General features: G+C 30.0%; 1 protein-coding gene across 1 annotated transcript; it reads right to left on the reverse strand.

Moving 5' to 3' along the window:
* Window positions 1–8,047: 8,047 nt before the first annotated feature.
* On the reverse strand, window positions 8,048–34,667 carry LOC129981249 (cytochrome P450 3A9-like). The gene is made up of 14 exons (XM_056092012.1): window positions 34,523–34,667; window positions 29,188–29,284; window positions 26,890–26,942; window positions 26,679–26,775; window positions 21,629–21,745; window positions 20,560–20,648; window positions 18,323–18,468; window positions 17,246–17,361; window positions 16,318–16,474; window positions 12,715–12,878; window positions 11,015–11,103; window positions 10,301–10,444; window positions 8,518–8,680; window positions 8,048–8,407 (listed from the first exon to the last, which is right to left on the reverse strand). The coding sequence occupies exons 1-14, from the start codon at window positions 34,600–34,602 to the stop codon at window positions 8,303–8,305; spliced, it is 1,617 nt and encodes a 538-aa protein (XP_055947987.1). The 5' UTR covers window positions 34,603–34,667; the 3' UTR covers window positions 8,048–8,302.
* Window positions 34,668–72,089: the final 37,422 nt, after the last annotated feature.

Below are 72,089 nucleotides of genomic sequence, written 5' to 3' on the forward strand. Positions count from 1 at the left end.
TAGATTTACTGAAAGCTTCAATTTACAGAATCAGTCTGACATTCTCAATCTTGACCCTTTAGAAAATAGCTGAATGAAAACAGTCTGAATATGATACGCGTTATCAGGGTCAAGATGAAATTAAAAAATAATTTCTTCAGATCATTAAAACCAATTTTATTTCTTTTTAATCTGATGGATTAAAAGTGGTGGATTGTCCTAAAATACTCCGAAAGTTTAAATTTGGCAGTCATGTATGGCAATTTAAAAAATATCTCTTTATTTTATCCTTAATGATTGTGCTCTTAACACGCCTTGCATGGTTATCTATGGATCCAAAATCTAAAAACGAAGTTACTTTATTCTTCGTAGTGCTTCTGCAACTGTCCATTTACATTTCTCTGATGAACTCCAAACGCAAGATCTATTTATTGCTTAGACAGTTTTCACTGACATCTGTGTTTTTGGAAAGTATTCAAAGCAAGAATATAAAGAAGGTGATTATATTTTATTTGGTAATCATGAGTGCTCTTCATCTGAATATTGCAGCTGCAGTTCTTAGTGGAAACTTAAGAAAATATTATCGAAACCTGATTTGGTCATCTTCCACTGTCTCTGAAGAAGTAAAGGTTGTATTCATATATTCCCGATACATAACAATATGCTTGACACCATTAACATTGAATTATATCATGATTTGCACGGTCGGCTTCTACTGCTTTGCCTGCACATGCATGAAATTGTGTTACAACGAATTCCTTATTAAAGCAAAAAACTCAAGCTCAATGCTTGATTGCAAAAAAATATTGAAGGACTACGAAGAACTGAACAGCACTTTGAGATTAATTGAAGATTCATTTTCTTACCCAGTCTTTAATGCTGTACTTAATTGCATGATAGAAATATTTTGGTCTGGCTATATGTTTATATATTTTGAGGAAATCGACAATATAAGCACTTCAGTTACTGTTGCGAGATTAATTGTCAATATAGTTTATCTACAGATGGTGATATTGCCAGCATCTACTGTAAATGAAATTGCAGCGGACGTAAGATACTTCATGCTTTCTTTCCTCGGAAGGTTTCCCAAAAAATGCGTGGAAGCAAGTTCAGTTAAGCTGGAAATTTACACTCGTGAACCCACTTTGACGCTATGGAAATTCTATAAAATAAGTAAAAGTCTCATCATAAATGCAGGAGGAACGCTTCTCACTTACGGTATACTCTTGGGAACTTTAGGGAATGTAAACGTAGAAGAGAATAAGCTTAAACATGTATGATTACATATTATATATATATATATATATATATATATATATATATATATAATCATAATATATTATTAAGATTTCGATAGGGATTTTTTGCTACACGCGTCGACAAGGCAGAGGAAACACAGGGATCTTTTAAAAAGAATGTGCTTACTGGACGTTTTTCTATTTCTTCTCGCGGAGTATTGGAAATTTAGACTTTTAGCCTATTCAGCAATTTTACAATTATGAAATCTTGAATTAATTAAGTATAGAAAGTGGAAATGGACCACGAAATAAGAGAATATTTTTAGAATGAAGTTATTAATATCATTATATATATATATATATATATATATATATATATATATATATATATATATATATATATATATATATATATATATATATATATATATATATATATATATATATTTCAATTGAATTCGAAATTTGGTTAGTTAATATTTTTTTCTTCAATTCAGAAAATATCACAAAAAGGACTTTTAAGCCAAATTAAATTATAGTTAAATGATGATGCCAGTTATGAGGTGCGGAATATTCTATTTATTATAAATATTTATATATATTAGTTTACAAAGAATGTTTTCATTGCAAATTGTATGTTGAATGTTGGATTCCAAAACATTTATAGTCCCTTAAAAATATTTAGTACTTAGACTTCTAACCATTTACGAAGCTAAGTCATGAAGAAGTCATTTAGAATAACTCTTTTCTTTCTTGCCGTATTTGTAGCAATGCTCTGGCAATTTTTCATAATCTTTGGCATTGATTATGTATGTAAATATAGTTGCGCTAAATCAGTTTTTTTCTATTATTGAAATATATGTCCTAGGATACAAAGAGGTATTAAAAAGGAAAATAAAATTTTAAAAAAAATTTATAAGGCGGTGTGCATTATATTTTATTTGTCATAATATATATACACATCAGCACAAATAAATGAATCATTATTTTTAATTAAACATTTTTTCTTTCGCCTGTTAAACTAAGGAATTAGCTTGTGGTAAAATATAATAATATTTTGAATTTGTTTAACATTTATGTGCTTATTTATATTGACAGTTTTTGAAATAAATTTGGATTCTTCTACAGCTTGGTCTGGAAAGGGAGATTTTCGTGAACTTTGTTGTATGGTACTTAAAATTTTTAAAATAATTCTGTTTATATGATGTTCTATCTGGTCTACTTCTGGTATGGTGGTGTAAAAGTCTGGTGTAAATTTTATAATCGTATTACAGTAATATTTCCGAATAACCGAATGTACATGCTCGAGTTTTTTCCCCTTCATTTTAGAGCATAAGAATATGTAAATTTAATCACTAGATATATCATAATATTTTAAATAATTAAAATTATACGAACTAAGATTTGAAATGAATGTTTCCTAAAATAATGAATATTTCTTAAATTAAAATCCTTAAATATATTCATAAAAATAATTCCATTAGAAAATTTCTCTAGCTCAGCACATTTTTAAATCAAAAAGAAATGAATATCTTAATATAGGAATGTGTTCTTTTGGCAATGTTTTTAAACGAGGAAATGTATAAATTTTGTTCTTTGACCTCATAAAGGAAACAACGGTATACTGAAAATTAAGAATTCTATATCGACTACTATAACTTTATGAGTTTATTTTAACTCCGAAAATAACAATGATGAATCGAGATTCAAGATTCAACAAACCTATCCAAAAGGGGGATTCTAGTTACATCAGTCTTTTCTTTAAACCTTTGTGCCCTTTTAAATTGTGTGTACCCCGTTAGTTTTGCATTTGTGTGACATAAATTTTCCATAATATGCTGTTATCCTCAGCCAAGCGAGTGAACAACTTTATTTTACATCCAATCTATTTTATTGAACAGCCGGGATGAATGAGTGAAAAATGTCAAAATCACATAATTAGTTATTAAGTATTTGAATTTAAAGCAATAAACGAGAAATTCGTGAAGATTTGTGAAAGCCTGCCATTTCAAAAAAAGGCAATAATTTTGGCGGAGTAAAGTTTTGGTTTCTGGTAAATATGCTAAATTTTTATGTTTCTATATTAATTCATGCTAATCAAGAGAATGTATGAAATATTTAATAAATAATAATGTTTTAAAACTTGAATTTATGTGAGAATAAACCGCTTTCCATGATTAGTTGCTTCACCGAGGTTAATGTTTTCGAAAATTTTCAAACAAATATTTCATATAGCTTATTTTGTTAATAGATTATACCGTAAAATATTTTTCAGCTTCCAATTGTGATAGTTATATATTTCTTAATATTACTAAATAAACCTTACTTCTTTCTGTTCATTATACTATGTATCTCTCTAATCTTCTGCTTGCTCCCATTAAATATGAATTTTAAATTGAAGTGGAGATGTTTAAATTGCAATAAACATACAAAAAATTGTTGAAACTAAATATATTTTTTTAAAAAATATGAATACTGAGATCTGAATTGTTTAGCATTTAATTCTTCTGTCGCTAAGGATTATTTTTTTTAATAATTTATGTAATATCTCAAAAAGTTATTTAATAAAAATTTATCTGATTCATCATAAATTTCAGTTGCAAATTTTAATTTCAAAAGGATTTAAATAGGTGTAAATACTGAAATTTTATTTTGTTTCAATCAATAAATGCATTTCTGATAAAAAAAAAAATGACCAAAAAATAATAGTACCGTTTCAGTATTAAAATCTTAGGGTAAAGTGAAGAATAGTGTGCCCCTGAGTTTGTTGCCAATATGGCAACCCATCGGAACGCTCTTCTAGCAACCCTAATGCTGTTTTGTTTGCTAGTTTTTGCAATGGTTGAGTTGTACATGAACTACAACTATATTATGAAAAATGTTAAAATACTAAAAAAATACCGATTAAAGATTTTAATTTTATTCTTTATTATAATTAAAAGTTTATTAAATAAAGAAAGTTAAGCTTATAATTAAAAGAGTTCTTCTTTCTTTTTTTTAATGTGAATACGAACAGAAAATATTTATTCTTTTGCAATTTTTAATTGTCAGTATGCGCTTTCAAAAATCGTCCGCATTCTCACTTTAAAAGACAGCTGCAATGGAATTCTTGGCAGTTCTCGTAATTCTTTTGATGTTCTAACGGTTGATTCCCTTCATAATTTGTTATGTCGGCAGTATTTTGAACCTGCAGAATGGATGAAGGGTGAGTTAAAAATGTACAGTGGCTCAAAAAATTGAGAGTACACCTTACTTTTACTTTATAAATCCGACTTTCAATATATATAACACATTATCGGGAAAAGAAAACATGATTTTATATTTACACACAACAAATGGTTTAATTTAGTGTAAAAATAAAGAAAAATCAACCAAAAACTTCTAAATTGAAAAGTTTCAGAAGCATTTTAAATGAATGTACGCAAAATTGAGAATGCACCTCAAAAAAATTGAGAATACACCAATGATACACCAATATTTGCAATATCACGCATAGAAACAAAGTGTCACTATTAAGTTGCATGTCTTTTGGCTCTTATAATGGCCTGCAAACGTCATGGCACCGATTCGACCCATTTTTGGTGATATCTGAAGATATTTTACTCCATTCTTCTTACAACACTTGCTTTAAATGGATTTTGTTTCTAATTTTGTGTTTTTGAACCACTTTTTTGAGTATATCCCATGAATATTCAATAGCATAGATGCATTGGTACTGTGGTGGTGTGTGTAACTGCTGTTTAGAATGAAAAAGACACCATATTTTGACGTTACGTGCATTCTGTTTGGGGTCGTTTCCTGCTGAAAAATGGAATTTCCATCTAATCCCAAATTTTTAACACTTTCCTTTAAATTGCTACGACCATATGGTTCAAACAGCTTGTTGCAGAAACTTTTCAAATCATAGGCAGAAGTATAAGTGCTAAAATCGTGCGAAATGCCATTAGACAAGCTGGTGATAAAGAGCTGGATGGACGCATTGTTAAAGAGAAACCACTCATCAGCTTGCAATTTCAGAAAAAGCATTTGAAGTTTTTAAAAACTGTTCATTTGAAGATCAATAACCTTTGGAAGAAAGCTATATTTAGTTATGAAGAAAACTCGTACCATTCGTACCACTCGTACCAGCCATCGTACAGTATGTAGAAAGCCTAATATTGCTTTGGATTCAAAAATTTTAGGTCCTTCAGTTAAACATGATGGTAACTCCGTCAAGATTGCTTCATCCGGGCAGGAAATTTATTTTTTATAGATGGCATTATAAACGATATGGTTTACTTGGATATACTTCGCAGCAATCTAAAGGAAAGTGCCAAAAATTTGGATTTAGATGGAAATTTCATTTTCCACTAGGACAACGACCCCAAACAGAATGTACATAACGTCAAAATATGGTGTCTTTTGTATTGCACTCAGGAGTTACACACACCACCACAGTACCCCGACATCAATACCATTGAATATCTGTGGTCCACACACGAAGCAATAGTCTAAAAACACAAAATTAGAAACAAACCCATTTAAAACAAAAGAGCAAGAAGAATGGGGTAAAATATCTTCATATACCACCAAAAATGGGTCGAATCGTTACCACGACGTTTAGAGGCCATTATAAAAGCCAAAAGACATGCAACTAAATATTGACAAGTTCTTTCTATGAGTGATATTACAAGAATTTCATTGGTGTATTCTCAATTTTTTGAGGCAAAATTCTGCGTATGTTTATTTAAAATGCCTCTAAAACTTTTCAATTTAGAAGTTTTTCGTCGATTTTTCTTTATTTTTACTCTAAATTAAACCATTTGTTATGTGTAAAAATGTAAAAATAAAAACATGTTTGCACTACTCGATAATGTGTTATTAATATTGAAAGTCGGATTTATCAAGTAAAAGTAAGGCGTACTCCCAATTTTTTGAGCCACTGTATATAATGTTACGAATCTGTGATGCTGCTTCCCAGCATAGTTGGTTCCATCATTAGAAAGACTGTTTTACAGTCATCTGTATTGGACGGAGTCCGGATATCGCGTCGGAGGTCCCAGAGCTTGGCGACAAACTTGGCGACCATTTGGAGTTTTGGCAACGATTTTGGTGATTTTGGCGCCAAAATAGATTACACCCGAAACATCAAGAATTTTCCCGATCCGTCCATTAGGAAACCGAGATACGCCTCGAAAGTACCTGATTGGTTGAGAGGCTTCTAGCCCCGCCTCCTGAGACCTATAAAAGGAGGCAGTCTGCAGCTACCGGAGTAGTAGTCTTCCAGAGATTAGCAGAGCAGCGACGGAGTCAAGCTAGTGCTCAACTAAGCTGTGCGTTACTGTCTGCAGTAGAGTCTTGTTGTGTGCACGTCTCGGCTGAAAATAATTGTCTTCTCTATGCTGTATATAGTTGTCGTCCTTGTGCTGTCCTGTGTGTCTTCGTGTAAATAAACGTCGTTGTTTTATTTTCTACTGCTGATTGAGCGTTCTCCACTTCATATAACTTCCACTATCCAAACGAACATCGAAATTTCGTAACAATATATATATATATATTTTACGAGTTGATGAAGTTAGGAATGGATGCTTATTAGAAATTTTGTATTGAGAATGGTTTGATATCGAACCAGTAGAATGGATGAAGGTGAGTGGAATATATTTTTTTACGAATTGATAAAGTTTGAAAAAGGATGTTTGTTTGAAATTTTGTATGGAGAATGTTCCAATTGCTTCTTTCTCCGTTCTTTCTTTTCTTTTGGTTACGTACTGTTTCTGTTATCCACAGAGTCCCTATGTTCAATGTGCTAGCGAAGCTACTAGGTTCCCGCTCCCGCTGTTAGCGAAGCCGTAGGATTTTCTTTTTTTTAAGTTAAAAAAAATCTGTCCGGTGCCTTCTACAAATGCGGCATCTGTAGAAGGCACCGGGCAGTCTGGAAAATAACCAAAAAACAATACTTATCAATAAAAAGTCCTAATTATATGGCTGGAAATGGTAACCGTAACTGTTCCGCTGAAGTATTTGTTTATTTTGTCCGCCATCTTTATTGGCGACTTGGCATTGTTGACGTAGCAAGGGGCACACTAAAATTCACTTTTACCATGTTAATTTGTTTATTGAAAAGTCAGAATTTACTTATGAAAATTATGAAGGGAAATGAAATATAAGCGACAAGCATTATTTTGTTAAACACAGCATAGCTTAAAAGAAGAAATATGAAGCCGCAGTATCATATATCCTATCTGCCTTTGGTAATGTATGAAGAATATGCAATTCCTTTTCACAAGGAACTTTATCATGAAATGAATAGACTTCCATGTACCCATTCGTAGATAAACTGGAATTTCTTTAATAGCCATTTTCATTAGTATTCATTTCATTTATATAAGTGCTACAAATATTTAGTGTATTCGCTCGATTGGTAAATATTTCATTAAATATCACACGATAATGTTTACTCCGTTTTAAGATGAATACTTATAATTTTAAGGAATTTATAAATTTTGGTTCCTTTCATTTTATATTTTAAAACTGAAATATTAATGGCTGAGCAATTGAAAGATATATCTTAACACTCTGCTTTAAATCATTAGTAAAAAACAAGTTATTTATTGTAAAACTGTTTTAAAATTTCATATGCTTAAAATTATTTATTTCATTCATTTTAATCCATTGAAATTATTCATCAATTATTCATTTCCATTTAAATAACATTATCAACAAGGAACGTGTAAGTGCAATATGAGTGCAACTGATAACAATGCAGTAGATTATTCAAAACAGAAAAGTATTAGAAAAATTATTTGTTTTTTGTAGAAATTTTATTCACAATTTTCTGCTATATTGTGATAAAATCCCAATAAACTTTCGTCAAAAACACCAAAGTTTATAAAATATAAAATTAAAAATCCATAGATCAGCATAGATTAGTTAAACAACAACTAAACATTATAAAAAAATCGATGCAGTGTAATCATTAAAAAATAATAATATAAAATAGAAGGAAAAGCAAGCTATGCTTTATGAGGTAGTCATTTTTATGAGATTGGTATATTTTTCGGGAAAACAGTTTGAATCAGCTAATAAATTTTTTTTCCTAAGAAATCTTATTTCCACTTCAATAGGGGACTATCTTTTCTGACCTCCATTCCTACCATAACTTCTTTCGGTTGCAAAAGTCCTTGCTGACCCAAATTAAATTCCAATGGGACCTATGAAAAATGTTTAAAAAAATAAATGTAATACTTTTTTAAAATCGCAATTTTATAGCTGTATTGATATTCAAGAAATTAAAAGAATTTTTTTTGCTGTTCAATGGTACCTTTGTTTGTGGACTTCTGACGATCTTGAAATGAGCGATGACATGAGCCAGACAAATCTTAATCTCCATGAGGGCAAATCTCATCCCAACGCAGTTCCTGGGTCCGGCACCGAAAGGCAAATAAGCATAAGGATCTCTCTTAGCCCTTTCTTCAGGTGTAAATCTGGCAATAATAAAAACCAGTAATGTTGACTGACTTATGAACATACGAATTTCGTCTATTGTCGATTTCGAAGAATCACAGCATATTTAAATCTAATTGAGTTCATTCTGAACAAATTACAGAAAGTGCCGGGTGAGCAGCCGACAGAAAGGCAGAGAACCAGGTCTATTACCTTGGCGTATAATTGAACTTCCTGTACAATAAAAATATATTAGAAAAAAGACACAAATATCGCTTATTACGGTTGCTTCTAAGCACTGAGATTAGAAATCTCCATATCCGGTGGTTGCCATCCGTTAAGATTACTTCTGTACAAATACATACACATTCCTTGATAACAATTTATATTTTATGTTTCCCTCCTAATGAATGCATCCGTCAAATAGATTTAAGTGGCTTCTGCCTCCATTCTACTTTTATTCTTAACTATAGTTGTCTTTATATGAATGCAAAGGGTTTGCAGATTGAACTATTTTTACAAAATCGTAGTTAAACTATAATACTTATATGTACATACTAAAGGTTTTATAAAAACAGATTAACGAATCTATTTCCACCAAACCACACGATTCTTCCATGCAATGGATCCTGCAACCAGTCTTTTTTTTTCAGTTTCAATACAACATTGATCATTTTTCTTTCACTGTAATCGCAAAAAGGCAGAACCATCAAAATCTTAATAGACATTCAAATATATATATTAACAGCAGCTGACTCGAATATGTTTACTGCTCTTTCCATGATAAATAAAGATATCATGGCAAATAATTCTATTGATGAGGCAGTAAACCTCACTACTCCAACCTTAATTCACACATTCGTTTAATATTCGGTTTTCTTTTGGTACTAGTGTATTAATCGTATTCCTGCGATCAATTGCCGAAGATCGAACACTATTAAGCTATTTCATAATTATTGGTTGCCATTGGCATGCTGCTAATGATTAGAACATTTATTAGAAAATACGCGAAAAAGTTTCAAAAAGATTGTTTCCATTAATTTTATTTAAGAGTATGTGCACAAAATTAAGGATTCAGTGATTCAGTCTGTATTTGTTTAAGCAAGAAGTGCTGACAAACTTCCTGTAAAATTTGATGCTGTGGCTAGATGCCGTGAATCTTTATATAATCATAACAACTAACCAGGCAAGTGTCTATTGGAAGTAAAAAAAAGTCGAATCAAGTTCATGTCTGCACGCCTTAGTTCCAATAGGACTCGGGCAGTCGAAAATTGGATAATCAGATTTCTATTACTGATTTGAAACCAAGAGTGAAGAGACATACATGGCGCATGCACGCGTGCATAATCTTAAGAATTATTATCTAGAGCACTCCATTTACAGAATTAATCCGACTTTACGGTCTCTGAAAATCAATCTTTTCACAGAAATGTTGGACAAGAGGGATGCGTAAATTTAACATCGGAAATTTTCATAACATTTTTGTTGGATAAGGCATTTTAATTGGATCTACTGCAAACCGGGATAAAATTAAATTTAAAAAAAAGATAAAAAGCATGTTTATAATAGTAATTCGCCTTCTATAGAGGCATCCTCAGTTAGAAAAATCCGTTTAAAATTTTGAATTGCCCGGACAAATCACAGTTCATTATTTGGTTTACCTGTCTGGATCAAATTTCTCTGGATCAGGCCAGAGTTTGGGATCTCTGTGCATGGCATATACTGGAATAGAAATTATCGTGCCCTTCTCAATGGTAATTCCAGTGTCGCCTAGTGTATAATCTGTGTCAGCGTACCGTTCTAACCTGTAAGAGAAAAAATTGAGTGGAATTTATATATTTTTATTTGATCATAGCAAAGTAAGAATTAAAAACATGGTTCATTTTTCATTTTCAGAATTTATTGATGAGAGGAGTTCAGGAAGTCTGTGATGTGTTGAAGTTGCTACTAATAAACTACAAAAATAATTGGTAATTTGACCTTCCGTAAGCAAATTTCAGTCACTGCACTGAAGGGATCCAGGATAGTCATCATTCGAAATTCTACGCTAATTCACAAAATATATGCTAACATTAAGCAATTACAGGAATAAAAATTTCTGAAATTAGCATCAATATTCACTTTCCCTTGCATATTTTTAACTAATACTTAAACAACAAAAAATCATAATAATAATAATAATAATAAAAGAAAAGAAAAAAGGCACGAATCTGATAAATAACATAATACCATCAAAATAATAAAATATACAAATTGCAATTAGCATTCAAAGAAAAGTATTCTTAATGAATAGGATAAACAGAAAAATGTTATTCACTTGAAACGCAGTGATAAAACAAGAGATTTCAAAATAAAAATTTACAAAAAAACTTTACCTTATAACGATTGAATAATACCGCAAAGTTTCCGATATAACATTATCGAGATACTTCATTCGTTGTACAGCTTCATAACTGAGTTCACCCTTTAAAAAATTAATTAACTTTTTAATGATATTATTGAAAATGGCAAAATATGAAACAAAACACTTCAATAGAAAAAGATGTTTTTAAACAAACAAGCACGTGCTTGCGAAAAAGTATTGGTATAATAAAATAAATGTGGAATATAGTCTGAATGAAATATTACTATTCGTTGCCTTTGGATAGCTTCTGATACATGGACAGCCTTATTATTTTTTATTCTTTCTACACGTTAGTACAGTCGGCATGTGTATATGCATTTAGCATTAGTCGTCTTTAATGACCAGCTGATTCACCTAACTTCTAGACTAAAACAATGTAAATATTATGTTCAATGTATTAGTATACTCGAGAACTAAAAGCCAAAATAAAACTACTTGGCTTGTCCCACCAGTACATCATTGACTCTTGATTGTAGTAGGTAGGATCAAACTACTCTTACTCGGGTTATCAGTGGGCACTTTAGAACTATGAACTATTCTAAGGGTTCTAAGCGCTTTGAAGTCCGTCTTAATTGTTTTACAGAAGAGAGTTTACATGATCATATTCTTATTTTTCTGGGTCTCTCTAGGCAGGATCTTATTGAAAATCCATCGTTAGTATGAAACTTCTTCAGGGTTCACAATTTCATAGATTTGATATAGCTCTGCTGTTCTTAGAGATGTGCCATAACACCACAAATATTTGCACTTGTCATAATTTTAATGATATTTTAAAAATAGTTTTAAATCTTTTATTTATTCTCCACAGCAGTAAATAAATATATCACTTGCTTTCCCAAAATCTATTTTACCCTTCATGGTTTATGTTAAGAAAGGGATAATAATTCTGATTGTAAAATGAAAATAGAAAAAAAGGGAATATCTACAACTTTAATAGTGATTTTTATTAATAACTTTGATGGATTCACTAAGTTGAGAGGTGTCAACAAAATCCTTATCAAAACTCATAAAAAAATTGTCACTTTGCTCCTGTATCGCCATGTGAACAGATGTCTTTTTATCATTGCTTCTTCCATGTACAAATTACGCCATTCGGGATGAAATAAATTGAAGTTAAAATTTCAAAAGTTTCTTCTTTTCGGCCAAGAAACTGTAAAATTAAATTATGTTTACACACACACACACACAATTAACTAGGAAATATGCAATGAAAAACTCATGCAAGCACCATTCTGAAATGCAAAAATGTGCCCTATAATATTAAATTTGTTTTTTAATATTTCTGCAAATTTTGCACATAATGTGAAAGCTGTGTGTATATATGAAAATATGATAAAAGTTTTACTAATGGACACTCTTAAAACAGGATCGTCTGACTTTTTATTATCAACCTCCATAAAAGCCAATGGTTGCTCATACAATTATCCACCTTATTTAATGAAATTTTGTTGGCGGATATACATGACTAGTTGCAATATTTAAGAAGATAAACGTGCTTTTTTTTTCAGTTTTTGGAACACTGTATACATAACTAGAGTTTGAAAAATTATCGAATTTTTTTACAATAAATGATAATATGCCAAAAATCCTAAACTGAGAGCGAAGAGCTAATTAAAGGATCTTATATTTTTCCTTTAATAGTACTTAGAAGCAAGGAAAACAAGAACTTGCATTGTTTTCTTCCAGTGCTGCGTCCACTTCTCCCCTCAACCTGTCTTGAATATCTTGGTTCAAAGCGAGAAGGTAAGTCGCAAAAGAAAGTGTAGAAGCTGTCGTATCATAGCCAGCCACGAAGAAGATGACGCTCTGGGCCACTAATTCGTCCAATGAGAGTTCTGAAAAATATATATATGTGGTATTTAACCTTATTACAAGGATGTTAACAAAGCACAATAAACTCGTATAACAGGATTTAAAGCAAAGAGACCAGTCTTAATTCCACATTCAAATAATATATTGAGTTTAATTAAAAATCGGTCATAGCATGTGATTGCAATTGAATAATGATTGCATTCTGATTCCTTGAATTGACTTTTTGAGCAATTTATATTAATAAGTAATAAAGGAGATTGCACATGCATGTGTGTGTGCATATAGAAACAATACATTAATTAAGATAATTAATAAACTAATTTAAAAAATTAATAATTTTTAATTTATATTAATAAGTAATAAAGGAGAATGCACACCATGTGTGTGTGCATATAGAAACAATACATTAATTAAGATAATTAATAAACTAATTTAAAAAATTAATAAACTAATTAAAAATAAATTAATAATTTGTAATTTATATTAATAAGTAATAAAGGAGAATGCACACCATGTGTGTGTGCATATAGAAACAATACATTAATTAAGATAATTAATAAACTAATTAAAAAAATATTAAACTAATTAAAAAAATTAATAAACTAATTAAAAATAAATTAATAATTTGTAATTTATATTAATAAGTAATAAAGGAGAATGCACACCATGTGTGTGTGCATATAGAAACAATACATCAATTAAGATAATTAATAAACTAATTAAAAAAATTAATAAACTAATTAAAAATAAATTAATAATTTGTAATTTATATTAATAAGTAATAAAGGAGAATGCACACCATGTGTGTGTATACATACAGAAACAATGCATTCATTAAGATAAATCAATAAACTAATTAAAAATAAATTAATAACTTGTAATTTATATTAATAAGTAATAAAGGAGAATGCACACCATGTGTGTGTGCATATAGAAACAATACATTAATTAAGATAATTAATAAACTAATTAAAAAATGAATAAACTAATTAAAAATAAATTAATAATTTGTAATGTATATTAATCTATACTTATAATAAAGCTCAATGTGTGTGTGTGTGTGTGTGTTGGCGCTCTACAGGCCAGGCCATTTGACATACAGCTATCAAATTTGGTACATGTATACCTTAGAGGTCGGGAATGTGCACCTGGGGTCCCTTTTTTTGAAATTTTAATTAGAATTTTAATTATTAATTAAAAACTAACTTTCCCGCCAAAAAAATCTTCCATTTTCTCCACCAAAAACTTTTCCGCCAAAAAAAATCTTCCATTTTCTCTACCGCCAAATGAGTAAGGCTTTAGTTTTTTTTTTTTCTCCCAACAGTAATGAGGCTAGGGTTACCAATTTTCGGCGGATTATTTCAAACGATTCTGTTTATTTTCTTAATGTTTTATGCATTTAAAATGAAACATTGTTAATGAATCGATCTTTCAGATTCATTCTGAAGTACTTTTGAATTAAAATAACACAGAATAAAGGAAATTAAAAATGTCTAATCTGCATAGCGTTACCCCAACTGGCGTAGAAAAATTCACGCATTTGCGTTACGTAAGTGGCGAAGAAAATTCACGCATGCGCATTGCGTTCTGATTGTTGCCATGACAACCATTATCAACAGATGATTTAAATTATTTTTAGGTTAGTTGTATGCTTTTGTAAGTAAATTGTATTTATGTTAGTTATATATTTTTTGTATATGCTTATAGTTTTAAGTACATCGTTTTTTAAGTAGTTTTTTTAAACCTGTTTTCGACCGATTATTTTAAACGATTCATTTTATTTTCTTAGTGTTTGATGCATTTAAAATTAAACATTGTTAATTAATAGATCTGTTCATGAGGAATCTGAGAAAATTATGTTGACAAATTCTTGAGATATTACATAAATTAAGAAAGATATTCTTTAGTGCCCATAAAGTTTAAACGCTCAGTGACTCTATTATCAGTAATCATATTATTAAAAAAATGCTTTGTTTCAGTAAAAAATATTATTATATTAATTGCAGATTAATCATTTACACTTTAATTTAAAGCATAAATTCTACGAGGGGTAAGTGAAAATTAGAGAGATACATATCACGTTATGACTGAAGGCCTTTATAATATTATGAGTAAATTATATGACTATCAAAATTTGAAGTTTTAAAATATTTTGCTGAAGAATCTATTAAAGTTGGAATTGCGTAAAATATTTAATGGTACAACCGTATATTAACCCCCTGCTTGGCCAAATTTTTAAAAATCGCCAACAACGGCCTTGCGAAATGTTCAAAAGCAAAGGAACAGATGTTCAATCATAGTGCATAATAAAGATTGCCAGCTTTGGCGCGTTATCGCAACTTGGCGAAGAAGGGGGTTAAACTCCTGTTCAAGCTATTTAATTATTAAAATTTAAACGAACCTTAAGATTGGCGAACCGGCTGGTCGCCAAAGGCGGCTAGTAAGTAATAAAGGAGAATGCACACCATGTGTGTGTATACATACAGAAACAATAAATTAATTAAGATAAATTAATAAACTAATTAAAAAATAAAGTAATAATAAACCCCTTACTGAAACTTTCTTTACATTGACAGAAACAGGTTTGTATTGTTTCCCCCTCTACGATTTCTATAGTAATTGGAGCCATTTTTATTGCAGTCATTTAGGTAAACAGTTGTTTCATTAAGGGTTACAATGTATTTCCATTTATCACCTATTAAATAGTTTTTTAGAAGATTCTATGGACTGTACAACATTGAGTCACTTGCCACTACACAAGCTGGTGAACATTCTATTTGTCAGCCTTATTATTTATTTAGACACTGTGTATCTTGGTTTTATATTATTTAATATATTGTTCGTAGATATATATGTAAAGGTTTTAGAATTGATTCTACGTCGGAGTCTCTTCTTTTGTTACAAGCGATTTCACTTCATAAATAATTGAAACTGTTCGTACCTTTTTCGGATATTTGTTTGGAGGTTTGTTTCCACGTAGAAGTAATGATCGACAGTTTTTACCCTTTCCGATTAAAAAGGTTTATTTTAAAGTTAGAAATTTTAATGCCACACATTGCATAACGTTTTTGAATTATGGAATAGGAATATTTCTTTTTCTAAATGTGCGAAAACATATATTTTAATTTATAGTTTATTTATACGTAAAATTTTGATAGAACAATAAACTGAAAAATAGCAGACGATATTTCTTATTTCAAATAATAAGCTGTTACCAGCAAATTTTTATTTTTAAAACAGTTACCTTTTTTAAACTTTTAATCGAAATCGTTCTAAAAACGTGTAAATTCACTTTGTAAAAAATAGAAATATCAAACGATTCCTGTGTTAATGATTTATCTTGAACAATGATCTGTGCAATTTTTTTATCACATATTGAACAATTTACAGTGATTATACCACTTACAAATATTATCATACTGAAAACAAGGTTTCAATGTTATTAAGATCAAAGAAATTTACTTTTGGATGTAACTGTTCTAAATATCTGCTGTTCAACATCTGTTAATTCATAGTTCGATGCTATGTCTCCTTTTTCTTTCTCTGCTGACTCTCCTTTCTGTTCGTCAGATATTTCTTTTGCTGTATCCATCAGAAGTTGAAGGAAATCGTTTCTTTTCTAGAAATAAAAAAGAAAAATAGAAAACCGTTAGAAAAAAGAAAACCGTCAAATTTTTAATGAAATTGTTAGTTTAGAAAAAGACTAATTGGTTTCTTTATTTCCATTGCCCTGTATGTGAAATAAAAGGACCAATATAAATGTTTGTTTTAAACATGTTTAATAAACAAATCCAGCATCCGCACAGAAGAAAAATACAACCTAATTCAAAATACACAATATCGTACATGGTATTACGATATTGTGTATTTGTACGATATAGTAGACAAAAAATTTTGAACAATCAAAATTTCAATTAAAAAGAGTGAAAATAAACCGACGATTTATTGTTCGACTAGGAAAGCAAGAAAATGAATGGATGTCGTATTCATAACGAGTCCAAAAATGAAGTTAGCAAAGCATGGCAAAATCGGGTCCAATCGCCATGAAGTCCCGAGCTCAATCACGAAGAACCAAAAATTTTTGAAATGGTTAGACTAAAGCGAAAGTCTAGAATCTAATGAATATAATACCTAAAAATGTCATTAATTGTTAAATAAATAGATGAAGTTATAAAGTGATGTTCAGTGTACCATTAGTCAGGTCTGAAGGTGTTAAAACAAAAACCATTCCTCCCAGAAATATTAAAAACTCAATCAAATAATTGCTTACATTTTTCAAACTGTGCAATCGATCTTTTAAAGTTGTATTTAAAAATATAATTGAAAATTATGAAAATATTTTTTGAGAAAAATTTTAAGTGCAATATTAGAAAGGATGTATTATAGTTACTTGTCCCGTTCTTTTTCTCTCTTCGATAATCTTGAGCGTCATGTCTTTGAAGAAAGCTGAAGCTTCCGTGGCGAAAACACCGACACCCAATAGTTTTATCAGTTTAGGAGCCACAACTGAAAAGAAGAAACAGACATTTATAAATGGAAGATGGAAGCTGAATTCTGAGATATAAGACATAGATTTAAAGCAAAGAATAAAACATTTTCTTAATAAGGTTTGATTAATTAGTTTACAAAAAAACAGGTACATCGTATAGGAAGTCAACTCAATTGCTCAAATTTTCAGCAAATGTTTCATTTGTCTTATTTAAGAAACTGTGCGTTAAATAAAAGAAATAGACTTCTCTTTAAAATTCAGTTGGATTCGAATGTTTTGAGCATACAAGATATTTGGGAAAGTAAAAAGCGTAAAATAAGCCAGAATTATACAAGAATGTACAACTGAGAACATTACCTGGATGAGTTCGGAAATACACACAAAAAATGTAAAGTATTTAGTTACTTCCAGATAAAAACTTTCTATTTGGATAGTTTTCACAGAATCAGCAGAAAAAAAATCAATACAAATGCATTTTTTGAATTCTTGTACATCTCTATCTTGTTAAATGAAGTAGTGATTTCAATTTCTCTCATTGAAACATGAATACCTTTTACCTTTCAATAACGGAAAGGTATACATTCCCTTTCACTATGTAAAGGTATACCTAGGAGCCCATAAAATTACATCCAAAAATATCAAAAGATGAAATGATTTTATTCTGTGAAGCACCTGATAGTTTTTTGTTGTCATACATTGATTATTACAAAATTAAAGATAGAAATGGTGTTGCATTTTATAATAAATGGACGTTTATTACAAATTCATGCATTGATTAAAAATAGTTGATGCTCAAGCACGGATAAAACAATTGAAGTAAAAGGAATAGGAATCGATCGAGTCTTTAAAAGGGCGAAAATGATTAAAAACTGTCATAAAAATATTGAATTCAAATGCTAAAGAATTTGAAACTGCTGTCTTAAAGTTTTTGAAAAAGTGAGATAAATGATAAAAGAATGTGTTATTCAATGAACTTACGAAAGAGGATAAGCTTGAAACCAAGTTCTTGGTTGAAGACAGTTTTAGCCATCTGAACGAATTTGTTTTCCGGATCATTGTGAGAATCGATTTTGGTGGAAAAGGCAGAACTGGCAATGACATCCATCGCAAATGTGCCGTACATTCTGCAAGGAGATTAAGTTGCAAAAATGAAATATTAAATGAATGCAAAATACAACACGTTTGTAATCGTAGATTATGTCCTTCAATGCTTGTAATCTAAACTTAAGAGAAAATTTCCATTTAAATTACATCATAAAAGTAAAAATTTAAATTACATCATAAAAGTAAAACCATGTTTTATTTTAAAAAATTGCAAGAAAAGTCAGAAACATTTCTTGAAAAATTCTTTTAGTATTTAACCTGGTTTAATTCGGACACTTCCCTTTCAATTTTGATATCTTTGCAGTACTATACGTATTTATTTAAAGCTTTTTCAATTTTTTTCTAATTCAATAATAATTAAACATTTGCCTTTTCATCATAAAATATAAGTATTACAAAACAACTCATAGATATTACAAAACTATCCGATGTGTTTAAAACTGAATAGTTTACGCGTAAAATCTTTTCATGTTCAAATAATAAATCAATAGCATCTGTTCAATAAGTATTTTCACTTCAGTAAGGCTTATAACAATATTTCCTTGATGCTGGTATTTATTATTTATGAATTTTTATACAAAAAATTAATGTACGTAAATAATAATTTTTCTATTTTTCTAAAAACACAAAAATATTTTAAACTCGCATCTATTAATGGAAAACAAACTGAAATTTTCTAAATGTTAAAGAAAATCTCAAATAGGGCTAAATTTTTTATGATACAGAAAAATTTTGTTTGAATGTGTACAGTACTACAAAAAATCATTTAGCTTTTAGAATATGTAAAGAAACATTTGTAAAAATATCTGCTCCCTCATTAATGTATCATCATTAGTTAAACTAATGAGTAATTTAGCAAGGTTTTAAATTTTTTGCAAATATATTAGATTAAGGATTCTTTTTCTTCTGATAAGGAAAAAGGGAAAACGTACATTAGCTTTATAATTCATATTTTTCGAAACAACCTCAAATTTTTATTATAATAAATTAATTATTTTATGTCATATTACTTATTTTCCTGAAATTTCCATGTATTAATTAAATTATACTCTGAAGTTTTAATATTCCTTTTTCTTCAACAAGAAAACAGCGACATTCTCAAAGATACCATCAAAAATAATTAATGTATTAGCTGAACTTAATCGAAAGAATTTCATGTCAAAAATAATTTTTAATTTTCATATTAAGTAAATGATGTTTAAGTTTCCATTTTGTATTATTTTACTTCCTCAAACTTTACAATGAGGACTTAGGCACTATATTACATTTATTGAAAATTTCTTTTCTGCTGATTTTCTAAATGTATAGTATTAATATGTTTTAATTGAAATATTTTATTTAATTAATTAATTAATTAATTGAAATATTATTACTAAAAGCGCATTTTAAAAATATTTTAGAAGTAATGTAAATTCTCTAGTTAATTTTTAGATGAATTCGAAAATAATTAAAACCGATTAATGACCATGGATGAAAATTTGAATGAGAATAATTTCAAAGTTATATAAAAAAAAAATTTCAAAGATATTTGAAAATTATAATAAATTTTTTGAATTTTTTTTTTAATTTTTCAAAAATTCAATCCCATAAAGCAAGTTCAACGAATTTGTCTTCCGTTTGAGGAGGTGATTATTATGATTCCCAATTTCTAGCTTTCCTTTTAAATTACAATGAAATTACTCCAAACCTTATTTCATGACGTGGAACTCTATTGTAAAAACTGAAATAAGAAGTTTCTATAATTTTTTCAAATATTATTAAGTTAACTGGAACTGTTGACACTTAAACTAATTTAGTCAGCTCTTGACATATTAATAAAACTTTCTATAAGCGAAGAATGAGTCAGAGAACGGCTCAAAAATAAAGAGTTAATACAAGAGTAGAAATTTTAAAATTATCCGTTAAAGATATTATGATTTCTGTAAATAATTTTATATCAAGGAATGAAAGCAATTCAAGTTTAAAATGTGGTTCACATTCATCAAATTAATGCTAGAAAGAGTTATATTTATCCTTAAAACATACCAAACATAAAGGTGCTTAAAAGTCATACTAAGGACTATTACTTTCATATCTTTATATTTACTTTCATCTACAATAATGCAGCTAACCTTTTTAAATCAACTGGCTTTCCCTCTTTTACTAGAGCATTTAAATTGTCCATCAATGTTCCAGTGCATTCCTTGAAAATTCCCAGCATCTAAAGAAAAAGCATGTTAATATCAAAACGAGCACTGCAAACCAAAATTATAGCTCAACAAATATCAAAATTATTAAAGATATCTGCTTTTACGAATGTTTGTCGTTGGTTGAAAACGGAAAAAAGATGTTTGCCTAAAGTATCAGGATACAAATCAACTCCAGTTTGTCGATCGAAATCAATGCAAAAAAATTTGGTAAACCATTGAGACAAGGAAGATATATCAATCAATAAATCCAGGAATCTTTTTGTGATCATTAACGGTTTTGATCTCCACAACAAAAAAAAATGATAAGGTCAACGCGCTCAAACTCAAGTCAAAATTTTTGGCCCAAATATTTCTGAACAATCATCTCAAACCGACTCCAAATTTGATATATTTATAATATCTGAATATACTTTTTTTCGTTTAGATAAAAAAAAATTACTATCGTGATTTTTATATATTTATATGGGATTTTATTTTTTATTGTGATTTATTATATTTCTGAACCTCCGAACATGCCACAGTTGTACACATATTTTTAAGCTTTATTACGATAAATAGTAACAGTGGGTGGAAGGGGATAATCATGACTGTGTAGGTATAGTAATTTCAAACAGCAGATTTTATGTCTTTTTAAACGTGGTAAAATGTTTCACAAAAGATTCATTACTGTTTGTCTACCTACAAAGTTAAAAATGGTATTCATATGCAATTCAATTATTCTAAAGAAGTTAAAAAAAATTCCTATAGAATGAATTATATCTACTTACGTATGGCTCTCTGATTATACACTAGTATATTTGAATATCTTTTTTCCTGTAAATATACAAAAGTTGGGGGAAAGTATTAGATAGCGCCATTTGGTGTTGTGAGAAAAAAGCGATATATCCAGCATATCACGAAAATGCCAAATATAAAATTTCCTTGAACTATAAAAACTGTTAATTTCTTTTTACGAGAAAAAAAAATGACAAAATTCTACATGCTTGCTCACCCTTTTTATCTTTCCGGTGGTAAATGTAGGCGTCACAATAGATCGCACACGTTTCCAGTCCTCTCCTCGAATAACGGAAAGCATATTGTCCACTATTTTGTCTCCAGTATTTAATACCTGAAAAGTAAAAGAACTGATATACGTTTCTTATAAAATAATTCGATTAAAATAATAAATTCAATTTTGTGTGAATAATTACTGTACATTATTAATAATCGATTTATAGGATTGATCGTTTGAATATGCATATAAACAGACAAAAGAAAACACAAAATGAAATACGAAAACGGCAAAAAAAGAAATATTTGAAAGAACATTACGGAATATTGCACCTCGGGAAAGGAAATCTCTGACTCATAACAGACTACGAATTAAGATAGCAATACATGTCATTTCCTCTAAAAATACCAGTCATAACAAATCAAGCAATTGAAAAATTTAAAAAATATAAATAAAAACATTGAAATTTAGATAGAAAATTTAATTCCTTAAAGCTAAGAAAAGACAAAATAAAAGCAAGCAGTTTTCAGTGCTCACGTGCATGAAGTGAAAAAATAAGAAAAGTACTTCAAACCAGTAAATGAGTTTTAAAACAAACTGTTTTGGTATGTTTGATATTGCAATGAGTTTTTGTAGGTAAATTGAAGTAAAAAAGAAAAATAGTTGCAGCGAAAATGGAATCTTGAAGGAATAAGTAAGACATTGACAAAGATACAGTGCAAATAAAAATAAATTTTTACAGATAAATTATTCGTTTTTTCATCGTTATTTTTTTTATTAGGGACAAATGATATTTGATAGAGATAATGATTAAAAAGGCTGATTATATAGATTTTGAAGAAAATACAGGATGCGGCAGAAAACAAATTTCGATGCAACTTGATTAAAAATAAATATATTAACAAAATACAACAAATAATAATAAGATTAGACATTTACTGTTAAATTTAATTGGTTTCAAAGTGGCTAACTTTTGCAGTGGTGCAGAGGCGCAAAAGCTTATTGAAATTTTCAGAAATGGACCGCAAGTCATCTTCTTTTAATCTATCCCATTCCCGCCGAATCCATTGCTTTAGAGAGTCCAAACTTTTATGTCGTTTAGTGCAAGCCCTAGACTCCAAAATGGACTATACACCTTAATCATGGGATTGAGATTCGGTGCGTATTATGCCCATTCACCAGATGATATCACGTCCAGAAAATATTCCTTCCACCACTCTTCTGTCTTTTTAGCCTTGTGTACTGATGCAGAGTCTTGTTTAAACTCCCACTTTACATTGCCAAAGAGCGTTTTGGCCCAGGGAAATATAAAATCTTCTAAAATGTCCCGCTTGTACACTTTTTGAAATATTTTAGTAACCTCATCCACAAAAACCAGAGATGTTTTGCAGCTTTCGCAAATTCCGCCCCAGACACTGACCGACTTTGGATTTTTGCAATGTTCAACAATTGCTGAAGTGCTTAGGGCGTCTACAGACCAGAACCTATAGTTCTAGGAATTACAAGCTTTTGGACGGTAAAGAGCTTCTCATTAGTGAAAAGGAATCTCTCTCAATGTTGACATGCGGACCATTTCAAAAGTTTTCAGCGTATCATTTTGAAATTTGTTGCTCTGATGGGTCCCTTATTTCCAGTTCACCAGCGATCTTTCTCATGGAAAACTTCGAATTTCATTGAACTCGCCTTTTGATAACCTTACAGCTACTGAAAGAGTTCACTATACGTTTTAGTTCACTTCCTGGACTTTCACCATCATTGCCAAGCTCTTTGAAACAATAGATTGCTTCAGACACTATTTACCGAGGCACATTAAGCAAACGAACGACTTCATACTGTTCAATTACCAACTTTAAAATAGCATATCTTTTGCTTGGCATTGTAAAAAGGCCAAAACTAAAATATGCATTATAAAATATGATATAATTAAAGTGGTAGAGAAAAAGAAAGGAACAAAAATTAAAAAGAAAGGAATTAACTTTTATTCTATGATGTAATAACTTTGTCGAGTTTTTGTGCCGATCCCTGTATTATAGATAACCAGAATAACACCGTAATATTCTATTCATTTATTTCCCTATTTTGGTTTTATTTCTGTATTTCATATTAAGATTTTGTATATTTATTCTGTCAATTTTTTTTCCTATTGACTGAGCAAATGCGTGAAATGGAAATATGTTCTCCTATTTTTTAATAGCTTTTATTAAAGAACGTTATCGAAATAGTACAAAAAAAAACATCTTGTTTTCATTAATTTTAAGAATAGCAAGTTTCAAATGCACATTTTTTTGCTCGTCTTTTCTCGAAATTATGGAGTCGCTAAACATTGAAAATTGAAGAAAGTATTTTTCGGGGGAAAAAAGATGCCAAATTAGTTTTTCTTCCGGGAATAACTCAAATAGCAAAAAAAATGTGTCATTTCTGCCAACATTGCAGAACTTTTGATGATGCATTACTATTGCTTGTGCTAGGGCAATAATGAAACGCTACAAAAATAAGGAAAGTGAAATTCAAACAATGGTCCAGATCTGTATTGTATATCACAGTGAGCAGTTTGAACAACAAAAATGAAAGTATTTTGAGATGATAAGTTCTTTTTTCTCTTTTTAACACGTTTTGCGTCGCTACATTTTCGAAATTTGCGAACCAACAAATATACATCTAGAGTGTTTTGCTCTTAACATCAATGTGCACAGGTTCATTTTTGTACTAAATCAAAAAGCTATAAAATGTTGTAATTTTCTTTCTACATGGTACCAGGGGCCGTGGTGGTATGGTCTCGATTTCGGAAAAGGAGAGCTTCAGGTTCGAGAACCGATTCCACCGAAGTTTGTCGGGACCAAACACTCCCCTACTGGTATTGTGCGAAATCCTGGAGAGGGCGGGGGCTCCAGCTGAAGCGCCGTCCAAAACATCTGACCGCAACTCAATATTATGAGGTGCGTCCCAAAATAGCCGTAGTATTGCTTTAAAGCGGGACTTTAATATAACCAAAAACCTAATCCTACCTATTATCATTTTCGAGAGAAGAAGACTAACTCCAAAGTTTCAGCCAGGTTCCACTATAAGCGACTTCGTTACGTAACGCACAGTCGCCTTGCTGTATGTAGATATCTAGAGATAAGGGAAGTATAAGAAATTTAAGTGGACTCCCTAGTTATTTATTATATATTTCGCTTTCCAGCTCCGATGTTGTCTGATTCTGTACCTAATATTCGTCAGTTCCACTTAGCAAGTTTTTAACTCCACTGGTCATTCCTTCAATGTTGGAATCTTAATCTTTCCATGACGACAACGTACATGTGTCAATCGGCCTACTTCAGATTCAGCCCCACAAACAGAACATCATTTGTTTATATATCTAATATTTAAATATTGATTCTATTTCTCACGTTGCAACGTAGCAATTGCCGACGTAACGACTTCACGATCAGCCTCTGTTCGGCCTTATACGTAGTATAGAGAAAGTATCACCAAAAAATTCTATCTCGAGATTTTGACGAATCTCTCCATTTTAGATCTCCCGGAGTTCGAAAAAAGCCTTTTGGAAGATGTAAATGAAAGTTTTGTCGAATTTCCATTGTTGAACACTCCGATTCATTTTTCAGTAAACACTAAACAAAAAATGCGAGCATCGTATTTGCACATTATTACAACGCATGTTTAATGCAGGTCATGCGCTTTAGAAATTGAATGTCATATTTTTATAATGAGGATGCTGCCATAAAAATTTTATTTTTCTACAATACTATATACTTATGTAATTAGGAATTAAAATTTTCTACACACATAAATATGTGATCAGTCTTAATTACTGCTGTCCTTTTATTACTATCATTATCAGTATTAGTAGCGGCTATTACTATGCTATTAACTGATCGGAATTTTAATACTTCTCTTTGATGGAGGGGGTACTGTCTTGATCTAGACTGATCAAATAACGAAGCAGAATTTCCAGACAATTCTTAATTTTACAGCCTTATATATACAAAAGAACAACTTGTTCTAATCTTGGTTAAATAAATAGTTATTTACACCTGTAGTAGGAGACACAACAGTGTCTTCGTCGAAGACGAAGGTTTTCTTGAAGCTCAGTTCTTCATCAATACGGTGAAACGACACCACATTGAACTCACTGGTTGTTCGTAAACACAACCACTCCAGTGGTAGTTCTCCGGACTCCGAACTCGTCCTGCAATTCGTTTCTTCTCTTCTCTTAAGAAAAACCATCTCCGCACTTTATTTCGGAGACAATCTCCGCATTTTAATTTACATTGTTCATTTGAGCTGTCTTTCGGCCAATCGGGGTTCAGCAATATGCTCCCTCAGTGGCGCCAATGGGTCGTGGGAAGGTCCTTTTAGTGAAGCACCTTTCATAACTGACTATTCTGGAACACGGAGTTATCATAGTCCTTTCACAATGAGAAATATTTAGCATCCAGATGTTTGGACACCCCTTTCTCTTTGAAGGTACTATCAATATCTCTTGGACAAGGAATTCCCACATGTGGTCTTTCACTGTAGTCGCTAATGAACAGATGCGACCACCCAGGTGAAAAGATCCACCATCTGGCTATCTTGAGGAGTTTAGTAATTAACAGCGACGACACAGCTGGACATTCTGAGGTTTATAGTTTAATTTCCTCTTTTTTAATGAGTGTAGAAATTTAATTTTCCTACATACATAAGAATTTAATTTTTCTACAAACAAACACTTTGCAGTTTAAATTTTTCAGTAAATATAGCAGCCAAACAATTATTCAAAGACTTGTTCAACATGTAGAAAGGCCATAAAACGTGCTTGATGGACGGTTTTTGTCAATTTAATAATCCTTTGACCTAAAATTCTTTAAAAATCAGCAACAAATCATGTCCCCATCCAAAAATAAGTTATACGTTGTGAGAAACACTTTTTTTAAAATGGTTTTAAAATATATTGGGCTATTCTTCCGGAGCTGAATATTTAACTACAGTAACTTCATAATAATGCTATTTATTGCAATATTTCAAAATATAAAATGATGTGTCGTACTTATTAGCAAAACAGTCTTACTCTTCTTCCAGTGAAGGAACTGAAATCCTTGACCATTATGTCCTTCAGTAGAACTGGATCACCGATGGATATATGTGCGTTATTTCCTTCATAGTGACTGAAAATGAAAAATAGTGTTTTAAATAGTGTTGCACTAAATATTGTAACATCGCTGTGCCATTGTATTTTTAAATGATCCGAAGGAATTTAAAATAACTAGTGCGTCACATACCCATATACAGGTCCCAGTTTCATGTATCGCTCGTATTCAACTTCATGAAGGGGCTGTGATGAAAGAAAAGAAGAGAAGTTAGTTTCTTTAATGATGGAAACTGAAAATAATGTTGTAATACGAAATAAAAGTCAGTTGGTATAATTTGAAACATATTTTGCAAGCGTTATTTTTTTTTAAACTTAAAATAACATAAAATGAAGAAAAGGTCTATATTTTATAAATACATAGTCATGTTTGCAAGACTCTTTCTCTACATATACTTTCTCGTATTTATATAATAGAGAATGTATAGTAGTCGTCAAAAAATTCAAATTCGAGAATTCTGACGCATCATCATGTTTTAGACATCCCTGACAAAAATGCATTTTCGCAAAATGTCCATCTGTCTGTCTGCCTGCCATGCCTATTCCATATCGAATGGAGACTAGACTTAAGTTTAAAGCTAATTTTTTCCTTATGGATGTTATGCCACGAGCAACGCTGTGCGGGTACTGCTAGTTGGAGAATATGAGATAAAGTTTCAATGAGACCATTCCCGCTATTTCATCATTTTCACCTCTTCACACAGGTCGTATTTTATAGATATTATGTATAATTAATTAAAAATCGTGTCATGTTAATAAAAATTATTACCCTAGCATAATGCAGTCACTGAAATTAAACTCTAATAAAAGTTACAGCAAAAAAAATATGCAATCCAGTCTAACTTTCAGGAAAATATCGGATTATTACGGCTAAAATGATCTTACTAAAAAACTAAAAAGTCGATTACTAAAAAATGAAATTTTTCAATGAGAAAAATTATTTTAAACTATTTTTGATTACATTTTTGTGAGATATTATATTTTTCTATCAGATTCCTATGAATGCAAGAATGGTGACAGGAGTAAACATTATCACTTTTAACAATGTGACATTATCATCGATAAGGAAAAAAATGCTTTAATGTTATTCCGCTTTTGATAAGATATTGTTTGAAACTGTCATTTTTTTTCATGGCTCTGAAGTGAGTTCCGTAAACAAAACAAAAAATCAAAGAATTATTTTTTAAAACTGCATACATAGATTCAGGATCGGATTATTAAAGGCGGGCGTCAAAGAAGTTCACAAGCCCTTGAGGATTTTTTTTTTGCTACGTTTTTTGGAAGATTATTTTATTTTGTATTCCCATTTAAATAAAAAAAAGCCATGAAATTAAACTTATTCAAATTATAATAAACTGTTCTTTACTATTTGTATTGTTTCATAGAATATTTAAGCACGTTATTTTCTTCCATTGTTATGTGTTTTGAAAGAAGGATTTTATTTAACTTATGTGTAGGTTTCATAAGAAATAAGAAAGGCAAGTTACTTTCTAATGTTGATAGTTAGAAGATAGTTTATCTTGAGGATACGTTTGCGATAGCAATTTTATGGGACTCGACTGAATTAGGAAGGTTCATATACATGATGAACAGATCATTAAATTTAAGAATATTGAAATTATCCATCTTTGTTGTCTGCCACAATTTGATGCTTAAAAATATTTCCTTGAGGAATCATGAACATTAAATTATGAATTAGATTTAATTGAAAACAACATAAACAATATTCCCAGCAATCCATCTGTCTGAAATAATGTATAGTTAGAAATTAACCAGAGCAGTAGTAAGGTTTTCTCGGTAATACTTGGTATCGTTTCTCCTTCATCTGACGATAGCTTGTTCGCAGTGATTGATTTAAGATGATTGTCAGTAGTTATAAATCTGACAGGAGACATTTTCTTTCATAAGGGAAAGTAACAGTTCACACAGATAAGTACTTCCATACACGAAAATAATTTCATATGCCGATTTCCAGTGTTTTTAAATCTCATTTAAGTCGCATTTTTTATGAAATTCAAGTATCCTGGCAAAATGAATTTTGCCTGGAAGCATTCTAAACAGCATTTTATGCCGATTGCTTTCATTTGCAAATAGTGGGATACTGATTCTAGATCTATGGAAAAAAAGTAAAGGTTTCAAAGAACACTTTTATTAATATTATTATTCCAAGCATTTAATATCTTCAAACCTTGCTTCGGATTCAATTCTAAAGATTAAATTTTATATGTATTTTTAATTATGGGACTTGCTCAGAAGTGCAATTCGGAATAAAGTAAATCAAACTACGGAAATTTACTAAAACGTTTGTAACCTACTAATATGTTTAGAAGGTCGCATATGGACCCGAGACACGAATTTTTCAAGCCTTTGGCAACGCATGGTTAACCTTAAAGACTAAAAGATGATCCTAAACATTAAACATATTTCATACTTTCCTCATCGTTTCCCAAACTGATCCAATTAGTGGCAACGGTTTAACATATGGAATATTTTTCTTTTCCCAGTAATCATGGTTCCTAGTGGTATACCTGAAAATAAAACATACAAATTTAAAAGGATGGATTGTATAGTTGAAGTTAGAATATTTTTAAATCTACAACGTGTTTAATTAGTAATATTTTCTTTATAATATAAAAATTATTTTTTATTTACAAGTACAGAAGGACATCAACTAATCCCTAAATACTGAGTGGCCAAATTATTATAACCAACTATTCAATACAATGGTGGGCCCTTTTTGCCCTTCATACTGCATGGATCCTTTTCGACATAAATTGTATGAGATGTTGATGGAAGATTCGAGACTATATCCGATGAACTGCGTTTTCCAATTTCTTCAGAATTGATGGTAACAAACCCGACTGCCTGATGCCTGGTTCGATCTCATCCCGCACTTTCTCAATTGGATTGGGATCTGGTGATTGTGCAGGCTAACTAAGCCAGGTAAAGTCTGTCATGCTCTTCGAAACATCTGTTAAATTTATGACAGTCAGAATTTTCCTGTGGAAGTATGCATTCCCATCAGGTTTTATAATTATTATAATAGAATGTACTCGTCTTGAAAAAACATCTAAATCTTGGGCATTCAGACATTATTCCATAGTAATCAAAAGACCTGACAATGCCAAGAAAACATTCCCCAAACCATAAAATTGTCTCTACCAGCCTAAATTATTGTTTTATTGCTATTGGAGCCAAGATTTAGTGTTATTTCCTCTATATTCGCACACTGCCATCTGTACAGTGTAGTTGAAAACGCGATTCATCGGACCATATGACTTTTTTTTTTCAGTCATCTACTGTCTAATTCTTGTGGTCCTTTGGGAAGAGGAGACTCTCTTGTGCTCTTGTTTAAAGCAATTAGTAGAAGTTTTCGAACAGGTCGGTGACTTCCAACACATATATGGTGTATTATGTAGTGAACAATTCGTTCAAGGATCTTTGTAGTGGTTACTCCTTGTTTAAGATTCCCCACAATTTAACGTATTGTTTCTCTTATGTAGGACTGAACAATGCTGGCAGGTCTCTTTTCTGACTGAGCATTCGACAATTTGTAGCGACCACAAGCCTGACGTTGAGACTTAGTTTTCTGCTTAATAGTCCACTATCTCTAACCATTAACAACTGCTGCTCTCGAGCATTTCACTAGTGCAATCGAATGCCTGCAATCAATCCGCATTCACACTCAATTAAATTACATTTTTTTTGCCTATATCTTCGCAATTAACAAAATGCCATTAATGTTTCACTTGTCATGCAGTCAGTTTTTGTAGCTCTCCATCTAGCAGCTACAAGGTGAAATTATGGCAGATCTGTGTATAAGTACCAGGTGGTCATAATAATTTGGCCCTCATTAATTTCAAGCAGAAATATCTGCCACTTCTTTGAATACATGCATCTCGTAGAATATATTTTATTCTAATAACTTCATCAGTCGCGGAAAATTAATTTTGATATTATTGGGTTGGCAACTAAGGGATTGCGGATTTTGTCTACAGATGGATTTTACACTTTCTTTTGTTTCATTAACGTGTTCAAAGTACCTAACCCATATTTTTTTCTTATTGTTTGGCCTTCTACCTTTCATTTAGCAAAAAATATATATCAATTAGCTCTTTAGTTTTGTTTTTATCCTAATTTAAAAATGGAAGAACAGGACGTGCACTTCAGACATACTTTATTGTATTATTTCAGAAAATGCAAGAACGCATCACAAGCGCACAAGAAGTTGGGCGCCATATATAGTATGAAACCTTGAAAGAAAGGCAAGGTCAAAATTGGTTTGCCAGATTTCGGTCTGGTGGGGCTCAACGATTTGGTCGTCCAGTTGTTTGACCGCCACTCCTCTAACATCGGAAAACCCATCTCACCACCTGCACGACAAGACTTCCACCCAGGCCCGGAAACTCCAACCACCAACGCAGCGCATCCTCAAGCTCAGACAACTCCATTCAGTCCTGCATAGCCCATGACATCCCTGCTCCAACCCAACCTAAAACCAACTATTCCTGCTCTAACCCAGCCAAGTCAGCTCCTCACCAGTCTAACCGAATTCAGCTCGCCTACTCCAATGCAACCCACTGCAGCCTAAAAATCTTTAACCCAGCCAACTACAACTCAGCCAACATCAGCTCCACATCATCAGCCCAATCACCATTACCACCACATCATTAGCTTAGCCATCTGCAACTCTCACTCTCCATGTCCACCCAACTGTTTAAATAATCGTTAAGATTACAGTCGCAGGGGCATGGAGAGGTGTTAAGGTGTTAAGGTCGTCCAGTTGAAGTCGATGAGACCCATATCAAGGCCATTATCGATTCAGATCGTCATAGCACAACACATGATATTGCAGAAGCTCAATGTATCGCATACATGCATTGAAAAAAAATTTTAAGCTTGGCTATGTCAAGAAACTCAATCTATGGATCCCTCACCAGCTTAAAGAAATTCATTTGGCGCAATACATTAGCATCTGCGATTCGCATCTGAAACGCAACGAGATGGATCCATTTCTAATAAAAATAATTACTGGCGAGAAAAAGTGGATAGTTTATAACAATATTAATAGAAAGAGATCGTGGGTGATGCAAGATGAACCAGCCCAGACGACATCAAAAGCAGAGATTCACCAAAAAAAAAAAAGATTATGCTATCAGTTTGGTGTAATTATAAAGGAATTCTGTATCTTGAACTTTTACCAAACAAACCAAACGATCAATTCAAACGTGTACATTCAACAACTCGCCAAACGAAGCGATGCCATTTAAGCAAAGCGGCCAAAAGTGGCAAATCGTAAGAGTGTCATAATGCAAAGCCCACACATCTTTGGTCACTCGACAAAAATTATTAGATCTGTGTTGGGATGTGTTGTCATATTCGCCATATAACTATGACTTTGTGCCTTCAGACTACCATTTATTTCGTTCCATGCAGAACTCCTTAAACGGTGAAATTTTTAATGACGCTAATGATGACAAATCACATTAATTCAGTTTTTTGATAGCAAAGATCAGAAAATTTTACGAACATCGAATTATGACATTGCCTAAACGATGGCAAAAGGTCATCGACAAAAACGGACAGTACTTAATTGAATAAAGTTATATTTTTAAGTAAAAATTTGGAATTTTCATTCTTATTTAAAATTCGCAATTACTTAGTTGCCCAACCCAATAGATCCCTTAATATTAAACAAATTTATGTTCAAAAATTAAGTTAGATGATTCTATTTACAAGGGTTTTCCTTCCAAATTAAAATTCGCTCATTATATGAAATAAAAATTATAAGGAAAAACTTATGCTCCCAATTACTCTTAGGCTTGTTTTGTTAAAATATTCAACTATTTAATTAAAAATAATTCAGTTTGCTTAGTGGCAAGTATTTAAAATAATGCTTTTCTAAGAAGAAGAAACAAAGACCTTTTTTCTTCTTGCAGTAAGTTAGTAACAAAATGTCTTCTAATTTTCAATTTAAAGGTATTTTAAGAAAAAAAAATGTGTAAAATTGTGTTTATTTTAATTAAATGATCATAAATATTTACTACGAAATTTCCGTATTTTTAGGTCAGGTGCAAGAAATAAAAAAAGAAGTTTCTATGGTCATAAGTTTATTCTTTTTGTTCATATGTCAATGTTCAGTGGTCATCATCTTTCTCAAAAATTATCCAATGAAATGATTCTTTACAAGCAATAAAACAAAAACACGATGTAGATGCATCGATTATTTATACTTTTTTAGTTAGATAAAATGCTTAAACTTCGAATCCCGAATAATAAAACATATAATTTTATAAACAATCATTTATCATAAGGGTTCTTATAACATTATTGAACTGTGTGAACTGCGATGAAAAACAATAATGGCGATTTTAGTCCCAAAATTATTTATTTGCACATTTAACTAATGAGACACAACACAATACCTCATGTAAAAACATAAAAAATAGCAGATAATCTTTTTTCTGCGCTTCGCGGCTCCCTTCTCTCTGTCAAAATTTTCGCTACCTTCCCTCTCACCTTATCCCATCCTCTATACAGGTTAATTCTTTCGCCAGATTTTCAGAAGTGTCGCCAGACCATAGCCAGCGCCTTATAACATTATTATGAATATATTTTAAAAATTGGCTTGTCAACTCATGATGAAGTATTTTTTTAATGGTAGTTATTTTCAGCAGACGATTCTCTTTTTTCAAAGACGGAGAAATGCTAATAATTAAAATGCACTTGTTATTTACTAAAATTTTTAATATTATTCTTTTCAACGAACTTCTTTTTACTCTATTGTATACGTAGTACATAGCAAGTACAGTAATTATCAAAAAAAAAATTCGAACTCGAGATTTTGACGAATTTGTACGTTCTATACTTTCCTAAGTTCGAAAAACACATTTTTGGTCAATATCTGTCTGTCTGAGACAAAGATAACTCAAAACAGCTTTAAGTGAGACAGAAGAAATTTGGTATACAGTCTTTACACCAAATTTGCAGATTTCTATCAATTTTTGAGCAAAATCCATTCATAGGAAGTCTGTCTGTCAGGCTGTTCGAATGTAAGTTAACACGATAACTAAAAATGATTATAGATAGATAAGATTCAGTACACGTATTTAACATCAACAGTATAGAAACATGTTAAATTTTGAGCCAAAATCAATAAATGATTGATCGTTTCTCAGTCTGTACTTTCTGAAATATGCAAATGCGATAATTCAAAAAAGCAAGGACTTAAATATATCAAATACGGTATGAGATTTTGTGACTACAGATGCAGTTTTATGTCAAATTTTTGTTCCAATAGGTTGTGAAAAACGCGTCTAAAACACACATTTGATTTTCTGATCTTATTAACCGCATGTCAGGAATTAATCGCCAAATAACTCGCCAAGGATGAAAGAGATGATAATCTCAGCAAAAATGCTAAATTCAAGCCAAATGTTGATATTTCTATATTATTGAAAGTCAGTGGCATACAAGGTGATTTCTAGGATAATTCCATTATTACAGAGTATGTGAGAAAACTTTGGGAAGATCATCCCAGCTGGTTTTTATTCTTAAATTATTAAAATGTGTCTGCTGTTTTAAATTTAAAATTTTTATTACTAGTAGAAATTTTTTAACTTCAAAATACAGGATATTTCATAGACGTTGATAATGAAACCAATAATGTCTAGTAAAGAGAAAAAAAATTTATAAGATTTAATTCTAGAACAAAAAAAGAATTCTCCCTCATTTGATATGGAATAAATATTGCCAAAAATGCTTACCAATACAAAAGGACAATCGTGAAGAGTCCGATTAAAAAACTGACTGTCAAAGAGCCGAAAACAAGCTCCAGTCCAAACATTCTTTCTGTTAAGTAACCAAAGGGGAGACTGAACTGAAGCTGTCACTCTAAAGTGATGGAAAAATAAAAAGAATTGTGTTAAGAGGAATGATGACATAATCAGCGTTCAGCGATGACGTAATCAGCAAGATATAAGATAACAAAACGGATACTACACTGAAGTCGAAAAACAAACTGATGAAGGTCATGATACGAAAATAGGAACTCTTTTTTTCTCTCATTGTGTAAGGTTATTTTTTAGCATAATAACGTTCGCATACTATCGTAAATTAAATCAGGCAAATTTTAAATATCAAATTTGCTCAACAAAACAGATTCCTAGACTTACATTTATCAAATTTAGAACAGGTTAATAATTTTTTGGTAGTTGGCGCTCACCAAGAAAGATTTTTTTTTAAATTTAAACTAGACTCTTGATTAAAGAATTTATTGAAATGTAACGTATTCTCGCAATAACTGCTAAGCATAGAATAAAAACTAAGTATACACCACTTTAAAATATTTTGCAAAATATAAGCTTTTTAGTGATAATCAATTTTAATTACTCAATTTTTTTTTTAATTTTTCAAAATATTTTAAAGGAGTTTTCTATATTTCTATTTATTTTTTATATTTATATATATTTTTCGATAGTCTATATATTTTCTATTTTTGTGTGGATACCTTTAAATACATGCACTGTAAGAATTACAAAGTATTTAAGTGTGAGAGCTCTAATATTTTTTTTAATTCCAAAGTAAATATTTTTAAATTTCCTTAGTTTTTTCAGGTTGGATTTCAAAATTAGACATAAGAATTTAACAAAGAATATGATTTTGAATACCATATTATCATCTGTTTCCAATAAGTCGAGAAATATGAATAACTTGAAAAAACTAAAAAAAAATTTTAAAAAAATAAATATCTTTTTAAAGTTTAAAAAACTTCAAAAATTTATGTTACATTTCTTTTTAAAAATAATTATACTTCTAACTTTACTTTAATTTATCATAATCAATTTAATAATATATTTGAAAAATTAATAATTACTTTTAACATAAAAAAAGGTTTTGCAAAAGGGTTCTGTGCTCCTTGATATTTCTTATTTCATTAAATAAAATTTTGATATTCAAAATGGCTAGTTAATACTTCATTTTATCTCTTATCCAAAATTTTAATTTCTCTCCATTTCTCCATTTAAAATTTTCCATTAATAAAAGCCCTGATTTGATATGGAAATGCTTACTATCTCTTATTTTATTAAAATTTTGATTTTCAAGATTACCATTCATATCTTCATTCTGTCTTATTAATACATAGGTATACGTATAATCCTTGTAATTCAGAAAATAACCATGTTTGCATCAACTTAACTTTAGTAATACCTTTTGTATACGCAAGTATTCAAAAACATCCATAAGCTCCATTCTCCCAGACAATTCCAGTGGATGTTTTGTTCTGAAACTTTATAATTTTGGAATAATTCTTATATAAATTAGTAGAATTACTATTTGGAAAGACCTTACCTCAAATTTACCTTATAAAACTATAATTTTGAGTTATCAATTTCAATTTGAAAGAAGTAAGAGGTAAGAACTTATAGCAACAAAGGCTGTTATCTCTTGTTTCCAGATGTAAAGGCTAAAATTCATCTACAAACGCAAAAGCGTACATGAAAACTAATTGAAGTTTCAGTCAGTTAGCAATTACAGAGCAGTTTCGCTGATGTTATTCAGTCCATATTCAGGTTTCTAAATTTCAAATAAAGTGGTACAATAAAACGGAAAGTGCAAGCAACACGGAGTGATGATTAGGTAAAAGACCCATTGAGGCCACAACAGAATGTGATCAATGAAGTGAGTAGATATTGAAATGCTTTATTGCTTGAAGAGAAACTTGAAGATTGGTTTTGTTTGCAGTTATTTTTCACAGAACATCTTTGAAGGGGACATCTTATTTATCTAATTGTAAAAGTCCACAGCTTGTCCCTATAATAAGTAAATTCTTTGCACGGAAGAATTATATGTTCGATATCATTAATGTTATTACACTCATGACAAAGAAGATCGTTGTGGAGGTTAAAACGATTCAAAAGTACTGGTGGTATAATTGTTTTGCAGATTAGTCTGGCCAAGACAACATCTTCCCTTTGAATTTTTGGACCAGGAAGAGAGTGCTCGAATACTAATAATGTCTCCTAAGGAGATGAACTATTTGTTGTTTTGATAATTATTGATTGTGGTCTGGTGCGTCGCTTTTTTGAGGTTTGAAATAATATCTTCAGGAGAGATCCATTCAATGCAAAATATATTTTCTATAATTACTTTGGCTAAACGATCTGCAAGCTCCTTCCATATTGTGTTTGAGTGACCAGATATTCACAGAAAGGATATGTTTTGGGTTTTTTGGTTAAAATTTCAACTTTTGAGGCTATACTTTGAACATTGTTTGGCCACTGGATGGAGATATTTTTCAAGGATGTAAGCGCAAAATAGCTATATGTAAGAATCGCGCATTCTTTTTCAGGAACGACTAGAGCATCTAGTGATTCAGCAATGGCTATACTTTCTGCAGTAAAAATGAAATATTGAAAATTGATAGGATGGATTCGAAACATGAATTTTTGAATAGAGGAAAAAACCAACAATTGAGATGTGTTCGAGTGTTTTGGATGCACCAGTAGCAATAATAAAATGACCAGGGAAGAAATTCCGAATACATTCATTTAAATGGTTATTAATTTCGATCAAAGGTGGATTTTTATTTTGAAATTTGAAATCCGCAAGAAAAATTTTGAAGTAATTATAGTTAGTCGATAGGATTTCAAGTAAGGTGATAATTTGACTGAAAAGATGCTTTTAAATTCTTGAGAATAAACGAAATAGATTTTTTTGTCTTTAGAACTTAATTGAATTCCCCGATAATGTGGGAAATATAAACCATTTTCTATTTGCTTAATGAAAAATCGGGAAACCTAGTGCAATTCTCTGATCTATTGTTTGAATAGTGTTGCATGCTTTAAACTGAGTCTCAGAAAACTTGTTAATAACGGTGCAACCATAGTAAAATGTACTGAAAATGCTGTTATTTGTGATACTGATAATATCTTTAATTTTGGGGCCATGCTTTTTTGATGCAAATATCTTGACACCATTTAACTTTTTGAATGCATGATTTCTGAGGTATTTGAGGCTTACTAAGTTTTCATTCTTTTTAGAAAAATGTATACCAAGAAATTTAATCGGTTCATTTCCATTTCCTGCGTAAGAAACACGTGGATTCGGTGCAATTTTTTTCTCGGATAATTCAGCTATTGTACTTTTCTCTAGAGTGATTTCTAGTTTCCAGTAATTACACCACTTATATATGTTTTCCAATGTGTTTTAATTTTTTTGATAATGATTTCTCAGGAATGATGGCTACAAAAAACAAAAATATCATCATCAAAGAGAATACTTTCAACTCCTTCCTCTATGGTTTCATAGAAGTCATGCATAAGAATGGATAGAATGGGTGGAAAAACACTGACCTGAGGTAAGCCCCTGTTCAGTGTTTTGATACTAGAAAGAGACTGTCTCCAGTGAATCTGGAAAGTTCTGGGTTGAAGGAATTTGAACAAGTTGCCATGTTGCCTGTTAGATCAATTTGTAAGCATTTAAAAATAAGGCTGTCAGTATCAAATGAGTAGAAACATCAAATGAGTTTAAATAATAAAGCAGTATGGATAATATAACAATATTTTTATATGCAAATTTTCTCTTTTTAATATCCAATAAATTATTTTGTGGCCTTTATTTTATTATCTTTATTGTAATTTTTCTTTTACGTAAATTTATCTTCAAAAATTATATGTGAATGTAAAATATAATTCTGGGATACTTTGGTTTGCTTTTTAAAGGTCTATAAAGGGCACAAAATCATCGTCTATTGATTTTATTGAAATCAATAAATACAAATGCAATATATATCAAACCGATCTCAATTTCTATGGCTGATGTAGGATTTAAAAAAAATATTTACCAGGAATTACAAAAATATATAAAATAATCATTAATGTTAAGAACATGTTTTTTTTATCTTTCTTTTTAAATTTGACACATAGCATCTGCGAATTTTAACTCAAAGGGAATATATATTGTATAATCTACATCTCATATAGCCAGGGAAGTAAAATGTACCTATAGTAAAATGACTATGTTGAATTTATTGAGGCAGGTTACAGCGCCCCTAGCGTGAAATAAGTGAGTTGCAAAAAATAACTAACAAAATAAAGGAGCTGGGCCAAAACGTTCAATTAGGAAATATACGTTATACCATAAAAAAAACACAGAAAAAAGCTTGATCGAATTACCTATAAAATTGGTGGAGATATTTAAGATTAAAATTGTGAATTTTCCATGACTTCAAAAAGATTCCTCCTAAAATGAAAAACGTACTGTACGGTGTTATCATATAGTTTTTTTTTTATTTTTTTTTTTTTTTACTTAAACAATTGCGAAATGAAATTTCAGCGACGAACAAAGAATGAAACAATAATAAAAATAATAAATCTGAAAAAGCACTCGGACGGGAAGAATACTGGAGAATACATTTTTCAATTTTTAGAGGACCCCCATTTCAAGTCACAGAACATTCATAATTTTAATCCCAAATACATCCACCAATTTTACAGATAACTCCATGAAATATTTTCTGTATTTTTATTATGGTATAGTGTACAATAATTTTTGCACCATTTTAGCATTCCCTGACATTTACTTTTATTCTTATAACCTTTTTTTTATATTAAATAAATTTTAAGAATATTTTGCTACAATACTTTTCATTGTTTTATCTATTGCTTTATACATACGGCAATGTGGAATAGATTTGTGTGTGTATTCACGTTATCATTGCCGTAATTTAATGCATTTTTTTAAAAATAATGTAAATACAGATTTTTAAAAAAATTACCATACTTCGATATTGTTATGAAGTTGCAATATTGCTTCTCAGCGCAATAAGGAAAATAGTTTTCATATTTTTAAAAATAAATATATAACTCTGGTGGATGCTGAATGAATAATTAATACCGAATTAATAATCAAAAGCTTTGAGCACAAATTTAGCGACTTGATGAAGAATTTTTCCGACTTACATTCCGATGAACATCTATTTTTGTCTCCAAACTGTTGATATTCCAACGATATATTGTTAAGAGACGAAGATTCTAGAACATTCAAGGCTATGTGTCAGAGGCTATAAAAACCCGATAGGCTGAGGCATGCACACAGTAATGAGTCAATTGTGTAGAGAGTCGAGAGACATAAGCAGTTGAGTTTAGCTGAAAAGAGTAATTAAGCAAGTTCTCTCTGAGAGCTTTGAGATATCAAAGTTGTTTGTTACCCATTTCCTACTGTTTACTGCAAGTGCTGTTTTGTATATTCTTCGGTTATGTTTTTGCTATAGAGAATTCATGTAGAATAAAGCGTCTTCATCGTTATTGAGCCTGTTGGATTGTTTTACACACACACACACATACCAAGCACATTTTTGATTTTCCGTAACAATATAATAAAATAGAGATTCGAAACTCTTTTAAACTTTATAATTTGAAAAGGACTCTCTCATTAGATGGATTCTGTTATATTCACTTCTTATAGAGTCTATTATGAAATCGGAGAAGAAAATAACAATAGGATTGATATTTCCAATGGCAGATTTAAACTACTTTTAAAAACAGATTTTGATTCATTGTTCTTAACACTTTTTCTTAAAATTAGCGTAAAACCCAATTTTCTTTAAAATGATCAAAGAGATTCATTTTCAAAAATTAACTTTTTTAACATTACTTTCGGGGATAAATGATTTTATTAAGCGCTATATGTGACAAGAGCTTCACGAAAGTGCTTTCTAAAATTTGAAAGGCTATTATTTAGAAACTGTCAAATGAGTTTCCAGTATTTTATTATTGTTTTGCGTCGAACATGGATTATACAAAATTTCATTAGTGTTCGAGTGATAAATGCATATAAATGAATGACATGCAGTATAGAATTTAAAGAACATATTTTTAGTTAATAATAATAATTAACATAAGGTTTATATTTAACAGTAAAATAATATTTCATCGGCAGTTTTTTTTTTTTTTTTTTGCTAAATTTATTTTTTGTGCTTTTCACAGTTCGAATATACCTTAAAAAATAAACTTAAAAAATAAATTATTTTATGAAAATACTACTCTTTAAAATAAATTTTCCTAATGTCAGTAATCATGCTTAAATTATATTTCATAAGGTTTTGTATAACTTTACATTTCATTATTTAATAGAATTTTAAAAGAACATTTAAGATTATCCACAGTTAATCAAAGTTCTTTTTTCCTTGTACTGGAAAATAGTAATTTATATTAAACAACGAATTTTAACATGAAGTCCAAAACTATTTATTCCAACAGTCTTGGACTTTGGATCATTAAGAAATGGGTTTTGCTTTAAAAAAGAGAGGCTTTATTAATATAGGCATAGTAAAATGCATTGCATTTAAAGTATATTTCCAATAATGAAATAATAGATATATTTAAAATATTCAATACTATATGCTCATAATTGTTTTGCATGGAAAATGGATAATAAAAATTTTAAAAAATTCATACGATCTAGCTTTTTATCAGTCATCCATTTGTCAATAAAAAGGCACGTCTTTCACGGTTTTTAATATATTCAAATATTATCTAGGAGAAGATCTGAAATAATTCATAAAACAATAAAAAGTAAAACTCAGATCTTTTGAAATCATGTATTTTGAAAATTCTTTCTTTAAGAGGCTTAGCCTGTCACATTTCTATCAATTTCCTACCAGAATTTAAATTTAACAAAAGAAAGTTTTTTTGAAGAAAGACAGCATTGTCTCGCATTTTTGAAAATATTTCAAATTTATATATCAGTCAAGTTCTGTTCAAAAAACACATCAACCTCCATTCTTTCTTGGAAAGGGTTAAAAATTATTCATCAGTTAGCCTGTATGTAAAGAACTCATCAACAGTCAGTCTTTCTTAGAAAAGTATTAGAACTATTTATCAGTTAGTTTATATTTTAAACCCTCAATCGGTATTTTTTTTTCTTCTGAATGATTCAAAATTGTTAATCGTTTAGACTACATTATAAAAAAGCAATATTTTTTTTAAAAAAATTAACTAAATCAAATAATGCAACACAGCAATTGATTATGTAGCTATAAAAGATTACAGAAACGTTAGACAAAAGTGTTGTTTTCAAATGCAACTCCATACTTTATCCTCAGGAAAAGATTATAAATTTTAATCTATATCTATACTTATAATAAAGCTCAATGTGTGTGTGTGTGTGTGTGTGTTGGCGCTCTACAGGCCAGACCGTTTGACATACAGCTACCAAATTTGGTACATGTATACCTTGGAGGTTGGGAATGTGCACCTGGGGTTTCTTTTTTCGAATTTTTAATTAGAATTTTAATTATTAATTAAAAACTAACTTTCCCGCCAAAAAAATCTTCCATTTTCCCCACCGCCAACTTTTTCGCCAAAAAAATCTTCCATTATCCCCAGCGCCAAACGAGAAAGGCTTCAGTTTTTTTTTCTCCCAACAGTAATGAGGCTAGGGTTAAAATTTTTCTGCGGATTATTTCAATCGGTTCTGTTTATTTTCTTAATGTTTGATGCATTTAAAATTAAACATTGTTAATTAATCCATGTTTCAGATTCATTCTGAAGTACTTTTGAATTAAAATAAAACAGAATAAAGGAAATTAAAAATGTCTAATCTGCATAGCGTTACCCCAACTGGCGTAGAAAAAATCACGTATTTGCGTTACGTAACCGGCGAAGAAAATTCACGCATGCGCATTCTGTTCTGATCGTTGCCATGACAACGTTATCAATGGATGATTTAAATTATTTTTGGGTTTGCTGCATGCTTTTGTAAGTAAATTGTATTTATGTTAGTTATATATTTTTTGTATATGCTTATAGTTTTAAGTACATCGTTTTTTAAGTAGTTTTTTTAAAACCTGTTTTCAACCGCTTATTTTAAACGATTCGTTTTATTTTCTTAGTGTTTGATGCATTTAAATTCAAACATTGTTAATGAATCGATCTGCTCATAATGAATCTAAGAAAATTTTGTTGACCAACTCTTGAGATATTACATAAATTAAAAAAGATATTCTTTAGGGCCCATAAAGTTTAAACGCTGAGTGACTCTATTTTCAGTAATCAGATTATAAAAAAATGCTTTGTTTCAGTAAAAAATATTATTATATTAATTGAAGATAAATTCTTTCCACTTTAATTTAAAGCATAAATTCTACCGTTTTCAACCGTTTATTTTAAACGATTCGTTTTATTTTCTTAGTGTTTGATGCATTTAAATTTAAACATTGTTAATTAATCGATCTGCTCATAATGAATCTAAGAAAATTTTGTTGACCAACTCTTGAGATATTACATAAATTTAAAGAGATATTCTTTAGTGCCCATAAAGTTTAAACGCTGAGTGACTCTATTTTCAGTAATCAGATTATAAAAAAATGCTTTGTTTCAGTAAAAAATATTATTATATTAATTGAAGATAAGTTCTTTCCACTTTAATTTAAAGCATAAATTCTACGGGTGCTAACAGAAAATGAGAGAGATACATATTACGTTATGACTGAAGGCCTTTATAATATTATTAATGAATTATATGATAATCAAAATTTGAAGTTTTAAAATATTTTGATAAAGAAGCTATTAAAGTAGAAATTGCATCAAATATTTAATTATTAAAATTTTAACGAACATTAAAATTGGCGAACCGGCTGGTCGCCAAAGGCGGCTAGTAATAAATATATAGACAATTTTTAATAATATATAATTTTTAGTAATGAAAACAGATAAAAAGGTACCTGAAAGTGATGCAACTTCTCCTAATTCTAACAAAAATTATGAAGGTTTTTGTAACGTTGGAAAAATGAAAAGTACCCGATAATTATCTGTCTTCACTTATAAAATTTTTTGTTTTCACTTTTGTTTTTCATTTTCGAATTTAAAAGTTTTCAGAATACCTCAGTTTGTAAATTGATATAGCCAGTGAAGATAATACAACCACTTGCCTGTAGCTCTTAAAAATTCTATTTTCAATAAATTTTATTTTATATCAGTAAACAAACCACAATTAAAAGGCAAACAATCATTACTGTTGTGAAGAAATTCCTTTATTTTCATTCATATAATTAGAATGCAATGAAAAAATTCCAGAAAGATCCAAAATGATGATGAGTGAAGTAATTGATTCTTGATGAGTGAAATAAAGACTCGACATATTCTTAAAAAAGGCAATAAAACTGCTCTTGGGTTCAGCAGTGTATTGTAATTAATATTAAATCAACTTCAGTCATCTTCATTTCAATCATCAAGTATACAAGCTGATTATTGAAGTGAAGATTCCTCATATTCTACAAAAAGGCATTAAAACTCCTCTTAGATTCACAAATGCCTTACATTTTCTCAATCAAATAACTACTTAAAACAAAACGTAAATTTACGAGACTAAAATAAGTATGATTTCGGCGAAAAATAAGAAAAAGCTGAGGTCCTCACCAATAGGAGGGATTATTTAACTGACACAATTTGGCAAGCTGCTATAGTATTTTCTCATCTTTTTAAATTCCAGGATAGTAGAGCCACTTTTTGCGCATGTGGTGAAGTTCAAACTTGCGCTCAAATAGCTAATGGCCTTGCAACCCTGAGATACCTGAAATCTTGAGAAGTTCTACTATCGTTTTAGTAATTGCCTAATAAATAAAAGAAATGGCAACGGAAAAATTATTCTCTCAAATTCATCAAAAAGAATAATAATAGATGAAAATAAGTTAAATCCTTTAAAGGACATTCATATTTTCATTATTTTGAATTTTAAATTTATAATTTCATTCATTTTAATTTGTATTTCATTAATGTGAATATTTTCAAAGACACTTATAAATAAAAAAATTTAACAATTTTTAAAAATGCAGAATTTAATATATTTGACTCCTTCAATTGTTTCTAAAGAAGATCTATTTTCCTAAAGTTCCTAATAAAATTCCGTATGTTATGAGAACAGCAAAGCTTGAAATTATAAGGGATCTCTTCAATAAATATATCTTCCATAAAGTAAGACTACTTGCATGTGTACGAAAATATTCTAAACTGCAATCTTTCATCTGATCCTTATAAATGTTATTTCCTACATTCCGAACAATTTGTTCAGTTTTCTTTACCATTTCATTTGTTATTGATCCGAATATCATCATTGCCAGTTGATACGCTGTGAAAAGGATGAGACCAGGCAAAAACATATAAATTTCAACAGATCTATCTCTGATAAATGCCAGCTTATAACCTGCACGAAATAAACTTATCATTGTCCATACGACTACTGTAATAAATGCAGGAAAACAAAAATTGTCATTCATATTGCTCATCGCTTTTAAAATCATTTCGTGTATGTTTAACAAAAAATGAAAAGCTTGAGGGAAAATATCCTTTCGAAGCTGAGAGTGCAATTGGCTGAAAAAGATGATAAGGAATCTACAAACGAAAATGTAATAGGTTACAAAAGTACAAGCTGTAATTCTTACTATAAAATAAAATACTGTTTCTAAAATAGTAGAGATGTAAATAATATTATGAAATGATGACACTTTTTTAGTGTTTCTTGGCAAGAAGAATTTATGAAGTTTGCTCTGTCTCCCATTGAACCAATATGAGAGATTCCAAAGTGCGATGCGATGGTAAATTGTGAGAAGAATACATATAGACATAATACATATAGACATAATACATAATATACATAATAACATACATAGAATACATAATCACATATAGAAGCTTTCATCTTCTCAAATCTTGCTTGGGTAGTAATTTGTATATCTCATTCAGTTGTTTTATCATACGTATAATAATTAAACGTTTCCTATACACTGATAAATATAATGCCATATGTAATATTTCGTCAAAACATTTCGGTGATGTCACTCTAAAATCTTCTGCTATCATTATGAAACATATTTCATTCCATATTTTAAAAATAAATATTAATAATGTTCTAAAAGAAGGAAGGCTAACAATAAAATGCTTCACATATTCTTCTGTAAATTCTCTTTCATATCTTTTTGACATAATTTCTTTTCGGGTATCAGAAAAATTCGTCAGTTTAATTCAACAAAATAAAAAGAAAAGAATATGAAACTGAACTCGGACGTGATAGAAGCTGTTTTAAATTGCTTTATACTGTACATCTCGGCGTTTACTCAATCAAAAGTATGAATTTATGCTGTAAAATGTTTACTACGCTAGAGAAGAAGATGAATTAATAGCGGATCATTTAACTAAAAACTTACAGAAATGAATCTCTGGTGATTTGGTTTGTAGTACTTTCATTGCCCATGGCAACGTTAAATAACTTTATATTATGTAACATGATGATTGATAAAGCTTTCTTTTTTAAAAAGAAATGATAAAATCAATATGCCATTAGAAAATGAAATATTGATTAACAAATGAATATTTTAAATACACTTCTACATTACAAAGGATAATTACATTCCAAACGCTGCTAACAACATTAATTAATTTTGATTAAATCTTTCTGATGAAATATGATTATTGAAAGTGCATAGAAAAAAATATATTTCCTGATTGGAAAAACCATTCGATAATTCAGTTTGAACAGCAATCCATATTCATTTAACCACAAATTTTCTCCTCGAAAAATGTTTCAGTGCATTTTAAAAAGAAGTGATGGTTTACATATTTTTCTAAAAATATGATGCTTAGTTTATTTCACTAATAAAAACTGAGTTCATTCTATTGTTCAATTTACTATTCATACTTCTAACCTAGAAAGCGGATAAAAAGGTATATTTACATAATTAGAATTTCCTTAATTTCGGAAATAATTTCAAGCATATATTGAAAGGAAAGAAAATGAAATAACACCTTTTGATAATTTAGAAATTATGATAATTTGTAAAGAAATTGTCAGAAACTGTGGTCGGTTAATTATTCTTATTTTATTGTTTCAGACAGCTAATATTATTTCATTTTCTGAACATAATTCAAGCTCATTTTGACGGTAATTTTTCATTTTCAAGCTTTGTTGCTGTTTTCATGGGTATGATCGGGATGTTTTGGGGTGGATACTGATTGGCGTTTCGACAAAATAATCTAAATAACTTGCTGCTCATAGGAACATCATTATTCCTTTGTTTACCAATCATGATTTTCGCTCCCTATGTTAATGATATATCAAGAAAAACCAAAAGCATTGTGCGATATTTATTTTACAGACATTCCGCTATGGAAAAGGAGTATAAATTTTTACTTAAAAGAAATTTTATACAACGAAACTATTTAACTTTATGGAAAATATATATTATTGACAGATCGCTTATTGTTGGAAGTCTTGGTACCTTATTAACATACGGAATTTTATTTGGTACCCTGGGAAAATAGAATAAATATACAAACGAGTTAAGAATAGAATGCTAATGATAAAAATTAAGTTATCAACTTCTATGCACGATGTTAATTCTTTGAATTTACATCCTTTATATGGGTAGGTGCAGCGCGTCATCCTCGTGATCTGGGCATCCCGAGTTCGGGCATGGTTGTTCTTCATCTACGTTCTGTCTGTGAAGTGTATGAATGTACCCCCCCCCCTTTATAAAAGGGTTATGCAAGCGAATGTGACACATGAAGTAGCTAAGTCGCACTCTTAGACCTAGTTGGCGCAATTGAAAAAATAAGAGACGCTCACTCGGCTTAAATCCTTGACAGATTTGTCAGCAAGCTTGTAAAGTACCATAAGTAACAACAACCACATATCCTTTATGAAATACAGCAACTCTTCATATTCCTTCTTTTCAAATTCACTTTATTGCACATTTTATTCACTTTCTTCCATTATAACTTTATTGTATTATTTATTATATTCTATTAATATTGTCTTTTGAAATGAGTTGGTTTAAATTAAAGTTTAAAAATTTTATTGTATAGCTTTATTTTTCACTTAAAATAAAGATTAATGTGTGTTTGTGTGTATATGTTTGCTGTTGCTCAACAGATCAGTCAATTTGACATAGAGTTACCAAACTTAGCAAATACATACTTTGGAGGGTGGAAATATCCAGGGTGAAGATATTTGTCTGAAATGTTAATTAGAATTTTAATTTATTGAAAATTACGGGAATTTTTTTTACAATAACTTCCGAAAATATTGAGGTGAAAATAAGATTTTCATCTTCAATTAAAATTCAAAATATTACATTTTCGATGATATGATTTTAAAAACATATAAATTAAATTTCTATTTTTATATATCTATATTTTTAATTCAATAATGCTGTAGTATTTTAGGTAAACATGTTTTATATACTCTAATTATAGGCATACATATCCAATAAAAAATACATTTAAAGAAATAATTATATTTTATGTAGTCTGAATCAATAAATATTCTGATGAATTACGAATCGTATACAGGTCCTCTGTCTTGTGAGCCATATATAAAATATTTTGACATTAACATTTTAAATAAAAATAAAGGTCCACTTTATTGCGACTATTACTGTGAGGTATGGGAAAATCGTATAGAAAATTTTAAAAAACACTCAATAAAGATATATATACCAGTCAGCCCTCGATTTTCCTCAAGGCTGATTAGCTTAAAATGGAGAAATTGTTGACTGTCCAAAAGTCGAGGCGTTCAAAACTTCATAACACAGTAGATTTAGTAATACAAGATAGAAGTGAGTTTTTTACTTAAGTGACAAGAAAATGTCATTGAATATGATTCCTAAGGATCAAAGAACAGTATAAAAAATAAGTTTAATCTCCATGGAACATCTATTTATTGAAATAAAATAAAATAATATTATTTATGTTATTTAAGTCCTTTTGAAAATAAAACTGAAAACAGAATTTTATGACAAGTTAGTAAATTTATTATTGAATAATCCTTTGAATTATTGTATAAATTATAAAGCATAATATTTTACAATATAAATAATACTTTAATGCTGATGCATTTCTATTTTTTGCACATTTTTTCATAAATGCCTTTATTGAATGAAACAAAATGAAATATCAGTATTTATGCCTTTCATTTAATTCCTTTTGAAAGAAAAATTAGTAACTGAAATTTATGATGAATTAGAGAAATGTTTATTAAATAACTTTCTGTAATATTATATAAATTGTAAAAAATATATATTCTGTAATGCACAGAAGTCTTAAATGCTAAACGATTTATATTTCAGTATTCACATTTTTTTCTAAAAATATGTTTCGTTTCAGCAATCTTTTTTTTTTTTTTGTATTTACTGAAATTTAAACGTCTCTATTTCAATTTAAAATTCAAAAATAATGGGAGACGGCAGAAAATTAGAGAGATACATAATATAATTAGCAGAACAGCTTAAGAATTATATAATAGCATTATAAAATATACAACTATCAAAATTTGTAGCTTAAAAATATTTTGCTGAAGAAACTATTAACAAAATAAGTATATAAATTATTTGATTGAAAATTTCAGGAAACATTAATCTTGTCTCAAAAAATTCAAGCTTTACAACACTAATTATGATGTTTCAAATATTTTATACATTCCCTTTATCAGCATTAATTAATAAAGCACCATAAAAATGTACCACATTTCTACAAACCAAAACTTCACTCCATCGACATCATTGCCTATTTTCAAAGTGACACGTTTTTACAATTGTCTTATTTATCTCTTTAAATCAAAATACATAATAACTGTTTATGTGCATTTACTATTTTTCACTAACTCTTTCCTATTATTCCATAAAATAAATTAGTTGAAAGATAACAGTTATTCACTCGTTTGGTTGAGGATAGTAATATATTACAGAAAATTCCTGTTACACAAATGCAAAAGTAGTGGGATATATACATTGTAAAAGAACACAAGGGATTAAAGAAAAGGCTTTTGTAACTAGAGACTCTCTTTTAGATAGGGGTGGCAAATCTTGTATATCGATTCTTAACTATTTAAAATAAACTTAGAGATCCGCAGTTTTCGATATAAAATTCTGGATTTCCAGTACATCGTTTTTCCTTTATAAGGTTAGATAACAGTAATTATGCATTTCCTCGTTTAAAAACGTTGCCAAAAGAAATAGTCCTATATTAAGATATTCATTTAAGTTCATTTCCTTTCGATTTAAAAAAAAAGTGATGAGATAGAGAAGTTTTCTAATGGAATTAGTTTTTATGCATATACTTAAAGAGATTTTAAGAAAAAATCATTTCAAATTTTAATTCTTGTAATATTGATTTAAAATATTATAATATATCCAGTGATCAAAGTTACAAATTCTGATGTTCTGAAATGAAGAAGAAAGCCTAACATGTACGTATGGTTATTCGTAAGCATTATTGAAATACGATTATGATATTTACACCAGACTTTTACATCGCTATGCCAGAATTAAACCAGAGGGAGCACCATTTAAAAAGATTTTTTTTATAATTTTAAGTACTATACAACAAGGTTCATGAAAATCTACCTTCTCAGACCAAGCTGAAGAAGAATCCAAATTTATTTCAAAAACTGTCAATAAAAATAAGCACATAAATGTAAAACAAATTCTAAGGATGATTATATTTTGCCACAAGCTAATTCCTTAAGTTATAAAAGGCGAAAGAAATTTTTTAAATATTAAAAATAAAGAATTATACATTTGGTGAAAGCCGGCATATAATAAGAACATATATTATGAGAGATAAAATAATAATCACTTCGACTTATAGAAAGCTTTTTGATTTTATTTTCCTTTTTAATACTTCTTTGTTTCTTAAGACACAGATCTTAAAAATAGAAAAAAAGTATAGAAGATTTGCCTGAACTACATTTGTACATATGAGCCGTTTATTTTGAAAGTAGGGCAAGTCCCTTTTTGAAAAAAATGGAGATAATGGCAGTTATAGATAAAACTTGTTATGATCTTTTTACGAGTAAAAAATTTATAGTAAAAAAATATTTAGATTCTAGAATTTTGGAGATGGAAGTTTTATCTCTTAACAGTATTGAAAATCTGTTTATTTTGAAAGTGGTGCAAGTCCATCTTAGATTGAAATTATATTTGACCAAATATATTACTTCAAAATTTAGCTCCGGTTGCTCTATGGTGAAGGAAATGTGGCCGTTTGACATCATGTCTGAAATCTAGGGTGTTTCTATTTATCTATTTTTGATATTGAAAATCGGTGGTTGTACAGTATTTTATAAATAATAAAAAGTATATCTTAATTTGTGTGTCGATAATAATGTTTACTTCCATCACCGATTATTCAGTCCAGAGACAACGAAATAAATATCATTGATCACAAATTTTTATTGTCAGGACATTCATTTCTACCGAGGGCCGCGGTGGACTGGTGGTAAGGTCTCGGCTTGTGAGCCATATGGTTTCAGGTTCGAGGCCCGATACCATCGAATAACCGTCGTGTAAGGGGGTCTGTTACACGTTAATATGTCAGACCAAACGTCCTCCCGCTGGTGTGGTGTGGTGTGGAGAGGGGGTGCCAGCTCAGGTGTCGTCCTCGTCATCTGACCGCGGTTCAAAATTACGAGATCCGTCCCAAAACAGCCCTAGTGTTGCTTCTGAACGGGACGTTAAAGTAAACTCATTTCTACTGAACTATAATGATTTTGGAGTGGAAGCATTCAGTAACTATTCAATGCAGAAACCAGTTCCTTGCATATTCCTCAGGATTGCTATAAAATAGTACAAAATTGTCGAAAACATAATAAATTTTTAGTACATGGAATGAAACATGAAAATTAATTTTCAACCCAACCTCTGGAAAAAGCGGCTTTAAAAAGAAAAAAAAAACGATGGAGAAACCGTGAATTGATTAACTATATGCTGGATCAGATTTACAAGGGATGCACCATACAAAATGTTCAACAAAACTTCGATAAAACGAGATTTTTAATTTAAAATTATCGATTTGTCAACACAAAGAGGAAGGTAAAAAATTCCAAGTAATTTCAGAAATATAAAATTATCTTTTATGTAAGAAAAAAAGGAGATTTATTACATCTGAAAAATACAAGGATATGATGGATTTATTACCATATATACCACCCGTTCATGATGAATTTTTTTTTAAATGTTAAGTCTTGAATAAAATTCAAATTGATTATACCTACGTATAAACTGAAATATATAATTTCATTGAAATTCTTAATACAACTGAATTGTTTGTTGTTATGTTATATTTTCTACTAGAATATTATTGGTTTTGTTTTCCTTTTTATAAAATGAATAAATATTTATAAAAATTTAAATAGTATTTGGTTTTTATTCTTAAAAAAAGGCTGATACAACTGAAATATTATTTCCCAATTAAATGAATGATTGCAATAATTCTTTAATTTTGAAAGTGGGGCAAGTTCATTTAATTATAATGGAACTCTTATTTTATTAGTCAGCCCTGGAAACACTATTGGATTATAACCCTACATTATCTGGGAGGGTTACCCTACATAATCTGGTACCACAAAATACAAACTATATATATATTAATACTTACCAATATTTTTAAATTTATTGAAACGCAAACCTTTAAATATCTCGCAATAACAAAAAATGGACTTGCCCCATTTTCAAAATAAACGGCTCATATAATCAAAGCCAACGATTATTCAAAATTACCAAATCATTGCTGAAAATATGGCAAGAAAGAAAATGGAATTATTCTAGCCAAAGAATTTGAAAATAAGTGAATTAATGACTTCACAATTTTGTTTTCGTCAACGGGTGGAAGTATGTCCACTAAATATATTTATCATCTAATTTCTCAACTTCCACTTATAATTTGCAAAGAATATTTAAAACTCATTATTCTTTATTTATTTTATTCTTTGTAAACTAATATTTAAAAAATATTTTTAAAATAGCATTTAAAATCAACAGAACATTCTGTAACAATAAATTAGCATCAAACATCCTTTTTCTATATTTTTATTTGGCTTAAAAGTCGGTTTTTTCTGATATTTTCTGAAATGAAGAAAAAAAAATGAGCTGTTTATTTTGAAAATGGGGCAAGTCCATTTTTTGTTATTGCGAGATATTTAAAGATTTGCATTTCAATAAATTAAAAAATATTGGTAAGTATTAATAGATATTTTTTTGTATTTTGTGGAACCAGATAATGTAAGTTTATAATATAATAATGCTTACAGAGCTGACTAAAAAAATAAGAGTTCCATTATAACTAAATTGACTTGCCTCACTTTCAAAATTGAGCCATTTATTTTGAAAATGTGGCAAGTCCATTTTTTGTTATTGCGAGATATTTAAAGATTTGCATTTCAATAAATTTAAAAATATTGGTAAGTATTAATAGATATTTTTTTGTATTTTGTGGAACCAGATAATGTAAGTTTATAATATAATAATGTTTACAGAGCTGACTAAAAAAATAAGAGTTCCATTATAACTAAATTGACTTGCCTCACTTTCAAAATTGAGCCATTTATTTTGAAAATGTGGCAAGTCCATTTTTTGTTATTGCGAGATATTTAAAGATTTGCATTTCAATAAATTTAAAAATATTGGTAAGTATTAATAGATATTTTTTGTATTTTGTGGAACCAGATAATGTAAGTTTATAATATAATAATGTTTACAGAGCTGACTAAAAAAATAAGAGTTCCATTATAACTAAATTGACTTGCCTCACTTTCAAAATTGAGCCATTTATTTTGAAAATGTGGCAAGTCCATTTTTTGTTATTGCGAGATATTTAAAGATTTGCATTTCAATAAATTTAAAAATATTGGTAAGTATTAATAGATATTTTTTTGTATTTTGTGGAACCAGATAATGTAAGTTTATAATATAATAATGTTTACAGAGCTGACTAAAAAAATAAGAGTTCCATTATAACTAAATTGACTTGCCTCACTTTCAAAATTGAGCCATTTATTTTGAAAATGTGACAAGTCCATTTTTTGTTATTGTGAGATATTTAAAGATTTGCATTTCAATAAATTAAAAAATATTGGTAAGTATTAATAGATATATTTTTAGTGTTTTGTGGTACCAGATAATGTAGGTTTATAATTCAATAGTGTTTACAGTGCACATTAAGCATATCGCATTTTTTGAAGGTGCTTTGCGTGGATGGTGGAAAAGCAAATTACATAAAAGCCTCATCCACATAAAAATTATACATTTTTCTTACATTTAATTCTGGGTTTAAATATTTTCTCCCGATTATGATTCCTTGTATAATGGCTTTCAAACTGAGGAAAACGTTGAATGTGTTGCTTTGCATCATGTACCAAATTTTCACTAGTTTTCCGGGAAGATCCTTCTGCCTGGTCACGTAAATTATTTCCCACAACTTCTGCTTTCAGAACACGGTTCAGTCGTCCTTTCGAGATATTAAAAGTGTGTAGAAAATATGTTTTACATACTAAAATATCTCCACGATTTGTGTTCAAGTAATATTTAAAACTGAAATTCAATGCCGCTCCTTTGAAATTTCTTGGGCTCTTTCTTTTCGTACCCAGTTTGCGAGTAAATCCACATAGAAATAAATTTTGCGCATTAAAATCTGCAAGTTTCCAAAATTCATTACAAATTTTTTCCTTTCTTCCTCACTAATTAGTTTTGTACATGCCCTTGAGCATTGGCAGTCTTTATTCACGAATTTTTTCTCGGGAATAATTTTACCTATTTTTGTGTAGTATTCTTCCATTATTTCGATTGTCTTTTCTTATTTTTTTGGATATAAGTAACCTTGTTCTCTTCGTAACTTTCCTCTGTAGCATCATCCTTTTCTGATGACGAAGTCAATAGTTCCAACTATTCTTCTTCTTTTTTGGAATTTTTTTTGAATAATTTTGATACGAATTGCCTTCGCATTAAGATCCAGATTCCAAGAGTCTTCTTTTATTACCGATTGCCATGGGTCTTATTTCTACAAACAAAATAAAAATAATAAAATTACTTGCAAATGAGGATTTTATTAAAGTGGCGTTATTACCCAGAAAATTTTTATTTTCTTTTGATACTTACCAAATTTACTTTTAGATGCATCAGAGTTATAATTTCCATTGTAATCGTTTTGAGCGATTTTTTTCTTTTTATTAAAAAAAAAACCACTATCCGTTATTTATTTATCAAATAAGAATGAAACTATTAAGGGTTTTTGTACGCCGAGAACAAAGAAACAAACGACGAACAAAGAACGACTTGTCTAGTATTTATTAGAAACTGAATTGGAACTTTCTTGCAAGAAGATAAAAGTGTTGCCAATATTAATAACATTTCTCGGTGTCGGAAGTAAACGTATTATTGTCGAAACACAAAATTAAGATATACTTTTTATTATTTATGAAATATAGTACAACCACTGATTTTCAATATCGAAGATAGATAGATAGAAATGAAATGGATATTTTTATGTTAATCTTTTTTTTTTCGTAATAAACTTTTAACTCTTTGAAATGATCAAAAAATAAATGACACGAGTGTTCTTGCGAGTTTCAGATTTTCTGTGCCATGCAGCGCTTGAAACTCTTTCACCTGATTCGTTGCTTTTGCATGAGGTTGCATTGGATTGGATAATACCAATGTCTTCTGGCATTTCTTCTATCGTCCCATAATTCCACTGTTTACTCCAAGAAATTAAAAATAAGATGAAGAGGAAACACAGAAGACGGTATAGATACATCCTAGATTCCAGACATGATGTCAAACGCCCACATTTGCTTCACTATACAGCAACAGGAGCTAGATTTTGTCGTTATATAATCGGTTGTTGAATCTAAGATGGACTTGCACCACTTTCAAAATAAACATATTTCCAATACTGTTAACAACTAAAACTTCCATCTCCCAAATATTAGAGTCTAAATTTTTTTTTACTATAAATTTTTTACGCATAAAAAGATTATAATAGGTTTTATCTATAATTACCATTATCTCCATTTTTTTTCAAAAATGGACTTGCCCCACTTTCAAAATAAACGGCTCAAATATTAGTTAACCAAATTACAAATACATCTGAAAGAGAAATATATAATCATACTTTTTTACGCTTATTCCCGTCTCCATTAACATTTCCAAAAGTTCCCAAGAGTATGCCGAAAGTGAGAAGCGTTCCTCTGCATTTATGATGAGGCTTTTTCTTATTTTGTAGAATTTCCATAGAGTCAAAGTGGGTTCACGAATAAAAAGTTAGAGAATAACTGAACTTGCTTCCACGCATTTTTTGGGAAACCTTCCGAGGAAAGAAAGAATGAAGTATCTTACGTCCGCTGCAATTTCATTTACAGCAGATGCTGGCAATATCACCATCTGTAGATAAGCTATATTGACAATTAATCTCGCAAGAGTAACTGAGGTGCTTATATTATCGATTTGTTCAAAATATATAAACATATAGCTAGACCAAAATATTTCTATCATGCAATTAAGTACAGCATTAAAGACTGGGTAAGAAAATGAATCTTCAATTAATCTCAAAGTGCTATTCAGTTCTTCGTAGTCCTTCAATATTTTTTTGCAATCAAGCATTGAGCTTGAGCTTTTTGCTTTAATAAGGAATTCGTTGTAACACAATTTCATGCATGTGCAGGCAAAGCAGCAGACGCCAACCGTGGAAATTATGATGTAATTCAATGTTAAGGGTGTCAGCCCCATTGTTTTATTTCGGAAATAAATGAAAACAACCTTTACTTCTTCAGAGACAGTGGAAGATTACAAATCAGCGTTCGATAATATTTTCTTAATCTTCCACTAAGAACTGCAGCTGCAATATTCAGATGAAGAGCACTCATGATTACCAAATAGAGTATAATCACCCTCTTAACAATCTTGTTTTGAATACTTTCCAAAAACGCAGATGTCAGTGAAAACTGACTAATCAATAAATAGATTTTGCGTCAGGTATTAATCAAGGAAAGGTAAATGGAGAGTTGCAGAAGCACTACGAAGAATAAAGTAATTTCGTCTTTAGATTTTGGATCGATAGAAAACTATTCAAGGCGTGTTAATAGCACAATCATTAAGGATAAAATAAAGATATACTTTTTTTTAATTCCCACACATGAGTACCAAATTTAAGATTTCGGAGCATTTTAGGACAAGCCACCACTTTTAATCCCATCAGATTAAAAAGAAATAAAATTGGTTCTAACGTTCTCAAACAATTATTTTTTAAATTCTTCTCAGTTGTGATAACGAGTATCATATCCAATGTATCTTAACTGAGCTGTTTTCTAAAAGGTTAGGAGTTAAAATGCCTCACTGATTCTGTAAGTTGAAGCTTTCAGTAAATTTATAAGTAACGCAACAATAATAATGAGAAGTAATAATTAATTTCTTTCTTTTTTTTCCGTTTAACATTAACAGAAAAATTATATTTACATATAAATTATAATTGCATGCATTTGAATAGAAATTATGTATGCATTCATGTGATTCTATTCTGTCTTTGTCTTTTATTCAGAATTCTTTTCAATGAGAAAAAAGCTCAGTTTTTATTTTCTGAATATAATATACTTATCAGAAAATAGTATTATGATAAAACTGGCATTTTCTGTATCATCATATATTAAGTTTTTAGTATTGCGTTTTTAGATATATGAAAATTTGTTCTGAAATTATTTCATGAAAATGCAGACGATGTATTATAATTCTACGAATGAATATATAATAAGCCAACAGACAGTGTCAAGCCCAATGAATTACATAAAGATAAATTTAGCTTTAGTTCTTAATATGCTTAATATATAAATATAATAATGTTATAAATATGCTTTAATTTATACTCTGCTTAAATTAACAAAATGAAAGTTTAACCGAAATCCGTGAGACATAAATTATTATTTACTGCAACAGAAATTGATCTGCTTACTAAGGACGGCACAAATGCTTTTATCTATAATTCCAAAATTTAAAATAGGAAAACAGAAGTTTTTAGATAATATGAAAAAAAGGATCATTCATAAAATGAGGAAACTTTTAGACCCATTAATCCTCTTTAATTTTTAAGAAATCTTTCTCCTACGAACATATTGACAATTTTTCTGGAAAGAGCAGTTGCTCAATAGCATTTACAAATAATTTTCTATTTGTATAGACTGAAATCAGAATATCTATTCCTCAAATCAAAAACATTACAAGGTTAAAAATTTTCACATCAAATGAAATGCCAGTGAACGTAACATACGAGAAGGTTAAAACATATTTAACAGCATGCGCAAAAAAAAGGCCTAAACAGACCCAAAATAGCACGATGGATATTTCTATATATTAAATTATTTCAAATTAAAAGTTGTCATTTTATAAATTCATTGTTTTTTATTTCATAAAGAATATATAATATTAATTTTTATTATGAAACCTTTCCCTGCAGTATTTGTGAAAATTTTAACATTTTTTTTTTAATTTTTTTCAATAGTTTGAAGTTATATAAACTATTTATCATTTTACTTTTATTAATAAGCATATTTCTGCGATTAAGTACGTACAAAAATAATAAAATAATAATGGATATTTGATATTAGAAATGTATTTAATATATATTTAGAGATTATTATCTTTTCTTATAATAAGGATGGATGGGTGTGTGTGCGTTGGCATTCTACAGGTTAAATTGTTTGACTTAGAATTACTAAATTTGACTCATACATACTTTGGAGCGTGGGAAAGTGTCTCTATCAGAGAATGTTTTAAAATTTTAATGATAATTTCCATTAATTAAAACATAAACGAAAGTGTGTCATTTTTCAACGATAAATTTCAAAAATATTATAACACAAAAATAGTTTTACATCATTTTAAAGTTTTAACAATTATATTTCAATGATACAAATGTTTTCAGCAATAAATTAAATTTGTATTTTTAATGAATTAAAAAATATTTTAACAATATTTTTCAGCAATTTATTTCGTAGAAATTAAAAACATTATTAAAATTATTAACAACATTTACTTGCACGAGCACGTTATTGGAGCTTCGGAAAATATTTGCTTTTATCAAAGCGTTTCCATCCCCTTGACAAAAATTCAAATTTAAAAAATGAGTTAACTATTACTGAAAATTAAACTTAGAAAAGAATAAATTTTAGCACGCGTGTGCACAAAAGGAAAAATATAAGATATTAAACATGAGATTTTATAGAAAAAAAATAAAGGCAAGAAAATGTTTTCTATTATCTTTTACGGCATCTGTAATATTAATACCTTAAATCAAATTTTATTAGTGGCAAACATGGTTTAATATATAGCGGATATCCACTCTCTTCAGATTCAACAGCTAATTTGTTCATCTTTAGTAATAAGCATACATCTGCTAACTAAATGGTTTAAATGAAGTAAATAATTATATTTTATGCCATTTGAGTCGATAAATACTCTGATGAATTAGGAATTTTAAATTTTTACATAGACCCTAAGCCCTGTGAATCATATTTAGCAAAATATTCTTCACCTACCATATCATCGACCTCTCAAAGAAGATCCGCCAATCAGTGGCCAGGGTTACTCTACCCTAATTGGCTTAAATTTATGAAAATGCTGATTGTTCTAAAATTTTAATATTCAAAACTTCGTAAGTCCGTCACATTTGATTGCAGCGCTTATGGCGCTTATTTATTTATTTAACAGTTGGAATGTCAAGAATATTTCGAAGAAAATGATTCCTTAAGATCAAATGACTGTATAAAATTTAAATTTCGTAATTTTTTGGTCATTTAAATCCTTTTGAAAATAAAACTAAAAACTGAATTTTATGATGATTCATAGAAATTTTTGTTGAATAATTTTTTGAGATATTACATAAATAATGTAAATTATTCTATAGAGTACATAAGATTTCAACGCCGAATGACTCTGTATGTTATTCATATTTGTAAAATGCATGGTTGGTTTCAGAAAAAAAAAAAGATTTTATATCAATCACAATTTGGCTTATCCACTTTAACTTAAAGCTCAATTTTTACAGGAATTGACAGAAAGTTACAGAAAAATACATAATACAATGAACAAGACGGCTTAAGGCTTCCAAAATAGTATGAGTGAATTATATGACAATCAAAATTTAAAACTTACAGATATTTTGCTGAAGAAACTGTTAAGAAGCTAAGTTACATGAAATATTTAGTTAAATATTTTAGCGAGCATTAATACTGGCGAACCTACTGGTCGCCAAATGCGGTTAGTTGATGTCTTGATTCATTCCGTTGAATACCAAGATAAAGAAACAATATAATTATAATCTAAATATATAAACGGCTGACATACGTTTCAACAAATCGTGATTGTTACTTATTGTAGAATGACAATATTCAAGTATAGACGTATGAATTTGAGACAGATTCATTCATTAAACGTTTTTACAAGTGTATTCAATCCAACATTTCATTCAACTTTAATAAGCTGAGTGAAATGTTAAGAGTGATGTTCTGTTGCAAATGTAATCGAAATGTTTCCTTGTGTCATCAAAAAGTACATTCAGTCAAAGGAAAGAAGATGTAAAAGAAATAGACTTCAAATACAAAATGTAATCGAGCGCAAAAATAGACTTAGCCATAACCAGTTAAAAAAATCTTGTTAAGACCAGTAATTTACATTTTCTCGCCAAGTACGTCAAAACCGTGCCAATCATCCAAAAATGTTCATATACTGCCATTCTGGATGAATACCAGCAATGGTTACAAACGGCTTTTAGAGATTGGAATAAAAAATTGTGACGTCTGTATTGTGAGAGAAATTGACACCAAATATTTCAATTTTGGCGAACATCTTAAGTCTAGTGTAAATCGTTATTCAATATTCGCACCTTCCAAACGAATTGCATTGATAAGAACTATAATTCAACAACAATTTTGATTTACTTAATTGCACTGATGCCAAGTGTTATTCAACGAAACACTTTTATTTAATTGAATTGTTTTGAGATGGAATAGGAATTAGTGTTCCTGCAAAAAATAAAATTCAACTTTTGCTATTATTCCATTGAAATGCAATCTGAACTAACAAACATCCGTACGAGAATACATTTATGAAACGTTCTTTCTTCTTTTGATAGAGAAAACGAAAAAGAAAAATTCAGAAATATGGTTCACAAGAGAACAGTTATTCATGTCGCTCGAGTTCTACAAAAGGTTACTCAAAAAAGAATATAAAAGAATGTTGCCAATCTCCACAATGGATCTGCGAAAACTATTTATAGAAATTATTAAAACATAATTCGATGGCAATTTCAACAGCCGCCTCAACATCACAATGGATACAGTCTTCGACAGTTATATAGGTAGATATAAAATTTTTAAAAAAGCAAGATTAATAATTCATTTTTTTTCTTTGATGACAAGAATATGGCCATTATAAGTTAAATAAAAAATTTAATTTGTTAGATATAAGAAGTTTTTTAATATTATTTTTTAATAATTATGTTAAAAATCCATAAAAATTTTGAATCAGTTTTAAAATTCCAAAAATTGGTACCGATAACTGGGACGCATATTTGCGTTTCTTACACTTTATAGCTGATATCAGCTTACACTTTATATCAGCTAAGTATAGCGTCAGCCAGTACAATTGAAAGAATTTTTATATTTATGCTATTTAACTGTAACAGAATAATTATTCTGAACACATCAAAGAGGGTTTTCTTCTTCGAATTTTAGTAAATTAACTACTTCCTCAAATGCGCAAAACGACTTTCAACCTTTGTATAAAAATAGAATTTTATTAATAATTTCTTCAGTGAGCTTTATGCAAATTTTCAAATCACTTAATGATTTAATTTCTGAGTCTACGCTCGAAGATGCATATTGACATCCACTTTTTTGACATTTAAATGCATATTTTCGATTCAAATAAGCTTTTAAAAATCCCATTAATATAATGTAAATAACAGAGATAATTTTAATATCATTACCCTGTCCATGTAAAAGAAATAATCTATAGAAGTGTCGTTTTCCGTTCGATATGTATTAAACCATAGAATCATCTAAACATGTAAGTATTGTTACAAACCTGTAATTTCTGCTTCCCATCACGAATAATGTCATCGTAAGAAAGACCGTTTTATGATCAGTCCTGTGGATGCTGATCGGGGGCCGCGTCAATGATCTCAGAGCTTGGCGACCATTTGGCGACTAGGTAACGAATTTGGCTATTTGGTGATAAAACGGATATTGCTGAAAACATCGAGAATTTTATCGATCCAGCCAATAGAAACTGAGAAACGCCCAGAACCTTCTCAACCCGCCTCCCTGGATCTATAAAAGGCCGGAAGTCTAAAGCTAAAGTCAACCTTATGTCATTGAAGATTTATTATTGAACAACAACAGATGGCATGTCAGCTCCGTCGATTCTTCGACACCTGTTCGGATTGAAGGATTGCACTGCTGATGAAACTGAGCATCTTAGACGCTCAGCGAATTGTCCTGCTTGCGGACATTCTACCCTGATCTACTTCAGAAACGGACACTGCATGGATTGCCATGCACCATTACCAAAGTCAATTCTAGAAGAAGCTGGCATTATTTCCACGACACACCACGAAATCTCACCCCCTGAAATAAACATGGACACTCAAGATAGCAATAAAAACTGGGAGGATAGATTCATCACAACAACAACTTCAACCTCCAGATCTTCAACACCGACCTCAACACGTCAAATTCCGACTGAAAAACCCATTTCTCCCCAGACTCCACTTCAAAATTCAAACTCAGATGTCACCATGGTATCACCAGTATCACATAAACAGAGAATCCCCCAAGACGATTTCCAACCTGTTCCGACCAAAAAAGCAGCTAAAACGCCCCGTACCAAGGAAAATTTCAAAATCAGCACGGAAAACACCTACTCACACCTACAAGAAGAAACTGACAAGCCGCCAAAAACAATAGCACCGATCAGCCTAGTTATTCAAGATAACTTCAATCTAATCTTACAAGAAATAAAGAGAAAACACCCTGGAACAGAAAACCAATACCGAAGAGGCTTTATCCAAATACAACCAAAAGCAGAAGATGCCAGACAAGAAATAATTAAACTACTCCAAATGAAAAAACAAGATTTTATCATCAATGAAGCCCCTGAAGACAGGCCTATCAAAATAGTAATTAGAGGACTCCCGATCAACTCAAAACCAGAAGACATTAAAACCGAACTTGAAGCAAACAATTATCAAATACAAAGAATCAGCCAAATGAAGAATTTCCGATCCAAAACCCTCCTCCCATTATTTCTCGTTGAAGTCCGAAAAATTGGTAACTACAAGAACATTTATAACCTCAAGTACCTATGTTTCCTGTCCGTGAAGATAGAATCATACAGAACCAAAAATACTGCTACAATATGCTACAACTGCTCCGGTTTCCACCATTCTGCCAGAAACTGCCACATTAAACCCAAGTGCATTAAATGCAATGGAAACCATCCCACCCGAGACTGCCAAATAAAAGAAAAAATTGAAAACCCTGGTCTGCATCAACTGCAACATGACCGGCCACCTTGGAGCCTGGAAAGGATGTCCTGCAATACCAAGAGCCCGAATCCCAACAGAAAACTACCCCAGAAGATCCTATGCAGAAGTTACAAACAGAAGAAATCCCCAAAACATTGAAACTAACCCCTCAAGAGACCAAGAAACCGCTTTAACAAGACCAAAATCCAGACGGCCACAGCCTCTCCAGACAACTTTAACAGGCGAAATTGACGACATCAAAGAATTAAAAAAACACCTCAATGACCTCAGAGAGATCAGAGAACTTCTGATTGAATTCCCCAATATCCTTCAGGCCATCAGACTTAGTAAAACAGCAAAAAACAGGCAAGAAAAACTACTCATAATCATAGACGCTCTCATCCCCAACAACTGAACACCTAACAGACCTCCTGATTCGCCCGCTCCTACATCTCCTCAATAGTACTTAAGACGATGCTCCTTTCACCCAACCTCATTCAAGACCTTTCCCCACTTCTGTTTAGACCATTTTTCGTAATGCTCCAAGTTTTTAGTCGATCGGAGATGGCGCTCCTAATGTTTTCCTTGTGTCCTTGTGCTAAAGTCAACCAGATCGGAATCGGAGTCGTAGACGAGTAACGAGTCTTCGAGAGGATAGCGAAGCAACGGCGGATGCCAGCTTTGTGTGGAACGCAAGTTAGTGCTGAACCTAGATGTGTGCCGAGTCCTGTTGTCCATTGTGGAAGCACCGTCAAGTTGAGTAGAATAGCCAGTCTTATGGTAGTGAATCGGCAGTTGGATACAACTAAAGTGAGGTGACAGTGAGAAGTTCGGCCATTTGGAGAGACCGTGTAGCGAAGCTCAGAAGAATCCCCTCTCCTGCTGAATTCTGTCTGTCCGCTTCGTGTGCTGTGGTCTATTACTACTTGTGGGCTACTGTCTACTGTAGTGCGCAGCTGTGTGTTTGCTTGTGTTCGTCTCGACTATGTATATTTGTCGTTGTGTATTCGTCGTTCTTGTGTATTCGTCGTCCTTGTGTTAAATAAACGTCGTTGTTGTTTTCTACTCAAGGACAGTTTATTTCCCATCAAATCTAAAAAGAATCCCTACGACCGGAAGAGCTGATTCCGTAGCAATATTCTGTTTTAATCTCCTTTGTATATTCATTTTAATTTCTCAAAGAATAAATAAAACTGCATAATTCGATTAAATAGCCAGACTTATAACAATAAGTAATTTGTCGTGAATATAAATCTTTTATCGTAAATAGATTTTAGTAAAAAATTTCTTTAAAATACAAATTTATATTCCTCCTAAATCCTTTTAAAAAGTTTGGATAATAATTGAAGTGCATTTTAATAAAAACATCTTTCCATTCTCCAATGTCTGAAGAAATAAAATTTTTCCCTAATTAATTACTTTCTCTTATTATGAAATTGCTGAAAACATATCTCATTATATGAATGAAAACCAGCAGAAATTATTTCGCATTAAAATAATGGATGCATCATTAAATGTATTCATTGAAGTAAAATGCATAAAATTCAGCTTTTAATTATTGTTGAGTACAGACAACACAAACATAATCCACAGTTATCGCATTTGCTTATTATTCTTTATTCGTTATTGTTAACAATTTAATACAGTTACGATTACCTGTACATTGAACATATTTGGGAATGAACAATGTACCAGAAAGCCTGAATGTTTATTTTCAAAATTAGTGCATACCTTATAAATCATTCTTTTTTATTATTATGAATTTCAATAAGTATTGTTGTGGTTTCATTTCCGACTATTTTTATAAGACTTTTATTTCTGCTTTTATGATACTGTGGCGGATTGTGTTATGAGCGAGGATAGAACCTGGGACTTTGTGGTTCGCAGCCGAGTAGCAAGACCACAAGACAAAAGCAATCGCTCATTTTTCGTAGTTGTTATCTGGCTTATAAGCTTTTTACCACAATACAATGTCTCATTTACATGTAATGCGATCTTATTTAGGTCTATTTTACTGTACTTAAAATATACTTCGAAAATTTTGAAACGATGTCGATGTTTGGCAGCAAAGCGCAAAACTTAAGTCTAAATTCAAATAATAGTTTTAAAATGTAGAATACTTTCTGGTAGCAATTTTTTTTTCTTTCTTAAAAGTGAAATGACATTTTCGGAATTATTTTTCATAGAAATTAAGCGAAGTTATTATTATAAAATCGGGGACTAAGATAATCTTGCACCATCCAAAATAAAATAACAAAATACAAGCACCAAATAAAAGATTTCTATTTTTTATGCGTTAAAAAAGTTTTTAAACTCGAAGAGATATGCAAATAAAAAATTTAATCTTGTGGTATATCATAAAAAAATTAGAAAAAATTAAATCTGTTATTTAATTCATGCAGTAGAAACATTTAATAAAAGCCCGTGTTTATGGAATTTTGAAGTATATTCGTTTACTTGGTATAGATATATTTTTAGGGCCTCAAAGATACAATGCTTCATTAATTGCAAACTATTGTTTCAAAGATGAATTTTCGAAAATATATTACCGTCATCCAACATATATTTGCGCATTTGCATAAATTTAAATATAATATTGTCCAAAATTGGCTTTTATTAATCCTTTTTGAAGTTTATAATAGAGAGTAAATTAGAGACCTGATTCCTCTAATTCTTACAAAGATATCAATATTTCATTAACAAATGAACATGACTTTCTCAAAGGGAAACTATCAATCCATAAATAACCAATGTGCAAAATCACCTATATAAAATTTCCTGAATCTATATAATAAAATATACATTGTATTTAGAGAGCGCTAATGCTGCTACAACTAAAACACAAATGAACTTAACCAAATTAAAATTAGAAATAAATATTAAGTTTAAAGCCAAAGAATCACAAAGAAAGATTTAATGAATCCGGCCCGAAGACTTTCTCAAGGGTCACCCTCAGGCAAGGATTCAAACCAGGGATTTTTTCTGTGAGGGGTCTGACTTTCGTCCAACAAACTGACCCCTCGTGACTCGAAAATCCCAGAAAATTGAGTTTTTGGAGATAAAATTAGTGTCACAAGATTAAAGATAATTATACTCAAACAAGTAAAAACATTTGCAAAAAAATCAATCCAAATAAGACCACAGCAAATCAAAACACAAAATACCATGAAAATAGAACCAAAATAATTTAAACAAAAATTTTGTTAGCTTTGAGTGTTAAATCAATAGATGGCGCTTCAATTTTGATGACGATGCATTATGACGAAACGTGGTAGGCGTATATAGCTTTAAACGTGGAAAATTTAAATGTAGTTTAATTTAACGAAGTGCTTTTGCAATAGCAAGTTTTTACCTCACGTTTGTTTTCTTCGGAATTGTACTCTCAATTTGTAAGTATTTTGCCTTTTTGTTTAAATTATTTCGGTTCTATTTTCATGGTATTTTGTGTTTTGATTTGCTGTGGTCTTATTTGGATTGATTTTTTTGCAAATGTTTTTACTTGTTTGAGTATAATTATCTTTAATCTTGTGATACTAATTTTATCTCCAAAAACTCAATTTTCTGGGATTTTCGGGTCACGAGGGGTCAGTTTGTTGGACGAAAGTCAGACCCCTCACAGAAAAAATCCCTGGTTTGAATCCTTGCCTGAGGGTTACCCTTGAGAAAGTCTTCGGGCCGGATTCATTTAATCTTTCTTTTTGATTCTTTGGCTTTAAACTGAATATTTATTTCTAATTTTAATTTTGTTTTCTTAAAGTGAAAATATTTTTAGCATTTCATAAAAAAGAAATTATTCTTATCTTGCAGACTGGATTGAAATAAGAAATCAGTCGTGTAAACAGGTGGGCAACTAATAAAAGTAAATTTCAATTGTAAGCATAAGCAAATATTTTTATTTCATATCAGGCTGTCAATAAAATATGTATGCAATTTTGCTGAAAGTCATTCGTAGATTTCTATTTCGAAAATTATGTTGTTACATCATCTCACTTCATAGGATCCGTGCAAAATTTCATACTTCTTACAAGGAAACATAAAGAAAAATGAAGGAACAAATCTCATAAGAGTACGTACTCGCAATGTACGTTTTTACTTGTCAATTTAATCCTAATTACATGCATATTTTCTTTTGCACTCAGAAAATAACAACATCCTGTTTCATAGTTCTTTCTACATCAAACTTTTCCTTCTTCAATTTTGATGTACATTTAAGTCATAAATAAGTACATAGCTCTCATACATAAGTAATTTAATTGTTATATTTAGACTAGTAAAACAAATTACAGAAGAAAGGTACATCTAATGCAATTATGCCAAAAATATTTGAAAGTAACTCAGATAATAGCCAATAAGTATTTTTATGAAGAATGTGAATTTGTGTCTTCAATATTCAAGACCAATAATCCATATGTCAAAACAGAGCCATAAGTTGCGAGTACAAGAGCAGGATTCAGATTTGTAATGCCATAAGCAGTCATGCTTGGGAATTTCATGCTTATCATGGTTTGCACGAATCCAAGGGATTTGCTGTTTCCGTCAGCATCGCCTTGTAATCTGTTCAACTTCAATTGCAGTTTCTTCTCAATATCGTTAATGTGCGACGAGATGTGGTATCCACGGTAGACAATAGCAACTAAGATAAGTAGACCAAGGATCAACCTGCAAGCACTCTCCCAGTGCAAGGATGAGGCGTGCGATGCGGTTTTCATTTTGAAGAATGACACAAGGACGATATATGTATTTAGCCATTGCCAACACAACAGTAAGAAAGTGGTCAAAGAAACCGCTCTCTCGGTTTTATGAGTCACCTTGAAAAGCATGGTATAAGATTCCAAGAGTTTAAAGATTTCATTAGGATGAGAATTGGTCTTCAAGACACTTTTCATTTTTGCATAAAGATCTTCAAACAATTCTCCGACGATGTAGTACAGTGTACAAATAAGTATTGCTAGCGAAGCTGGCAGTATAAAGGCAATGAAGAAACTAATGAATATAATCATGGTTCTGACAGATACTGAAGTAACAGAATCGTCTTCCAATTGTCGGAAAAAGCTGTAATACATTTTATATTCAACAGATGTTTCAGATATAATGAATCCATAAAACGCAGCTAAAAGAGTAGGAATCAAGATGGCGAGTGCTAATGCTATGTTTATGACAGGATTCAAATTTCTGTTAGTTACTTGCAAATGAGTCGCAACTGTTTGACACTTCATCATTAAGTTTTTAATCAAATACCTTTTCCTTTTGATGTCGTGCCAAAGAGCAACAGAAATTAGATTCGGAATCAGAAAAGGAATCATCACTTCGGGCGTGGACATTTTACATCTCAACAGCATTGACCAGCTCAGGACTGCATACAGAAGTATAGCGTACAATAAGAACGGAAACATGATGCCTCTGAATTCATTGAAAATTTTCCTTAGAAATTTTTTTCTGTCATGAGGTTTTTGATAATTCAAAATATCAATACCCAAAATTTTCAAAAAGCACCACAAAAAACTATATTCACCACAGGAACTCATTCTCTGCTGATTTTTGTCGGAAGTATATTTTAGACTCCTGAGTGCAAACCACTTCTATTTCAAACATATACATTGAAACTCTTGAGCCATCAGTGCTTTTATATTTATTCCCACTGTTCAAATTTCTTTTCAATCATTTCCTGATAGATATCTGAAAAGTTGTAATTGAAAATAAACTATGATTATTGATTTTCATTATCCAGATAGAATTCGTCGTTTGAATAATGATGAATCTAAATATGTATTCATTATTGTTAGAAATAATGCAACATTTTTTCTGCTTGAAAAACATGTTTCAACAGTTTATTGTAATAGAATTAATAAATAACGCAAAATAACAATATTTCGTTAAATATTTAATAGTCAAATTAAATATTAAAATTGTTTTGTGAAGAAGCGTTTCCAGACCTCTTGCGTGTTCTTCTATCTTTTTGTCCATCAAATAATGAAAAGTGTATTGCTTTAAAATATTATTTATTGAATTGAAAATAGACATTACAAATAAGAACAAAAGGTTTGAATTTGAAAATCCATTAAATTAAAATTGGCTAAAAATAATGTATTTTGATTTGAAAACCTACTTATAATTTTACTTGCATTTAAAAAATCTAAATACTATAATAAAAGATTGTCTTTTATAAAGTTTCAGTTGAAAAATGTTATTCATTTGAAATTGAATTAATATTTTGAATAAATCTGTTTCTATTTCGTCTATTCGAATAATAACGAGAAATTTGTTAGTCCAGGTTTGTGTCTGGCTTTATAGTCACGTGTTTTTATGTCGAGCTACTAAATTGATCAAATAAATTTTGAATTCTAGAAGCAGGTTTTTGTTTTCCATTTTAGATAAAATTTTAATTTATTACAAATTCATCAAAATTTTGATACTTTATCATCTTATTAATCCGAAAAATAATTGGTTTTGCGCTAATTTTTATGGTTCATTTTTTATGGTATTAATATATAAATATTAAGCGTATTTTACAAAACTGTGTTTCTTTGATGAAGTGAAATCAAATCATCGAATCATTTTCATCTTCGTTTTCCCAAAGTTCATGAATAAAATAAGAAGTTTTGAATAATTTTACTTTATGCTGAATAAATTTCATCCATAAAACATATTTTTATTAAATTTTTAAATTTCTTAATCTTACAATTATGTTTTAACTTCTGAAATGAGCAAAGGCGGTTAAGAGCGGCGGTTACGGTTTTTAAAGAGTATCCAGTTTTAAACATTGCTGCTCTTTTTCTGTTGTATAATTGATTGTATAAAGACCGAAAATTAAGAAAATGCTTGTACAATCAACAGAGCGACGTATGTCTTTCAAAATGATGTGAGTGAAATATCGTTCTAAATGTTAAGTTTAAAAATATTTTTCACAGGATAGTATTAAAACCAAATACTGAAAATACTGCAACCAATTTGCCCAAAATATTTAAGTAAAATTAATCACCCAAAGAGCACTAATTGGGCCTCAAAGACGTTTAGATTACAATATTTAAATGAATGAAATAATGCATGCTTATAACAATGAGATTTCCAAGGAAATTGTGAGAAGATATTATATATAATATTGTAATATTAAATATAATAATGCTGACTGTGTAATTGTGGGTGTGTCTGTTCTTTCTGTGTAAAAAGACCTGTGTCATTGTCCTCATCTCGAAGACGATCAGAATATTTTCAGAACTATCGAACACTCCTTCCAATAATAGTTATTATTATTACAAATAGTTTTCTAACTCCCTCCGCTGATTGAAATCAACTGATTTATTTCATTTGATTATTTTCGCATTGTAAAATTAAGATGAAAAAATGAAAGTTGTTAAACAAAAAAATTTAAATTGAGAGTTTCCTGCTAATAATACTTTAAATGAAAAAAGAAAACTTGAAGAATTTTGGGCTATGTAAAATAAATCAAATCTGTAGATTTCCTTAATGAAGTCTCTCAGAAATTTTAGTCTTCCTACAATAAATATGTATAAATATTGCATGCCTTCATAGCAATTATTTGCAAATGAAAGCGATTTTACATTTGTATCTCGATATATATATCGTCAAAATTTCACTATAAAGAGCTCTGATATCTGTTAATATTGTTGATGGATAAGTAATAGTAGCTGCCAAAACAAGAATGAACAGTTTCCAGTTTATTTTGCTGTAAAGAACTCACGAAATCAACTTGAACATTGATGCTTGATAAATGATAGTTGCTGACAATACAAGAAATAAAAATTTATTATAATATATGCGATGAAATTATGTATTACATTCTAATTCTTGAAATTTGATACATTCTTTAATATAAAAAGTTTTGGTAAAGTACTAAATAAGAAGCAAAATAGAAAATTAATATTGCCCTAATTTTTTTGTCGATTATAATATTTATTTCAGAAAATAAAACAAAAGACGTTTTCACAGGAGGTAAATTCTATTTATGAAAATCTTGTAGTAGTAATTGAGGTGCGCATATTATATATTTATTCAAAATATATAAAAGTACAGCTGTACCAAAATATTTCTACCATAGAATTAAATATAGCAGTAAAACTGGGATAAAAAAATTGAATTTTTCATTTATTGTCAAGGTAGTGTACAATTTTTTATAATCCTTCAATATTCTCTTGTAATCAAGGAAAAAAAAATGTCTACACAGTAGGATTTCAAAATGTAAATCTCACTTTGAAATATCTTTTGCTCTATTTTGTCTTAAAACACATATTTTGAATTACGAACTTTACATTTTGGTGAATCAATATCCATATTGCTATTAAATAATGGATATTAGGGATTTTTTTCCATGAACTGGGAATAATTCCTGGTCAATATGTATTAAAATAATATCTAAGCGTTGATAAAGAAATAAACTTTACTTAAAATTGTCAACTTTTTATAACAACAAAATTGCTAGAAAAATTTTAAGATGGAAAAAAGTGAAACGAAATTATGAAATTTTTGTAAATTAATATATATACTACAAATGTGGTGAAATCTAAAGGAAAATAAGCAAGTTTATATTAGTACAAAACAAATGAAAATTTAATATATTTTTTTTAATTCGCAGTTTGCAGAAATTTTCATACGCAAACTTGATATTTAAAAAATTTATGAATACATTACCTTGAATCTTACTTGGAGTGTTCTAAAGGTAAAGAAATAGGGAGAAAGTTTTGAAGACAATATTAACTTTTGTATAATATACTATAGAATATAAACTATAATATAGAATATAAGCTATAATATAGAATTATTTAACTATAATATAGAATATAAACTTTTGTTTCAGAGCTGCCTAATATTAATTATCAATAATGAATTTTGTGAAATTTCTAAAAAAATACTCGATAAATCATAACTTTTTTGAAATTTCACATATTTCTTAAATATCAGTTCATTGTCTTCAACACTGCTGCATTATGTTGTGTGAAAAAATAATTTGAATATATGAAGTAAAAGTATTTTGCTT

Source organism: Argiope bruennichi, chromosome 8, assembly GCF_947563725.1.
Source record: "Argiope bruennichi chromosome 8, qqArgBrue1.1, whole genome shotgun sequence".
Taxonomy (NCBI): domain Eukaryota; kingdom Metazoa; phylum Arthropoda; class Arachnida; order Araneae; family Araneidae; genus Argiope; species Argiope bruennichi.

Excerpts from the sequence above, each read along its gene's own strand:
- LOC129981249 (XM_056092012.1), bottom strand. The coding sequence starts at position 34,602 with ATGTTTGGACTGGAGCTTGTTTTCGGCTCTTTGACAGTCAGTTTTTTA. Across the intron at positions 12,879-16,317 it reads TAGAACAGTTACATCCAAAA|AACTCTCATTGGACGAATTA; the intron begins GTAAATTTCTTT and ends TATATTTTTCAG. Across the intron at positions 10,445-11,014 it reads TATTATTCAATCGTTATAAG|GTTAGAACGGTACGCTGACA; the intron begins GTAAAGTTTTTT and ends TTTCTCTTACAG.